Source organism: Culex pipiens, chromosome 2 (genome assembly GCF_016801865.2).
Source record: "Culex pipiens pallens isolate TS chromosome 2, TS_CPP_V2, whole genome shotgun sequence".
Lineage (NCBI taxonomy): Eukaryota > Metazoa > Arthropoda > Insecta > Diptera > Culicidae > Culex > Culex pipiens.
This window is the reverse complement of record NC_068938.1, coordinates 132,477,458-132,549,546: the sequence shown is the minus strand read 5'-3', so window position 1 is coordinate 132,549,546 and position 72,089 is coordinate 132,477,458. Positions and strand designations below refer to the sequence as shown.

The following is a 72,089-nucleotide window of genomic DNA, read 5'->3' as shown; positions in this document are numbered from 1 at the left end:
ACTTCTTCACCCTTGGTCCAGCAAAGTCATACCCCCGTCCTGACCACACTATAGTTCCAAGTACTAACGACCACTCTCTCTCTCGTCAACCCCCCTCTATTGTCAGTATCGATAGGAGGCAAGATTAGTTTTCCCTTTGCTCTATTGACCAGCTGGACGCTCGCTGTTGTGGTGGTGGCCATTGATGGGAACAACACAGAGTGGGACGTCCCTTTTGTTCCGGCCTAACTGATATCGATTATGATGATAGATGGCAAGCTGCAACGACCAACCAACCAGCTCAGTTCGACACCCAACGCGTCGTCACCGTCATCGACCCTATTGTTTATGACTCGATGCAATTAGTGCTTGTGTTGGTGGGACACAATAGGGATTAGGGTGGGTGTCGTCAAAAGAGGATGTGACACTTTCAATTACTTCGAAGAAGGTGACCAAGGTGTAGATCCGGAACTCAGTGTTGAGCGGTGACGAGTGGGATTTCAATGGAGAAGCAAAGACCTGTTGATGTGAATTGTGGTTAGACATTCAGATGTTAGTTTCAACTATTTCAGGTCGTGTCACTGTTAGGTTTTATGACCCAGGTGGTTCGTTTTGTCCAATCAAAACAGATGTTAGTACACCCAAAGTTAAAGAACGAGGGAATAGTCCTCACGAAATAGTATAGTCCTCTCGCGTGTTCATTCGTTCTTTGGAACAGTTCATCATATTGAGTGGTTTATTTGGACAAATGACCGACACTTAGTCACCGAACCATGGTGGCCCATACGGCAAAGGCACGGTTCAATATGACGAAGGTCTGGGGTTCGAGTCTCGGTACCGCTACTTTTTTTTATAGGTGAACTTTTTTTAATGAGTAAAGTACTCTCGGTAATTTCGGGATTTATCCTCTCAGTCCGCACACAGTACCATTTTACTACCGAATTGTGCTCTTTATCCTCTCGTATGCCGATGTCCAGTTCTGGGTGTAGTCACATACCATTGAAACTAAACCAACTCAACAGGTCAAAGTGGTACAGTTGCACAGTGCGCAACCAAAAATCAATTTCAAGAACACTGAGACTTTCTTCAGTGCCCAATGTACGTAGATTATTAAGGTAAGGCGGGTTTTCCAGCTGTCAAAAAGTTTGCACAAAACCCGGATTTTATATGGAATCTTTCAGAAAATTGAAAATTTGACCATTTTCCGGGCAAATTTCACTGGATTTTTTTTTTCTGAAGGGTTGTTAAGCTTGCCAAACTGAACCAAAATACGCTTTTTAAACAAAAATATTTTTTTTTCAAAAAAAATTCAACTAAACGCGTTTTTCGGTTCAGTTTGGCATGCTTAATAACCCTAGAGAAAAAAAGGTGCAGGTGGTTATGTTCTACATGACCAATATGACAAAGAACTTTGTACAAAACTCAAAAAATCATGCTATTTTTATTTATATTTTTTAATTCTTTGCCAATTTATTTAATCCTGAGTAATTAATTCTAATTAAATATTTGCATTCAATGGCACCTCTGTGGATATAAATTGCCCATATTGCCCCAAGTCGAATGGCTCGATAAACGTCCCCCCGGTAGAACCTTCCCTCAGGGCCATGGCTACTCCGGGTGTGGCCAATCCTGTCAAAATGGCCATTTTCATTATCAGTATCAAAAACCATGAATTTTGATACCCATATTGCCCCAAGTCGAATGGTTCGATAAATGTCCCCCCGGTAGAACCTTCCCTCAGGGCCATGGCCACTCCGGGTGTGGCCAATATCCTACCAGTTTGGTCCCAACCCCGTTTCCTTAAATCATTCTGGTTTTCGAGTGACCGATCTAACAATCTTCGTTAGAACAGAATTCCTCCCAAGTTGGTGCACAACCTGTGTCTTTCAATGTGTGCATGTGTGTGTGAGCAATAAAATTACCACCGTCGATCCGTCTCTGACGGATTTTCGAATAAAACTAAAATTGTTCAGAGGCTATCTGTTAGCTTATATAGTTAGCATGAAATGTGGCAACATGGTGCAAATTTTGCCTCGTCTCCTGCTTTCTTGGAACTGTCACGCGAGAATGTTGCACCATTGTTGCCACATTTCATGCGGACTATATAAGCTAACAGATAGCCTCTGAACAGTTAGTTTTGACCAAGGGCAATTCAGTGAGAAACTCTGGGAGTAACTCCGAGTTTCTCAGCTTCCTCAGCATACTCCCAGAGAAAATTGAATTCCCACCCGATTACAGAAACCTTGGTCTTAGAACTGTCACTGTCAGGATATGTTTGAAAACAACAAGCAGTCAGCAGAAAATGTTGGCAAATAGTTTGGAGGATTGGTTTAACCGAAAATATTGGAAACGATTTTCTCTTTTTTGGAAGTTTCTATGAGAAGAAATCGGCAAGTTTAGTTCAGCAAAAGATCAGCAACTGATTGGTTTCTAGTTGAATTAGGCAGTCCCGACTGAGCTGGAGGAGTATGAAAGTAATTGTGGTTGAGTTGCATCCGGTTCTTTCCGGAGCGGCATCGGAGTATAACGCTGCACCAGGTGCCGTGTAAGAGTGGATGGCTATATTGGCCAACAGTTGCTGAAGTACACCAAACAACAAATGTCTTCCCATATTCGGGCCGAGTTGCACCTACCGATCCCTCCACATAAAAACTCTTCCCCGGTGGCATTATACCTTTACAATTTTTCAGAATTTCCGCTTCATCAGAAGATCCTGGCATTGTCGCTTAATGATCTTCTGTCGTATCAAACGGAACTGCAATTTTAATTTTATGTATCAATTATGTATTCTTTGTGCTTAATACTGATTCGCCTGCAAAATTAAGTATACACACGGTTTTCATATTTTGTAAAAATTTATTTATATTTTCACAATAACATAAAATACTCTGAATGTGGTTCCTTTGCTGGCCCGGAGGATCTGAACACCATGATGTTTAGGACTTGTTTGAAACCGCAATTTGAAAGGAACGACGAACTTATTTCGGTGGCTGTCTCGCTCGCTACCACCGGTCATTCCGGAAGCCCAGATTGCCGGACACACGATTGTCGCTCTTCCTCCTTCAGTACACAGACACGGCACCAGGCTCAGCTCAAACTGGTAAAAGTCGGACAGGATGCGAATGGACGGACTTGACCTAGCACGCTTCTGTCATCTGGTTCCAACGAAATTTTCCTTGGTCAGGTGCGAGGTGGCTAACCGGTTAATGCTGGCCGGGCACACCAGACAGCGGGAAATCGCAACGAGGAATCCTTTTTGGTTGCGACAACACACTTGACCACGCGCCGAAGTTAGGACCGGAGAGATATTTTTCCGACAGGTTCTCCCGAAGTCAGTTTTCAAAACAAATCACAGCCTAGCAACCCAGCTAGCAACGGGCTGTTGTTATTTTTTTCAAACACAAGGTTCAAATCTGTAGGTGGGAATGGTGAAAAACAACCAGAGTAACTCGGAGGAAGATTGAGAAACTCTCGTTACTCTGGGCAAAATTGAGGAACTCTTTTACTCACTGAAATGCCCTTGGTTTTGACCGAAAATCCGTCAGAGACGGATCGACGGTGGTAATTTTATTGCTCACACACACATACACACATTAAAGGACACAGGTTGTGTACCACCTTGGGAGGAATTCTGTTCTAAAGAATATTGTTAGAACGGTCACTCGGAAACCAGAATGATTCAAGGCAATGGGGTTGGTACCAAACTGGTAGGATATTGGCCACACCCGGAGTGGCTATGGCCCTGAGGGAAGGTTCTACCGGGGGGACATTTATCGAACCATACGACTTGGGGCAATATGGGTATCAAAATTCATGGTTTTTGATACTGGTGATGAAAATGGCCATTTTGACAGGATAGGCCACACCCGGAGTGGCCATTGCACAGTGTTCGGAATGGCAAAATTAAGTGGAATAAATTGATAACTCTTTTATTTGACGTCCTGTCTTCGGAAGAGTTGTTGTACTTGATAAGGGCTATCTTTTGAAGTTATTGACATACAGGGTGACGACCTTCCAGGGTGTCAACCATAATTAACTTTGTTGGATGACGTTGTAGGGCTTTGGTGTCTTGGGCAAAGTCGTAGAGGAGAAAAATTCATGAAGGTTGTTCGAAGGCGCCAAATTTGTAGCTCTTAATCTACTCGAAATATACGCCAGTTTTGCAAAAATGGTCCAAAAAGCACTTTTTTGTGATAACTTAAAATGTTAGCGTTTTAGCGGCCTACTATGTTCTGGAGAGTTTTTTATGACATAAAATTACATATCTTTGCCGAAAACAGCAAAATGTTTTGAGCCTTCATTTAGGAGTTATAACCATTTTTAAGTGATTTTGAGCCTATTTTCAAGTTGCAAAGTTTTCAAAATGGCGCATTTTGGCGCAAAACCGAACAATGCACCTGAAAGTACACACTTTCAACTACATTTCCTGAAAATATCTCCGTGTATATATTTTTAGATATCTCAATTTGAATTTGCCGATTTTTAATCAATTTATTTATAAATGTTATTCGAAATCATAATGAATACAAGGTGAAAATCGGTAAATTGAAGGGTAAATTGATCGATTTTTATGGAAATTACATTGTCTATGAAAAAATACGACAACCTTTCCAGAGTGACCACATATAAAAGAAAATACATAATTTTAAATACGAACAATTATTTAAAATTTTCACTTAAATTATTTTTGGGAAAAACATGTATTTATTCAAAATTTTTAAATGTGTATCATAATTTTAAGCATCAACAATGTTTTACTGCGGGCGTCAATAATTAGAGTTCACGTGCGGTGATACGACCGCAAGATAATGGTCGCATGACAGCCGCAAGACAACCGCAGAACACATTTTTGGCTGTTGTCAAAGGTTGCCTTGAGTTTTGAGCTGACTTTTTGGAAAATATTCAAAACAAACCAGAGATCCCACCATTTTTGCCGGTGCCTGAAATTGTTCCGACGACGGGAGATGGCCAGCGGCCAGAGGAACGCCCTCGAGAAGATCCGGAACAGGCTGCTGCGAGTAAGCGTGATGACCAGGTACGTCTTGTTTGGGGTCAAATCCGACAATTCCTTGTTAACTCATCAAACTATCGATTTTATGAAGAGTAAAGCGTCATTTATTTAAAAATTTTGAAATTTGCTCACGTTATCTAAATTGTAAAACAGTAAAAATATACTGATAAGTCCAGCCCATAGCACTACTGCTCGGCTGGCACGCGTTCGATAAAAAAAAAACTTTTTAAATAATCAATTATCTATCTTTCCGCAGCCGGCTGCCTAAGATTTAAAATTTTCAACCGATAAACAAAATGCTCATGGTCACATCACTGCCACTCGTGAATCCTGACCTCATACCCATCTACTAACCCCCTCAAAACTTGTGATACTTTGTCGGAGAAGCAGTCGATTGGGCGGTCTCTATCACTCAAGTATCGGACTAACATTCCCATCCACTTCCCCGTGACCCTACCACTGGTCGTGGCCGGCGCCGGTATTGATCAGCATGATAGGGGCCTTTGAGAAGTTGCAAAGCGAGGAAAGATAGCACCCACTCATCTTCCACGGCTCGTGGATGTAACTTCTGGAGGTCCTGGTCAATAACGGAGTAGCAACTGCGGGTGGGCACCTATGCTTATGCTTATGCTTAATATTCAAAACAAACCAAGTTGACAGCCAAATCAACCAGAATTTCAGTTCAACTTGCTGATTTTTACACTGCGGTAATAAGGCGGCAATAATCTCCTGTCACTCACAACGAAGGAGAAACGTGATTTTATCTCGCAATAAGCAATATTAAATACGATCAATTTACCCTTTCAATTTACCGATTATTACCACGTTTCAATAAGATTCCGCTTAAAAATTATAAATAAATTGATTAAAAACCGTAAAACTCAAATTGAGATACAGTGAACTCTTGTCGATATTGAAGGGACCGTCGAGAGCAGGAGTTATGAAATTATAGAACAAAAAATCAAAGCAATCTATTTGAAGGGACTAAAAAATTTATTGACAGCTGGAGTAATATTGATATCGAGAAGATCGACAACGAGAGAGTCCACTGTATCTCTAACTCGACACCGATAGACACGGAGATATTTTCAGAAAATGTAGTTGAAAGTGTGTACTTTCATGTGCATTGTTCGGTTTTGCGACAAAATTCGCCATTTCGAAAACATTGCAACTTAAAAATATGCTCAAAATCACTTACAAATGGTTATAACTCCTCAATAAAGGCTCACAACATTTTGCTGTCTTGGGCAAAGATGTGTAATTTTATGTCATAAACAACTCTTCAGAACATAGTAGGCCGCTAAAATGCTAACATTTTAAGTTATCACAAAAAAAGTGCTTTTTTACCATTTTTGCAAAAATGACGTAGTAGATTAAGAGCTACAAATTTGGCGCCTTTGACAAACTTTCATGAATTTTTCTCCTCTACAACTTTGCGCAATACACCAAAGCCCTACAACGTCATCCAACAGAGTTAGTTTTTGGTTGACACCCTGGAAGGTCGTCACCCTGTATGTCAATAACTTTAAAAGATAGCCCTTATCAAGTACAACAACTCTTCCGAAGACACCATTTGGCTAGGAGGTCAAATAAAGGAGTAATCAATTTATTCAATTGCCCTGAGGGAAGGTTTTACCGGGGGGATATTTATCGAACCATATAAATTGGGGCAATATGGGTATCAAAATTCATGGTTTTTGATACTGGTAATGAAAATGGACATTTTGGCAGGATTGGCCTCAACCGAAGTGCCCATGGCCCTGGGGAAGGTTCTACAGGGGACATTTATCGAACCATACGACTTGGGACGGTACCAAAAACCATGAATTTTGATACCCATATTGCCCCAAGTCGTATGGTTCGATAAATGTCCCCCCGGTAGAACCTTCCCTCAGGGCCATAGCCACTCCGGGTGTGGCCAATATCCTACCAGTTTGGTCCCAACCCCATTGCCTTGAATCATTCTGGTTTCCGAGTGACCGTTCTAACAATATTCTTTAGAACAGAATTCCTCCCAAGGTGGTGCACAACCTGTGTCTTTCAATGTGTGTATGTGTGTGTGAGCAATAAAATTACCACCGTCGATCCGTCTCTGACGGATTTTCGGTCAAAACTAACTGTTCAGAGGCTATCTGTTAGCTTATATAGTCCGCATGAAATGTGGCAACATGGTGCAAATTTTGCCTCGTCTCCTGCTTTCTTGGAACTGTCACGCGAGAATGTTGCACCATTGTTTCCACACTTCATTCGTTGCTGACCCCTTCCGCAGTACCAAGCATGCAACATTTTCGTAACGCGCGACATTTTTCGTTTTTCTGGATTGACACCTCACCAGAATAGAGCCCTTAGGACAAAGTTCTTTGTCAAAAATCCGATTAAATTTGCCCGGAAAACAGTCAAATTTTCGAAAAAATCGAAAAAAAAACAAGTTGACTTTAAAGTTGTCGGCCACTATTGCTAGTACCAACCACTAGTGTCTTCCTTTTAACTACAAGGACTTGGCCGCCCTGGGCTCCTAAGTGTTTGAGTACGGCACGGAGCGACGGCGCCGGAAACCCATATTTACACTTTGAATTTCAGAGCGCCCGCCGCGGGATTCGCACCAGCAACCTCTGGATTGTGAGTCCAGGGCGATCCAATGATTTTTCAGTATGCGCTTGAGATTTGTCCGCACCACGAAGACCGTTGCGTTGGTTGAAACATAATCTACCAGCGACTCCTGTTTTCATCCACAAGGCCATTTGGCTGGTACCATTCTACGTCGAAAATAGAAACAGATCCAAAGCCAAAACAGTATTTTTTTCGAAAAGAAATTCCTAACTTTTCCTAATAAAAAAGTTTAATACCCGTACGTCTCCATCTGGGTGATGAATAGAGAGAATGCGTAACGTGATTTTGGAATGATCCCACTTTGTTTACATCTACAAAGTAGGAGGCTGTTCAAGCACAAGCATGTTTTTTTTCTTACTGGCAAGTTTGGTGGTTTGTGGTGGTTTTATAGAGTTATCTAAGCCTGCTCTCTCGCACACAAGCACGCCATTTGTTTTGCTGGCTGGTACAAAATTTAACCTCAATATTTTTCGTACATGCGCACGTAGATAACTTTTTAATCAGTAATGTGTGTTTTATTTTGGCTAGTTTTTTTTACATTTTTGCTGGAAAATGGTAGCGTTTCCATCGTTTCGAAGAGATTTTTATGTTTTACGGGTGACTGCGCGAGAATTTCATTCTACAATGTCGCAGATAGATTCCCTGGCTGATTCCTAAAACTCTTCCTGGTCCAGCAAAAAAAACATCGCTAATTCTAGCGATGCTGTTCCAAAAAACAAAGAAGACTTTCACTGAACCAGGTTTTCAGACGGAATCAAACAAGCTTCTGGATGGATACAATCGCATCGACTCCATAAACAACATCCATTCATAATTATAAAAAAATTACGATCTCGCCTTCAACTTTCTAAAGATTTTCCAGAAAAACCCCACATTTATTATTGTTGCAAAAAAACATGGTCGATAACAATATTCTCTACTTTTGGCGATCAATAAATTGGTTCCATTTTGACAGTTTCAAATTGAGGCCGTTATGCGAACCACTATTCAGCACCCAGGTCTCCATTTACCGAGCATATTATTTACATTAGGGGAGAGTGGGTCTCGTGGCGCAGGGGTAGCGGCTTCGGCTACCGATCCCGATGATGCTATGAGACGCGGGTTCGATTCCCGCCTTATCCACTGAGCTTCTATCGGATGGTGAAGTAAAACGTCGGTCCCGGTTTCTCCTGTCTCGTCAGAGGCGCTGGAGCAGAAATCCCACGTTAGAGGAAGGCCATGCCCCGGGGGGCGTAGTGCCAATAGTTTCGTTTTTTCGGGAGAGTGGGGAGACATGATCCCCGGGGACACTTGATCCCAAGCCTGTATCACGTCAGCATGTGGGTTAATAAAATATCTTTGTTCTAGAAAGTTGTGCAAAATTGACTAAAACTCATTGTAGAAAACGAAAAAAAAATATAAAAAAATGTTTAGACTGAGTTTTTTTTCTAAGAAGTGCTGCATAAAACCTCCAAGAGATCTTTTTTTTGTTTTGATATCTATACAAACACTCAAAATTTGTTCAAAATAATATTTTTTTATGTTTGATAAACTTATCAAATCTAAAACTCATACGCATTTGACGTTAAATTTGTCGTCATACTATTTTTATAATCAAATGTTTAAAAAGTGCGTTTAGGAAGACTTGATTTTTACAGTCACTGAAATCAGCCTCAAGCTTAATTAATTGGGCTGGGCTTTCGTACATAGTTTCCTTTAGTATAGTTGTACATAACTTAGCAGCTTCAACCATTTTTTAAATGTTTTGTAAAGAAACATTTCCAGCTTTTGTAAACATGTTCAATTTTGTTCTGAAAACGAATATTTTAAGTTTATAAATATTTTACATACTTAACTTGTTATATTATGAATACAAACGTATAGGTTTTATGTGAAATTGCTGTTAGTTATAAAAAATAAAAACTAAACACTTTGATTAAAACTTCTTCAAAATGTTGAAAGGGGGATCAAGTTACCCCTAACATTTCTGGAGTTTTTTTTTCGAAAAGGTCCAATAAACCAAATTTCCAGTTTTAACTTTTTGGGTGTTTTTGTAACCGCCTTGAGTCAGGTTTATTAAAAAACATCCAAAAAGCAAAAACTAAAAATTTGGTTTATTGGACATTTTCAAAAAAAACTCCATATGAAGAGTTCATCTGATAAAATACCTTTATCAGTCAAACATATTTGGATGTTTAAGCTTACAATTCATGCAAAAAGTTCATTGTTTTGTGAGAAATTGACAAAGTTGTGTGCGATACAAAAAAGGGGATCAAGGTGCACATCAACCAGACCATTTTTTCAATGTTCTCTGTTTGTTGGATCAGCTTCGCTAGAATTAGCGATGTTTTATCGCTGGACCGGGAAGAGCTGCAGGATTTCAAAATCAACCAGGGAATTTATCTGTGAAATCGCAGAATGACGCTCTCGCCGCAGTTCTGCGTCACCTGTAAAACAGAAAAACCCTTTCTAACCAATCGAAACTTGAAAACACACACAATTTTCCAGCAAAAAAGTTCAAGTTTCAGAGACATAACCGAAAGACATATGATCAAGCAATTTTAACCCCTTCCCGCCCAGAGCAAAATCGAGATTTTTTTACATTTTTCTACATTACTCGTAACTGGATCAACCAAATAAGACGAAATTTTAATGGTTATTGGTTAACATTCTTTATTAACTAATGCAGGTTGAAAAATGAATGGTTGCAAAAAAAAGGTGCAGGTGGTTATGTTCTACATGACCAATATGACAAAGAACTTTGTACAAAACTCTAAAAATCATGCTATTTTTATTTATATTTTTTAATTCTTTGCCTATTTATTTAATCCTGAATAATTAATTCTAATTAAATTTATTCAATCAATGGCACCGGTAGAACCTTCCCTCAGGGCCATGGCCACTCCGGGTGTGGCCAATATCCTACCAGTTTGGTCCCAACCCCATTGCCTTGAATCATTCTGGTTTCCGAGTGACCGTTCTAACAATGTTCTTTAGAACAGAATTCCTCCAAAGTTGGTGCACAACCTGTGTCTTTCAATGTGTGTATGTGTGTGTGAGCAATAAAATTACCACCGTCGATCCGTCTCTGACGGATTTCAGTCAAAACTACTGATCATAAAACAGCTCATTTACCAATAATAAAAAAGTCATGCTCCTACTTTGTAGATGTGAACAAAGTGGGATCATTCGAAAATCACGTTACACATTCTCTCTATTCATCACCCAGCTAACACTCAAGTACCATAACATGGGTTACGCCAATTTTTTGATTTACGCACCCTTTCCCAACTTGGGATGTGAAAATAAAGTACTCCTATGCAAAATAATGGTAACAGTTATTCATCATCGCGACGTCCAAAATTTGTATTACGAATCTCGGATTGAACGTCAGCACTTTCTTTTGGAATTCATAGCCGGTATTGAACGTTTCATTGTACCTGTTGAAAAAAACTTGCTATCTCAACACTTTTGTTTATCTCATCTTATGATAAAACAAATTATACATCACTACTGCTCGTCCCATTCCTCTGTATTCGCAGTATTCCTTCTCGGCGAAATTCAGTATTCGTAAGTTCAACTCATCGTTGTTCAAGGTTTGTTACAAGATCGACGCTAGAAATATGGCGCATCTCAATTTTGCGACAGTGCTTCGCCACATCTGACACTCTGTTGGTTGTATTGTTTCGTAACGTGTCAGGGGGTTGTCCCAAATAACACTCGCTTACTACAGCCGCGGTTGGCTCCAGAAAGCTAGGGAGCCGCTCTTAAAAGTTGCTTTCGAAGTAGTTCGCTGTTTACTCCTAGGAACCTTCCATCCCAGGATACGAACTGACGACTTTTGGATTGCGAGTCCAACCACAGACCTGCGACTCCACCGGAGAAGGATTGTTTTGGTGTATTGGTTGTACTTATACGAGGAAGACGATGAATTCAACTAAAATGACTTAACGGCCTAACAACAACTAAGCGACCGGGATCGACGTTTTACTTCCACATTCGAAGGCAGAAGCAGTTTTTTTTTTCATTTTCTTCGTCAACTGAGTGAGGGATTTGAAAGTTGAACTTTATCGATCAAATACTATTTACAATTTTGATTGATATGAGTAGAAAAAATAACACAAATTTCAATTCCAGTCGGTCGTTTGTCTCGTTTACCTTTCCCATTTTCCATCCAATCAAGCATATTCCGAAAACAACAAGTCACATGTCAAACACAGACAGTCAATATTTGCACACTTGCAATGGCAATGGCACGCAAAACCATTCAAAGGGCAGAAACAAACAAAAAAAGAAAATCCTGACGAGAACTGAAAAAGGATTCAAACATATTTTCACCCCGTTTTATCCGTTCCCCAGCGCTGGCAGTAGTAATTCAACAAGCATCCTGCAATGGACCATCTTCCCCTTCATCATCGTCGTCATCGTCATCTCATCCCGATGGGAAAAGACTGAATGAAAAACGACCGAGTTTGACATTGTTGAAAGATGCATGAAAGACGCTTACGGCGAAAAGCTGCTCTTCTTTGCCCACTTTCCCGCTTTGGGGATTTTCTTTCCCCCTTTCTGCAATGTGTTGCACTCTATGCACTTTTTTCTTAGTTTTCTCCTCCGCCACACTCTTTCAGATTGTGACACATTTTCCATCTGTAAATGTGGGTGTGTGGTGCAAGTGGTTTTCCTCCCCTTTGAGCGCCCAAAGGGATTTTCAACGCGAGGTTTCTTCGTTCTTCCAAGCAGAACTATTTCATTTGGTTTGTTGTCACCCCCTTGTCCTGAGGAGTGCGCCTCCCTTGGGGGAAACAAGACAAAAAGCTTTGCCCTTTAGGGAAGACAATTTGGGGATGTTTGGCCTGCACTTGATACTTTTCGAACAAAGATGGAATGGGACAGCGTTGTGCCGTTGTGTTTTCAGATCATTGATCTTCTGAATAAGGTTAAAACATTTTTTAAAAATAAACTTAAAACTTACATTTGAAAAGAGCCTTATTTTTTATTTTCTTTTCAAAGAGCAATTTAAAAAGAGTAGAGTTACTATACAATATTTAATTATTTAAATATTCATAAAACATATTTATTTTTTGAAAAAAATCGAAATTTGATCTCATCTAATCTAATCTAATCTAATCTAACACAAACGCAGCCAGTCCGATGAAAGCATGATGGAAAGTCTTGTGATTAGATTACGCCCCAAGCACTTTTCTTGTCATTATTAATAATTGCAGTACATTCGAGAACACCCGCAAATGTAAATTAAAGCCGCCAGCCCTACTACGTTGCGTTTCAAAGAATCTACAGGGGAGGAAGGATGCGTGGAAATACCGTACCAAACGCTCCGATTTATCATTTCATTGGTGTTTTGTAAGGTTTGTCTAGTGGCGGTCATATAAAAATATATAATAAAATTATAATGTATAATAATAAAATATAATGTAATTGGAAAGTCCTCACCAAATTCCTTGACGATGCTACTCTTTCGATTTGAGTCTTTCCTCTCGCTTTACTCTTTGAAGGGATCTGGCTTTTCCGAGCCAGACAGGAGCCGAACCCATCACCTTCCGCTTACAAAGCGAAACCCGTAACCTCACGACCACAGTAGCAAAGTTGAAAAAATCGCTTCTGGAAACATTCGCTGCCTAAACCAATATCTTTGCTCAGATCACGAACAACTCTTTATTAGTTTCACAATGATCAATAGAGTTATCTACGTGCGCATGTATTGCGTGTACGTACACGAAAAAAAAGTGAGGTTAAATTTTGTACCGACCAGCAAATCAAAGGGTGTGCTAGTGTGCGTGAGAGCGGGCTTAGATAACTCTATAATGCACAAATTTTTACAATAATTTTTTCATTGTGTTAGTATTGTTTCCTATTTTTTCGGCAAATAAACACTGCACACATCAAAACAAATGAACAAAACACCTCAAAATATCGTTATTTTGAAAAACAAAACTGCTAAACTTCCTAACGGAGAAGTGAATTTATTCAAAATCACAACAAGCAGAAAGTCTGTGCTACTCGGAACGAAACATCTGCTAGATTTTTATCTCAATTAGAAATCGTCATCACTGCACGCATTGACTTTTCGCTTTGGAAGCTTTTCGCGTGTAAGCTTTTATCAAGGTTACTGTAAGACAGGTTGGGCTATGTTTGTAAAGCTGTATTGGTGCGAACACGCAGAAAAAAATAAAACGTCAGTTTTCGCATGAAATTTCAATTTTCGACATTTTTTATCTCCGTGCACAGTTGGCGACGAACTCAGTGACGTCACAAAGTTTGTTTTTCTTTTGAGTTCAGTGGCAGTCTGGGTGATAATGAGTTGGTTTTGAGGAACCTGTGCCGCAGTTATGGCCATTTCTGGAAAATTCAAAGAAATTCTTCAAAAACAGGTAGGCAACTAAGATTAGGACTGGATTTTGGAAATAATTAAACATATTCTCTTAATTTTTCAGCTTTGTGGATCCATGTGCCGGAAAGTGTGGGCCTGAAGTCCGGATGTCGCAGTCCTGCAATCGATGCGTCTGCCACCGATGCCGCCCTCGATCTACCGGAAAGTGCAGTTACAAGCAAGACATTGCGGAAGGACATGAGGCATGTCTGGTGCGCGTGTGCGATATTCTGACCTTCGGAGCGCTGAAGCCTTTCCCCAAGTACAGTGGTCTATACGTGCTTCAAAAGCCGGCCTACATTTGTGAGGGCGACCTCACCGAGTGGGTCAAATGCCTAATCGCGGAGGCCAAACCGACGGGCGTTCCGGCCAATATTCTGGACGAGATCAAGCGGCAGTGGTGAGCGATTGAATCATCAAGTACGTCCCTCCGTTTCTGAGCACCACGATGAAGAAGGTCAAGAAAGAGGAAGAGCGGGCAGAGCCCAAGGTCAAGCGCGAGAAGCCGCCACTCTACAACCTGCAGTTTGTCATGCTTGGCAAGACGGAAACGCCTAAAGATCAACTCAAGGACAAGATCCTCAAGCTGGGCGCGAAAGTGGCCTCCAAAATCACCAACACGATCGCGGTCATCATCTCGACCCCAGCAAAGGTTGAACAGATGGGCAGTCGCATGCAGGTATGCAGATCCAGGTTGTGCCGCAAGATTACATCAAGAATGCCAAGGCCGGCGGTGCGATTTCGTACATCACGAGCAAGTCCATCTACGATTGGGGGTCCGATCTGCAGCCGAATCCCGCAGGAAGAAGAAAAGTTCAAATTGACGAAGAGCATCTACATCACATCCGTCCCGTCGAAGGTGACGCTGATACTAAAGGGCGGTCTCGCGGTCGGTTCCGACTCCGGGCTGGGCGAAGTCACGCACGTCTACAAGCGGAAAAAGTTGATTTTCAATTGTGTGCTCAACAAGGTAGACATTCAAACGGACAAGAATTCCTACTTCAAGGTGCAAGTGCTGGAGGCGGACAAAGACAACATCTCAAATCTCTGCGACAGAAGTTGTACTATCATTGCAGTGCAAATTAAATCAATTTAAATATTTTTTCGTAATCAAGAAATCCTCATATAATGCTTCCAACTGCTGCATGTACCTGCTTTTTATTCTTTTAATGCAGTAATTGTCAAAAATCACCGTTAAATTCAAAATTAAACAAATTTTCGTTTAATTCCGTATACTAGCCATAAGAAACGAGAACGGTGTGACGTCATCACTTGAAGCATGGCAAATGTTGACACTTTTTGGCTTACCAATACTTAACCAACACGTTTTCAGCCCAACCTTTCTTAGAGTAACCTTGAGCTTTTATAGCATCAAAATATGGCAACTGTCACTTTTCTTGTTGGCTCGCTTCACAGTCCACCGGAGCTTTTTCCATCTGCGGCCCCGTCATGGAGCAAAACAAAATCACCCGAAAATACATTTAAAACGATTAGAACACAAAACACTTCATAACACAGCGATAACACACAACTTTTGCAAACGATTGATACCCGATTTATGACATATACACTCAAATATCACTATTTAAAAATAAAATAACCACGGATTGCGTCGCGATATAGCCGGCAGCGTTGCCAGATCTTAAAAAAATGAAATTTGATACAAAAAAAAAATAAATTTGCAATCGAATAGAACTTTATTGTTGTATATCAGCAACCAAAGGTCTAAACTTCAATTTCTCTTTGACAATTTTTTAGCAAAGTTTCTGAACTCTTCAACATATTTTTAGAAATGGTCACTCATGATCACTATTTTTGAAAATCGCAAAACTGCAAATATTTCACTAAATTCATACTTCCGGTGGTTATATCTTGAAAATGAAGCTTTTTATCAAAAAATCTGCAAAGTACTTTTCAATTGCAAATTCAATTTTACATAAAAAAATTGCGTCAAATTTGTTTTGCATGAAAATTCGATTTTTTTCCAAAAATCACTATTTTTTTCAAAAAATCATAACTCGGTGGCAGATTTTTTGACCATGTTTCTCTATGGCTCAAATGTTGCGGGTTATCAAACATATCAAAATATCTCGAAAATAAAAAAAATACGTTTTTTGGGAAATTGAGGTTTTGTTTAAAAAAAAGGTAAGTAAATTTCTAATTTTTCTAAATAGTCCTCAACAATACCTACAACTTTGAGGAAGACACCAAATTGATCAAAAAACTCACTTAAAAGTTACAGCTGTTTGAATATTTACGTACTATTTTTGTATGGACAGAAGCCAAAATTGTATGGAGACTTGCATGGGTGAACCAATGACACAAAATAGCTTCTTTGGTCATAGGGAAGGCCCTTACAAAGTTTGAGCCAAATAAAAAAATACAAAAAATAAAATTGTTCAAAATCGGCCGATTTCGTAGAGGATTGCTCAAATGTTAGATTTGAATTGAAAATTCTGATAATATTTTTATCGGGAAGGTGTTTCAACTTAAAGACATTGGAAATCGTATCGATAGGTGGTTGCGGAATTTTCAATAAAACCTCCATCAGCAGACCTCGAAAACCATTCCAAAAAGGAATCCCTGTATACTCCGCAAACCCCTCCCTCACCTGCTGATGGATCTTTCCAAATCTGCCCATCGCATCCGCAATCTGACCATTTTCAACTTCTGGAGCAGCGTTACCACAATGCACAGATATTTGAGCACATAAAAAAAGGCTCAAACGAGTTTAACACTTTAACTTAACATTATTTTAGCAATCTGAACAAGTCAAAAGTTAAAGAAACTGATACTCTTTTTGGTACAAAAATCAAACCTTTGATTAATTGCTGAAATTATTTGAAAACAATTATTTTGAGCTTTGAACATGTGCTCAATTATCTGTACGTGTGGCAACGCTGCTCTAGAGGCAATCCAAACAAATCCGAATATATTCGTTTTTCCATTTGCGTAAGTGAAGATTTCCTGTGGTCCAAGTTTTTCCAAAGCATTGCGCATCAGAGTCACCGATTGAAACCGGACGAAAATGCAATAATTTTCGCGGTACATCGCGCTCAACCCGGCTGCACTCTATTGTTTAACCTTGAAGAAATTGAAGATTTCTTCGTTCTTAGGGTTCCGACCTTGAGATCCAAAATCAATCTTCATCGTAGCTTCCGTTCTCGGCTCCATTGTTCTGCACAACAATGCCCAACACTCAATAGCAGTACTGGTACACTTTTTTGTCCAGCTTCCTTTAAACACATCCGTACCTCTTGAGCTGTGTGGTGCAAACGAGTTGTCACCCATCTAGGTAATCAGTGATAACTTTTTCAGCAGCAGTTTCTTGGCCGACGATGTGTAGAACAAAGAAACCGTGTTCACCGGAACCGTTCGCGCCAACAAGGTTTTTATACCGCCCGAATTCTTGGTGAAATAGGACAGAGAGGCAAGCTGTTTTAGAGGCTACAATAACCAGAGCGTCTCGGTGTCCAACCTGGAGTAACACAAAAAGAAGCCCGTGGTCGGCGACATATCAAAACGTTGAAAGGGAACCAGAGTCGAGTGCAGCGCCAGCTGGAGGGGAGAGTATCTCGAGTTATTGGCCAACAAGCTAGTGAAAGATCACATCAACGATCGACTGCAGGACTCCGTTCGGCTGCCAAACACCCCAAAAGATTGCATGGAACGGTTCCTGAAGCAACCGTTTCAGGTTTCCCTTGAAAATCGGGTGTACATTGCTGACATTGCTCGCTGAACTATTGTCGACTACATTCCAAATGAGGTAAGCTTGACTGTGTGTGCAGAAAATGCAAAGGCTCGGGCAAAGTCGTGGAAGAGCACATTGGAGATTCTTTGACGCTTTTGCTGTGCTGGCACGAACAAGTTCATGATATGTGCGAACATTTTTAGCCAAATCTGAACCAGGAGAAATAAATCTACAAATAAGTTATGCCTTGGTATTTATTTAGAAGAAATTTTTCATCTATTGTTTTGCACAATTCTAGACTTTTGGAATTGTAGGCAACCAACTAACGATGTATGCGTTTATTTGAACTTGTGACAACATTGCATGATATAGATATGCCACATGCCCACATTGGACAAACAAGTGTGTATAGCTTTTTTTAATAATTTTTGTAATCAGAAGAAACGACCAGGCTCGGTAGCCCGAATTTGGCCCTGAGGAATCCGGAATATCTCCGGCCAGAGAACCAAAATTGGATTTTTTCAATTGCATCGTGTTTTGTATAAAAATCTTGAGCAAACGAGCCCAAAAGAACTAAAATTGGTTGAGTTTGAGCCAAAAAACGAATTGTTGAATCTTAAAAACCCACGTCCAGAATCTGCAGATTTATGAAAATCCATTTCAAGAATTTCTCAAATTGTTCCTCTTCATAGTTTAAAATCTCACCCGCTGGCGCTCACTAATTTTCCATTACCATATTCATCATCTAATTTCCCCGGTGCTATTCAGCGCGAAGGAGTACATCAAGCGGCATCTTAATTAACTTCCGAATGGTGGGAAAAGTCGTCCTCCCAGTGATGGACTCAAAGCCACGAGAAAATGAGTCAAAAGTGGCGTAAATGAGTGAATCCAGAGCGAAATTATCATCGTCGAGTTTCGTAACCAGCAAGCCACACGCCCGGAGGGAAATGAATAAATTTACAACATTTTTCAAATATTTCCTCTTTTTTTGCAACAGCAGCAGGCCGAGAGTTTCGCGGAAAATGCCACAAAGAAGGCTGTGTCTGAGTGTGCAAAGTGGGGGAAATAACGCACTCTGGCGCAAGAATGAGTGTATAATTTATGCTGTTTTGGACTTGGAACACGTGGCTGTTGCTAACGAGAGAGCGGGCGCGCGAAAAACAGGATAAGCGACGCGGAGATACTTCATTAAAAGTCGTTCTGGAGAATGTGTAATTTCTAATTTGAAAGGGAAGGCATGTTACAACCGGGTCTACTCATTAGGTTTAGACGGCAAAAAGTGGGATGGAATCAGATTGAAGATGAAAAAACTTTCTTAAATTTTAATAAGACTTTCAACTATCGAATAATCAACAACTCATCAACTATACAACTCAACAATTCAAAACTAAAACCAACTAAAAGCAAAAAGCAAAAAGCAAAAAGCAAAAAGCAAAAAGCAAAAAGCAAAAAGCAAAAAGCAAAAAGCAAAAAGCAAAAAGCAAAAAGCAAAAAGCAAAAAGCAAAAAGCAAAAAGCAAAAAGCAAAAAGCAAAAAGCAAAAAGCAAAAAGCAAAAAGCAAAAAGCAAAAAGCAAAAAGCAAAAAGCAAAAAGCAAAAAGCAAAAAGCAAAAAGCAAAAAGCAAAAAGCAAAAAGCAAAAGCAAAAGCAAAAGCAAAAGCAAAAGCAAAAACAAGAGCAAAAAGCAAAAAGCAAAAAGCAAAAAGCAAAAAGCAAAAAGCAAAAAGCAAAAAGCAAAAAGCAAAAAGCAAAAAGCAAAAAGCAAAAAGCAAAAAGCAAAAAGCAAAAAGCAAAAAGCAAAAAGCAAAAAGCAAAAAGCAAAAAGCAAAAAGCAAAAAGCAAAAAGCAAAAAGCAAAAAGCAAAAAGCAAAAAGCAAAAAGCAAAAAGCAAAAAGCAAAAAGCAAAAAGCAAAAAGCAAAAAGCAAAAAGCAAAAAGCAAAAAGCAAAAAGCAAAAAGCAAAAAGCAAAAAGCAAAAAGCAAAAAGCAAAAAAGCAAAAAGCAAAAAGCAAAAAGCAAAAAGCAAAAAGCAAAAAGCAAAAAGCAAAAAGCAAAAAGCAAAAAGCAAAAATCAAAAAGCAAAAAGCAAAAAGCAAAAAGCAAAAAGCAAAAGCAAAAATCAAAAAGCAAAAAGCAAAAAGCAAAAAGCAAAAAGCAAAAAGCAAAAAGCAAAAAGCAAAAAGCAAAAAGCAAAAAGCAAAAAGCAAAAAGCAAAAAGCAAAAAGCAAAAAGCAAAAAGCAAAAAGCAAAAAGCAAAAAGCAAAAAGCAAAAAGCAAAAAGCAAAAAGCAAAAAGCAAAAAGCAAAAAGCAAAAAGCAAAAAGCAAAAAGCAAAAAGCTAAAAAGCAAAAAAGCAAAAAGTAACAAAGTTGTTGAGTTGTGGAGTTGTTGAGTTGTTGAGTTGTTGAGTTGTTGAGTTGTTGGGTTGTTGAGTTGTTGAGTTGTTGAGTTGTTGAGTTGTTGAGTTGTTGAGTTGTTGAGTTGTTGAGTTGTTGAGTTGTTGAGTTGTTGAGTTGTTGAGTTGTTGAGTTGTTGAGTTGTTGAGTTGTTGAGTTGTTGAGTTGTTGAGTTGTTGAGTTGTTGAGTTGTTGAGTTGTTGAGTTGTTGAGTTGTTGAGTTGTTGAGTTGTTGAGTTGTTGAGTTGTTGAGTTGTTGAGTTGTTGAGTTGTTGAGTTGTTGAGTTGTTGAGTTGTTGAGTTGTTGAGTTGTTGAGTTGTTGAGTTGTTGAGTTGTTGAGTTGTTGAGTTGTTGAGTTGTTGAGTTGTTGAGTTGTTGAGTTGTTGAGTTGTTGGGTTGTTGAGTTGTTGAATTGTTGAGTTGTTGAGTTGTTGAGTTGTTGAGTTGTTGAGTTGTTGAGTTGTTGAGTTGTTGAGTTGTTGAGTTGTTGAGTTGTTGAGTTGTTGAGTTGTTGAGTTGTTGAGTTGTTGAGTTGTTGAGTTGTTGAGTTGTTGAGTTGTTGAGTTGTTGAGTTGTTGAGTTGTTGAGTTGTTGAGTTGTTGAGTTGTTGAGTTGTTGAGTTGTTGAGTTGTTGAGTTGTTGAGTTGTTGAGTTGTTGAGTTGTTGAGTTGTTGAGGTATTGAGTTGTATTGAGTTGTTGCCATTAAATTATGCTATATTTCTCAGAAAAATGTATAATTGTGTCCCTTTCCCTCCAAACGTTAATTTCGTAATTCAACCCAGATTCTCGGGGCCCAACCACGCGCCTCATGCCGCGACGAGTGACAATAAGACAAATTGCGAATAAAGTGACTACCACCGCAGAGGATTACGGTTTAACGGGCCGGGATAATAAAACCACAAAACCCCGGGACGGCGAAAGCGAAATTCTTGCCAACGGCGTCTGTCCTCATTACTGACTGACGGTTTAAGACTTGAGTGTGAGGACACGGCTTCAGAACTGGGCCAAAACGCCGACTTTAGGCGAATGACGATGTGATGCTGTGGTTGATGGTGGCTAATGAGATGCGAAATTAAATTACTTTGGAAGTCTTTCTTGGATTGGGTTGCCAACAGGCATTTAAAAAGTGTTTGTAGGAAGCAGAGACAACATGAAACGCGTGAAATAAGGCCCATTTCCGGAAGCAGTACTTCAAAGACTTCATCAAGAAAGCATTAGACTGTTTGGATATGCTTTGGGTGAAAATCAAGGTTTTGTTAATGCACATTTTTCTTAGCAAAACAGGAAAGGAATCAAATTGAAAATTGTCTCATAAATTTTCAAAAACATAGTAAAAGAAACAACAGAAGTCAAATCAAGTGTCCCTCATACAAACCTCAACCGCGGGGATAGTTGTCTCCTAATTGATCGTCCAAACTTTCGTCCAAAGTTGAGGGAGTCGTGACCTCGATACCTCCAGCGAACGATTCCGAGGGCAAACCCCGCTCTGCCCAGAGCAAGAGGTTGCAAAAGTCAAGTGATTCCAAACTACCCACTTGACATCGCCTAATTGTTTATTTCAGTGCAAAACTTTCTCTTGTGTCCCGAACCTCGACTTTCCCCCTCTTGGATCCAGCTAGGGTGGTCCATGAACTATCGATATGTCGGTCTAGTCGGGTCTATTCCGTGTACGGCGTGTTAATACCGTCCAATGGCTTCGGCTAGCCAGCCAGGGTAGAGTCTCACAATGGCCATGGGGATAGGTCAGGTCACGGCTCCAGGAGGGAGGCAGAAAAAAGTTGCTCCTTTTTCCCCCGAACGGAAAGTCCGCTTTATGCGCTCTCGTCGTCGAGCAGCGAAATGCAAATCGCAAACGCTTAGATAACCGTTACGATAAGGCTCGGAGTCTCGAGGACACGAAACGAGAAACAAAAAAAAAAGAGGCAACTTTCTAAATGAAATTTTTATCCCTTCACTATAGCGAGGGCCACTTTGCAGCTTGAGGGCTAGAGTTGAGGCGAGAAAAATTGCCACTCTGGAGATGCAAGTGCCACTGATAAGGACAGCGGAGAGATAACGAGGGTTAAAATGTTTATTCACTTCGTCCTGGCGGACAGAATTGGTTTGTTTAATTAAATGGGGTTATCTGATGGTGGTTTTTGGCTTGAATTATGTTTGAACTGTACAATTGTAGTTTTAGTTTTTAATGATAGCACTTTCGAATAATTTAAACAAAATGTTTATCGGATTGCTGTAAAAAAAATTAAGAAAAATTCAGCTGCAAATCTATTTAAATCATTGCATTGGAATAAAGAACTGGTAAACATCAGAATTATTAAAAGATAAGCGATTTGACTTGTTTTAAGTGACGATTCTGATTTCCTTTCATTGCTAACACTGAACTACAAAAAAGACTGCGCAGACTCATCTCGAGGGTCCCCAGAAACACGGACACCTTGAATGCTTCAAAAATATTAGACAGGGCCGAACGGGTTTCAGTAGCGTTTAAGTAGCGAACCCTACAGACCAACCCGTAAAAAATTTGTGTTTCTCATATTTTTTTCGATTTTTCTCATACAAACTTCACCTTTGAGTATCAATGAATAAATAATCACCGATTTTGCTCATATTTTTCCCATAATCCTAAAATAAACTTGAAATTTTGATAAAAAAGTAAAAAAAATTAGTCGAATAAAATTTTTAAATATTTTTTAAATACAAATTTGCTTCGAAAGGGGCACCATTTTTCCACTTTGAAAGCATTTTTAGTAAATTTGGAAGAAAAATTATCAATATTTTGCATTTCATAAAGGAAAACAATCCCCACTTGATGTATCCGCCGACATAGAATAAAAAATTATGGTAATATTCATCAGAAAGTTGTTACAGATTTTGTGTCAAAAATATGTGTAATATCGGATCAAGAACTAGTGAATTATCATCAGATTTTGGTGAATTTTCATCAGGTTCACATTTTTTAACATTTTTGATATACACCCAAACCCCGTTGATTTGACTTTTTAGTTTGACATCCATTTTACACGGAGTTCTCACACACAAACACTATCAAGCATTTGCTTTGATAGTGTGCGTGAGCGCCGGCGCCGTATACAAAGTGACAGTTCTTCACTTCTAGCAAAACATTGCAATAAGGCCGAAGCAGAAGTGTAAACAAAGAGTCTATCCTGCTCGTTCCTAATGTAAACATCAACTGACGTGAGCAGGATAGACTCTTTGTTTACACTTCGGCTTCGGTCCTATTACAATGTTTTGCTTGACTTTTTAGTTTGACTTTGACTAATCAACGGGATACAAACTAAAAAAGTGTCAAACGAAAAAGTGACCAACAACCGGGAGTTGAGTGTAATATTACTCAAAATAGTGGTTTTATTCAACCTACCAAATTTTCATCAATCCAAAATTCAGCTTTTTTCCTGTGTAATTTCTATTTTGCAATTTTAAAGAATGAATCGTTTCTGCAATTTTCTGCTCTATAATTAAAACGATTTCGGAATTTCAAGATTATGCCCAACACTTGAAAAATATCCGAAATAAGTGTGACAACTTCAAAATTTGAACTCCCGACTACACAGCAAAAAAAGTTGAATTTGGAATGTCTGACAATTTGTGATGCAGAAGAAGAGGACAAAAAAACAGGACTGCGCGTCCCCATTATTTATGCCATTATTTAATTGTCCTGACCAATCACCCCATGCACACAAACAGCGACACAAAAGAGATGAAAATAACACGATAAAACAGAACAGCGCATCCTCACAGGCACTGCACTAATCCCTGAAAAATGTGCACCCAGAAACTGATGAAAATTCATCATTTCATGTTTTTAAGGTCGAGGGGGCGTAAAAAATATTTTCAAGCTTAATTTTTAAATTTAAAATAATCTAAAGTTTGTTATGCTACTGTCGAAAAAAAATCAAAATATCATTGATACGACATGTTCCGATCGCGATAACTCGTGATTTTTATTAGCAAACCCCTTATGTCTATATATTAAAATTTTTGTAATTGTCTGCTCTACAACTTTGTAGAACATTGTTACACTCTAAAAAATAACCCTGCAAAGTTAGAAAAAACACGAAATTGTAAAATGAAAAATTTTGATCTAAATGAAAAAATGACCCTTCCGGGTCAATGTGGATTCGAAAAGAACATTAAATTTCCCATAAAATGACATGTTCCAAATTTTTTTACAGTCGAGTAACGGAAAATGGGAGAGTTTTTAAAACTTTTTTAGTGTTTTTTTTTCGATGAAAAAAGCGTTTTTTTGGAATTCTGAGTAGGGGAAAGTGGGGCAAGTGTAACAAGCTAAGGAAATGCTTCTTATAATCCATCAAAAACGTTAAAAATTTGTCGGATTTTTTAATAATCATCTTGTTCCAGGTCTTGACTATGATTTTGATAGAACGAGTTTTTAAAAAATCCTGTTTTTTATGTAAAAAATTGATTTTAAAAATTTTGATTTTCCGTACGTTCTACTCAACTAGTGGGGCAAGACGAACAACCCGTTGGGGCAAGAGGAACAATGGATGAAACAACATGTTAATTTGCTAACAATTGAACTGTTATCACTTAGATACATCAGATTAGAATGTATTTTAAACGTATCTTTCATTTTTGGATTAAATAATAATATTTTACTAAAAATTAGATCGTTTTTACGAAAAAAAATATTGCTTTGATGAAAAAAACTGAATTTTCATAATATACCTGTATTTTGCATGGAAATTTTTTTAACAATTGTTTTTCAGTTTTTAAGTACTTTTATGTATTTATTTCTCAATCAAATATGTTGTTGCAGCAATTCGTATTTTTTTTCATACTAAAAATCCATGTGGTACACTTGCCCCACCTGAACAAGGTTTTTTTAAAAGCTCTCAACAAAAATAACCAAATGTTAAATCATACTTTATAATAGGTGCAAGTCATTAGTAGGGACACTACTGATCTAGGAAAAATAGCAGTTTGATAAAATGAGCCTTAAAACAAACCCTAAGCCTTATTTTGTACTTTCCAAATTTTATAAGAAAACAAAGGTTTTGAAAAAAACTTCATTCAATCTTATGCCCCGTGGCGTTTACGTCGTTTTGGCGGTTATGTGGTAGTAAAATCAGCTAATTACATTGCTAGCAACAATTCCTCATACTGGAAATAATCAAAATTGTAAAAATTACAGCCTTACGAGCGATTGTTCCTCTTGCCCCATATGGTCGTCTTGCCCCACCTTCCCCTACGCCATCGAATCGGGCGTCTAATTTTACACAAAAGTCCCTTTGACACCAAAGGGGGTCGTATTTCCCCTCCGTCACGAGATATCAAAAAACGAACCTCGGATTCGTGATCAGAGACAAAAGTTATCCATTAGGACAAAGTTTCACGCAAATGAAAGAGGGGCAACTTTTCCCGATTTCGTGTGAGTTGGTAGAGAATTACCCATTGAAAAAGGTCAATTATAAATTTTAGATAAGTTTATAATTTGGTGTTTTGTATAACACATATTTTTTTTAATTATCTGTCATCTACTTTTAAATCACTTTCACTAACTAGGCAATTCTACAGTCTAATTAGGGACAGCCCGAGCAGACGGAAATAATTTGGGAATAACATTTTTTGATATTTAGAAATACTAGGCCAATAACATTTTATGTTATTTATAACAAGATTTGTTATTCGTCGTTATGATTTTTTTGTTATTGGATTGTTATTGTAATAACAGACTAATAACAGTTTTAGTTATTCTTCGAACAAATCTTTGTTATTATTTTTTATTATTTTAGCAACTAATCCGATCATCCCAATAACAGTTGGAGGTATTCTTCCATAACAAAAATTGTTACGATAACAGAAACTGTTATTAAATTCTTATGCAAATGTTGATTTTTCAAGAAGATTCCATAACATTTTATGTTATTTTAACAGTATTTGTTATTGAAATGGCATGAATTTTGTTATTACCGTCTACCTGGGAGTAGATTTTACAGCAATAAATTGAAAATCGGTGTACTATTGTTCTCCTCCTGTTCCTTTTTTATCAGAAACCAACAAAACATATTAAAACGTTTTTCCAAAAATATGGCTTCAACAACTCAATTCGTAGCAATTGTCCTGATTCGCCCCAGATGCTGGTAACTAAGAAAAATATATATAAAAATAAAATTTATTTCAAAATAAAAACAAAAATTAACGTAAATAAAACACCATCTTCACAAATATTTAGAATTACAAAGAAAATATATTGTGGATCTGAACACTGAAATTTCAGTATTACTCCTGATTAGGCCAAATTAATATATGCCCATTAAAAAATCAATTCCTTCAAATACATGCATTTTGTTCAATTTCGAGTCAAAATTTAATTTAAAAAAAAATCTAAGATTCAGGAACTCCAGGCTTTTTATTTAACTGGAATAGTGATGTTTATCAAATAATTGTTATTTTTTTTATCAAATTATAGAAAGGATTTGTTAAACTTATCAAACTTTAATTATAGAACTCTATGGTATCTACACAAAGCACACATATTGTGTAAAACCACTGTCTAAACCCGTGCGGCTGTGGTTTCCTGTTACACACAATTATTAACCGCAATCAGGCTAACCACAGGAAGTGATTAAAAGGCCAGCCTAGAGTCCTACCGACATCAACTTTAATATCGATTTTACTAAAGCTTCATTGTCTGTGGTTTAAAGCAGTCAGAATTTAAATCATATTTTTCACTTAACAAAAGCAGATTCCTTCCACGGCGAGCTTTCTTTTCCTTTCTCATCCAAGACAGATTCTTTTGTTTATGCCGAATGTTTTCTGCCTCATTTTGTTCTTCTCACGAATGATTCGCCATTCATGGGCTGATATTGTTCTGCTCGTGCCATGTGGCCCCATTCACTTTCGACTCATTGAGCACCAACAATGTCTTTCGAAAGAATAAAAATACACACCCGCAGTTTGAGGGTAGACTACTGTTGAGGAAATTTTTGATAAAAGTTGAAAAATAACAGCAATTTCCTCAAATTTTCAGATTGTTTAACCCCAAAAAAAAACCCCCGCTCATTGTTCCTCTGTGCCCCCCAGAAACCAAAACCAATCATTCGGAAAAATTATGCGTAAATTGTGCTCGATGAGACTAAGACCAACAGAGAGCAGTTGCTCCGGCACAGGGTTTTGGGTTTCCTTCCATCCGAAACTCAAAGTTGGTCCTGGCGATTGTTTGATTTCTTCCCACCCTAGAGCCAGGCAGAAGAAGAATAATCTTCTCCAAAGAAAAAGGGAAAAATGCGAAGAAAAGCGGTTGATTGATTCTAGATGAACGATTTTGCGCGTGCTGTGTGTTTAAGGGAAGGAAAATGGGAAATAGGAAAGGATGTGGCAGAGGTTACGGAAGCTTTTTTGCACCCCCTTCTCCTGTCGGGCCCGAAAATGGTGGTGAATTAATCAGCTGAGTCCGACCGACAGAATGCTAAATTGGGCGTGAATGGTTCACCCTTCCGAGATGGGTACGTCGGATTTTGGGTTAAAGAAACGGATTTAAGAATTGAGATGTGGAGTATGGTGATTTAAGATGGTAGACATTGCGATGGCTGAGTTTGCGAATAGTACAGGTACAGCTGATTGTTTTCATCTGACCGAAAAGAAATCAGGATAGGTACGTTTATTCACGGCACAGATGACGCTTATGGTACCTGAGCCAGTATAAAATGTATTTGTTCTAGCATTCAAGCATCATTATCAAATCTTACAAGTTTAGAGACAGTAGCTTGTCAACATGTCCAAGATCAACACTAGTGAACGTTCTGTTGAAGACAGCGCGGAAAGAATTTCGGAGATTCGTCAGGCCAGCATGTGCCGGTTGTGCTTCAGAAACAAATATCTTGTCAGCATTGGTTCTGATGAGCGATTCATCGATCAGCTAGCCAATTGTCTTCATCAAAAGCCCACCAAGGATTGCGAAAACCTGCCCGAGTTTGTTTGTGGAGAGTGCTACCAGTTGGTTGCGGCTATGAATCAATTCAAAACTAGGTGCAATCGAGCCTCGAAGATCATTAAGAGGTTCATCCGGAAGGGAGGCGAGTTTCCCGACCATGACATGCTCGAGTTTAAACCACGTCGAACGGAAAAGAGAGCTGCTTCATCGTTGACAGAATCGTCTTCAAAGAGACGACGAACAACGGAATCGATCATTGAGGATGAAAAATGCAGTGAAGTTGGCGTGGATCCGATCATGACAAATTTGGACAAATCAATCGAGGCGACAACGGAAATCGACGAGCAGAACAACCCACAAAATCTTGTTGAGAAGTTTGACGAGTTGTTTGGAGCTGGCTCAGATATGGATTTACCTGGACTCCTGCAGATTTTAGCTAACACACCACCGATTAGTCCTGCTGAAAAGCTAGAAGAAAAAAACAGTATTGAATCTCAGCATAAAGAAAATTTCTCAATTTCAACAACTCTAGCACCAGTAGAACCAATCAACCACATCCAGAATCCTTGGATCGATGCTTTGGAGGACGAAGTGCTGTATTCGATCATGTTGAATCAACTATTGGAAAATTTGGCATCGTGTGAGTCTTGCAGGAGCTATACGTCTTATGTGGAAAAATACGTAGAACTACAATAGTTTTAGTTCCTTACGTTGCATGCCTTAGACGATATTCTGTTATTTGAGTTGTTCATTTAGATGTATAAATCATATATTTAAAAATGATCACTGTAACGTGTTAATAAACCATTTTTTCTTATACATATATCCTGTTTTTTTAACACAAATTCAGTGCTTTTAATACTCGCACCGTTCGGCCCTATCAAGATGATTAGTGATGCTTCATATTGTGTGGAGTGATACACCCTATTGCGATGCAAGTGAGCGCACTCCATTGGATCGAGTCGAATAGGCCCCTCGTACGATTGGCATGACATAAATATCACTTAGGTGGTTATAACTCCAGACAGGGTTGCCAGATATTCAGTGTTGTGGACTCTTTTGAAAGGCCTTTCAATTACCTAACCAACGATGTTTTGGATGATGGATCCAGACATCGTTTACATACATTTAAGTGAGATCCGGCTTCAAAAAAGTACATAAATATCACTTAAGTGGACATAACTCGAGACAGGGTTGCCAGATATTCAATGTTGTGGATGTTTTTTTTTTAAATTCAACATTGGACCTTTATTTGCTATTTTCAACTATTTTCAATTAAAAAGAAAAAAAATTTGACAATTTTTGCCCAACTTCTCTTTGATTCAAAAGAACTGGATTTTTTTCTCCTGAAACACCTGGGACCTTCAAGTGAACGACGTGGTAAGGAAGGTCTACGGAACACTCAAGACCTTCAGACGCTTCGCACCGATTCTTCCTGAGCCAACACGTCGGAAGCTTGTGCAGGCAGTAGTGATGCCGTACTTTACCTACTGCGACATCGTGTATTACCCCGGGCTGAGCGCTGCGCAACGAGAACAACTCCACCGCTGTTTCAAGTCAGCGGTACGGTTTGTACACAAGCTAAGACGTCGCGACACCACCGTTCCCTTCAGAAACTCCATACTTGGACATGATCTGATGGTCAATTACAAACTCCGAATTTGCTGTTTCATGAAACGAGCATTTGAGGAGGCCACGCCCGGATACATCCTACAGCACCTACAACGCGCCAGACAGGAGCGAACGGCCGGCTTCATCGTCCCGAGGCACACAACCTCCAGTGGGAAAAGTGTGCTAGTCTACGGAGTTTCCCGCTGGAACGAACTACCAGTAGCAATCAAGCAGGAGAGACGATTCAACGCTTTCAAGAAAGCGATAGCTAGGGAAAACTAGTGTTAGCGATTACTCTGATTGCTAATTTTATTCGCTCCTAAAGTTTAATTCAGATCCACATTACCTCCTTGCCCTGATATACAGTGTAAACTAACAGGATATCGTTTCAATAAAATTACAATTACAATTACAATTACAATTACAACAAAAATGAAAAAATACAAATCATGGGAAAAAAATCAAAAAAAATAATCTGGCAATCTATTTTCGTGCACCAATTTTATTCTTGATAGTACTCATCAATACCTACAACTTCACCGGAGACACAAAATCGATCAGAAAATTCCTCCAAAAGATAAAGATTTCCGATCAATTACAAACCATTTTATGTATGAACAGTAGGGTGCCCAGAATATGGGCAAATGTTTCAAAACCTCGCTCCACAAGCCGAAAACTGTTCCCTAGGGTATTCTAAGCCTCTGTGCAAAATTTGAGCGAAATCGGTCAACATTAACCCATTGATACTCGGGCATGAAGTTTGTATGGGAAAAATCGTCAAAATGTATGGAGAAACGGCACAGTTTCGTAATACTCCCTGTAGGTGGTGTTGCGAGTGTTCAAAGTTTGCCAAACGTGAGATTCTTATGTGAAATTTAATGCCCAACAACTTTGTAGAAGAAAGCAAGACGATCCGAGTTAACCCCAAAAAGTTATTAGCATTTTAGTGAAGTGGTCTCCAACCGACATGGCCAAAGGGCCTAATCCGGTATTGCCACTAAGGAAAGCAAGCATAAAATTGTAATTTTGGGATATTTTTTGTCAAACAAAGAAAACAAAATCAACAAAGTATGAATTAGACTAAATCGATCCAGCTGAATCCGAATTTAAAGGTTGATAGGCGAAATTTTCAAAGAGACGCAAGACATTCAAGATGGCGGCCAAGATGGCGGCTGTATAGAAAACCCTAAACACAAAGGGTATTATGTGACCTGCAATCGACTACTCAAATTTAACTAATCTTGGGGCTCTAAACACGATTAAGACCACTACAGACTTCCAAACAGACAAGGTTATTCAAACAAAGATGGTGGCCAAGATGGCGGCTGTATAGAAAATCCTATAGATAATGAAATACTAAAATACTAAAATACTAAAATACTAAAATACTAAAATACTAAAAAACTAAAAAACTAAAATACTAAAATACTAAAATACTAAAATACTAAAAAACTAAAAAACTAAAATACTAAAATACTAAAATACTAAAATACTAAAATACTAAAATACTAAAATACTAAAATACTAAAATACTAAAATACTAAAATACTAAAATACTAAAATACTAAAATACTAAAATACTAAAATACTAAAATACTAAAATACTAAAATACTAAAATACTAAAATACTAAAATACTAAAATACTAAAATACTAAAATACTAAAATACTAAAATACTAAAATACTAAAATACTAAAATACTAAAATACTAAAATACTAAAATACTAAAATACTAAAATACTAAAATACTAAAATACTAAAATACTAAAATACTAAAATACTAAAATACTAAAATACTAAAATACTAAAATACTAAAATACTAAAATACTAAAATACTAAATACTAAAATACTTAAATACTAAAATACTAAAATACTAAAATATTAAAATACTAAAATACTAAAATACTAAAATACTAAAATACTAAAATACTAAAATACTAAAATACTAAAATACTAAAATACTAAAATACTAAAATACTAAAATACTAAAATACTAAAATACTAAAATACTAAAATACTAAAATACTAAAATACTAAAATACTAAAATACTAAAATACTAAAATACTAAAATACTAAAATACTAAAATACTAAAATACTAAAATACTAAAATACTAAAATACTAAAATACTAAAATACTAAAATACTAAAATACTAAAATACTAAAATACTAAAATACTAAAATACTAAAATACTAAAATACTAAAATACTAAAATACTAAAATACTAAAATACTAAAATACTAAAATACTAAAATACTAAAATACTAAAATACTAAAATACTAAAATACTAAAATACTAAAATACTAAAATACTAAAATACTAAAATACTAAAATACTAAAATACTAAAATACTAAAATACTAAAATACTAAAATACTAAAATACTAAAATACTAAAATACTAAAATACTAAAATACTAAAATACTAAAATACTAAAATACTAAAATACTAAAATACTAAAATACTAAAATACTAAAATACTAAAATACTAAAATACTAAAATACTAAAATACTAAAATACTAAAATACTAAAATACTAAAATACTAAAATACTAAAATACTAAAATACTAAAATACTAAAATACTAAAATACTAAAATACTAAAATACTAAAATACTAAAATACTAAAATACTAAAATACTAAAATACTAAAATACTAAAATACTAAAATACTAAAATACTAAAATACTAAAATACTAAAATACTAAAATACTAAAATACTAAAATACTAAAATACTAAAATACTAAAATACTAAAATACTAAAATACTAAAATACTAAAATACTAAAATACTAAAATACAAATCAAAATTCATAATCATAATCATAATCATTTAAATTGTAAATAAATGTTAAGAGGCATAGTCTGGGGCACTAGAAAAAATACTGCATTCTTCTTTTTACTTAAAGTCTAGGAAATGTTAGTAAAAAACACAGCCAAAGCTGACCCCTAAAAAATACATTTTTAAAAACATTGACGAAGTCACTCACAATAATCAAGTACTTCCAACCCACACAGTATTTAAAATTTAAGGGATCTTCTTTCCAATGCTTTTTAAAGATCAAAAATTTGTTGAACAATGGATTTTTGGCGATTTTTTAAATCTAATCCCGTCTAAAGGCGGGGTTGGGTTGTAGAGGGATAACCTTGTCTTAATCGTGTTCACCCGAGCATGGGTAAATAACAAGGGAAATGCGTAATAATACCTTTCTCTGGTATCAATACCAAATTTTGGTATTTCTGGACCCTTTAAAATTTGTCTTAAGGATTATGCAAGAGCAAAATGTGGTATCATACCAATTTAAGGTATTGTTTTGATATTGCAAAATTGCAGAATTTGTCAATGATCGAATACCACATTTTGGTATTCTTTTGGTATTACAGTAATTTATCAAATTCCTCGGAAACTATGGGAAAATTTTGACCAATTTTGACAAAATAATTAATTTTGCACTAAAATGATGTGTCCAAACGAATGCTTTCATTGAAGACCGGAAATTTCAAACTTGATTTTAAACATTTTTGATATACCCCCTACAAAAATGACTTGAAATTGTGGAAAATTTTCTAAGTCATGATGGCACATTTTGGTATTAGTTTGGTATTAAAGTGTTTTATCAAATTCCTCTGAAACTATGGGAAAATTTCGACCAATTTTGACAAAATAATTAATTTTGCGCTAAACTGATGTCTCAAAGCAAACGCTTTAATTGAAAACAGGAAATTTCAAACATGATTTTTAACATTTTTGATATAGGGGAAATTCTCGTATCTTTGGCAGGTTAATCACTCGCACCTAATTCCATCCAATTTGCTGATTTTCACTATTTAAACCACTAAATTTGCAAAACTTATGATATAAACTTGCTTGCTCACTTCTTATTGAGCTATTTATCACTCGATTTCAGTTGAAAACGCTTTTAATTAGCTATAATTGAATGTCAAAGTTCTTACCTGCCAACATTAGAGGCACGCTGGAATTAGATGCTGTTCCCCTACCCCCTAAAGAAATGACTTGAAATTGTGGAAAATTTTCTAAGTCATGATGGCACATTTTGGTATTAGTTTGGTATTAAAGTGTTTTATCAAATTCCTCTGAAACTATGGGAAATTTTTTAAAAAATTTGACGAGATAATTAATTTTGCGCTAAAATTACTTGAAACCCAAAAATGTTAAAGATGATTTAAAAAATTTGTGTGGTATACCCACAAATATTTTTTCAAAAACGTTGAAATTTTCCTAAGTCGGGATAACCAAATACTTTGAAAAACGAGTCAATCTGAAGATGATTGAATTTTGGTGAATTTAAATTCAGTTTCATTTTAATTACACTTATTTTTCAATCTTGTTATTTTTCAGAAGCTTCAAGAACTTCAAGCACAGGCCGTTCATCAATGACAAATGCATTCGGTGTGGTGAAGAATATCACTAAGAACAACATGGAATCATCAGGTGAGTAGATTTGGCTGTTGCATATGAATAATTTCCGTTTTTTCACTAACTGCAACTGCAGCACTAAAAATGGTATGAAAATACCAAATTTTGGTATTACTTGTTCAAATACCAGCGACCATAATGTGCTCTTGGTTGCCCATTAATAGATGGTAAAATACCATGAAATCATACCAAAATCATGTATGTGAAAGACCACAGAAATACCAAAATATGATTTTCCAAGGGCGCGGGAATACCTAAAAATAAAATCATGGCAATACCAAGTTTTGGTATTCAAGCAAATTTCAAAAATCCAGAAGACCTCAACTTAGTATTGAAATGGTTCTATTTTGTGGTATTATTTTACCTTTGGAATAACGTGGTTTGGTATTGTTGTGCCCTTCCACATACAAGACTTTGGTATGATTTCATGGTATTTTACCATCTATTACTGGGCAACCAAGGGCACATTTTGGTCGCTGTTATTTGCCCAAGTAATACCAAAATTTGGTATTCCCGTGTTATTTACCCCTGCTCGGGCAGAGCCCCAAGATTAGTTAAATTTGAGTAGTCGTTTGCCGGTCACATAATACCCTTTGTGTTTAGCATTTTCTATACAGCCGCCATCTTGGCCGCCATCTTGGTTTGAATAACATTGTCTGTTTGGAAGTCTGTAGTGGTCTTAATCGTGTTCAGAGCCCCAAGATTAGTTAAATTTGAGTAGCCGTTTGCCGGTCACATAATACCCTTTGTGTTTAGCATTTTCTATACAGCCGCCATCTTGGTTTGAATAACATTGTCTGTTTGGAAGTCTGTAGTGGTCTTAATCGTGTTCAGAGCCCCAAGATTAGTTAAATTTGAGTAGTCGTTTGCAGGTCACATAATACCCTTTGTGTTTAGCATTTTCTATACAGCCGCCATCTTGGCCACCATCTTGGTTTGAATAACATTGTCTGTTTGGAAGTCTGTAGTGGTCTTAATCGTGTTTAGAGCCCCAAGATTAGTTAAATTTGAGTAGTCGTTTGCAGGTCGCATAATACCCTTTGTGTTTAGGGTTTTCTATACAGCCGCCATCTTGGCCGCCATCTTGAATGTCTTGCGTCTCTTTGAAAATTTCGCCTATCAACCTTTAAATTCGGATTCAGCTGGATCGATTTAGTCTAATTCATACTTTGTTGATTTTGTTTTCTTTGTTTGACAAAAAATATCCCAAAATTACAATTTTATGCTTGCTTTCCTTAGTGCAGCAATTCCCCACGAAAACAGCATGGAAAAAAACAAAAGTGCTCGGATCGGGCTCAAAATTTTTCTGGGGGTTCCCTGGCCGAAATAATTAGACCCGTATTTTTTTGTTTGGCCATTAGGGTGACCTACGCCGTGTTAGGGTGGTCTGAAAAATGGCCATTTTCGTCGATTTTCGCAAAAACCACTTTTTTCGAAAAATCATGACTCCTCGCCATTTTAACCGATTTCAATTGTCTTATACGCAAATGAAAGGTGATAAGTCGGCCTTTAAAAAAAATAGTAAGAAGTTTCAAAAATCTAGCCTAACTTATGAAAAGGGAGTAGGGGAACTATACCCTTTCTCAGCCTATTTCTATTATCGGCTTATCAGCACTTTAATCATGAATTACAGCTTTCATAGAGTGTTTTTGACTGTTTCAAAGTTATAAATAGCTCAAACAAAAGTGAGCAAGCAACTCTCAATTGTTGTTACATCTGAAAATGTTGATTTCATAGCGGAAAACGGCAAAAAGATGAGAATTGGTCGAACGGCTTAGAGTGATTAAAATGGGCATATTTCCCCTATGAAACTTTAAAATGCCGTTTTGACGGTGTCTGGACCAAAGAGCCTATATCTGGAAATATTTTTATTGGATTCCCCGGACATTTTTACATAATTTACTAAAAAATGGAAGGAGTTCATTAACAGGATTCCGAGATATCATTTTTTGAAAATAAAATCCGTGTTTTTTGACGCGCCGCGCGCAAAAACCGGAGAATGACGAAATTGGCAAAAAAACAACTTTTTTCACTAAAACTGCGATAACATTAAAATTTCAGCGATGACCTATAGATGTTTGGGTACCAAAATTTTCGTAATTAAAAGACGCAACTTTTGGTACCCAGACATGTATAGGTCATCGCTAAAATTTTGAAGTTATCGCAGTTTTAGTGAAAAAAGTTGATTTTTTGCCAATTTCGTCATTCTCCGGTTTTTGCGCGCGGCGCGTCAAAAAACACGGATTTTATTTTCAAAAAATCATATCTCGGAATCCTGTAAATGAACTCCTCCTCCTTTTAGTATGTTATGTAAAAATGTCCGGGGAATCCAATAAAAATATTTCCAGACATAGGCTCTTTGGTGCAGACACCATCAAAACGGCATTTTAAAGTTTCATACGCCCTTTTCATATGTTAGGCTAGATTTTTGAAACTTCTTACCATTTTTCTTTGAAAGACCGACTTATCACCTTTCATTTGCGTATAAGACAATTGAAATCGGTTAAAATGGCGAGGAGGTATGATTTTTCGAAAAAAGTGGTTTTTGCGAAAATCGACGAAAATGGCCATATTTCAGACCACCCTAACACGGCGTAGGTCACCCTAATGGCCAAACAAAAAAATATGGGTCTAATAATTTCGGCCAGGGAACCCCCAGAAAAATTTTGAGCCCGATCCGAGCACTTTTGTTTTTTTCCATGCTGTTTTCGTGGAGAATTGCTGAGTGGCAATACCGGATTAGGCCCTTTGGCCATGTCGGTTGGAGACCACTTCACTAAAATGCTAATAACTTTTTGGGGTTAACTCGGATCGTCTTGCACTCTTCTACAAAGTTGTTGGGCATTAAATTTCACATAAGAATCTCACGTTTGGCAAACTTTGAACACTCGCAACACCACCTACAGGGAGTATTACGAAACTGTGCCGTTTCTCCATACATTTTGACGATTTTTCCCATACAAACTTCATGCCCGAGTATCAATGGGTTAATGTTGACCGATTTCGCTCAAATTTTGCACAGAGGCTTAGAACACCCTAAGGATCAGTTTTCGGCTTGTGGAGCTGGGGGTCATTTTTTCTGGGCACCCTAATGAACAGCTGCCAAAATTGTATGCAATTTTGTATGGGCGAACAAATTGCAACATTGCAAAGTCAAAAAGTTGCTTAAAACTCTAGATTTGTTTTTTTTTTTTTTTCATTTAAATGAATTTTTTAATGCTTCTGTTACTGTTTTATTACACTTTCATGAGAACACTGGCTTTTCCATGCAAAACTATGTAGAAATTGTATTTCTCTGTTAGGCTCGAATATTCATCCTAGCAAGCTTATATTTTTACGTACGATAGTTCTAGCAAATAACCTGCTGACGATGAAAAGCAGGCTATTTTATAACCTTAGACAATAAAAATAAGCAGTTTAACAATGGAGTTGCAAAATTTGGAATAATTTAGAAAATACTAAACATGTTGGTTCAAAGAACTGCTCCACAAATAAAAACCATATTTTATAATAAATTTGCTCAAAATTGGCCGTCCTTCAAAAGCCCTACAAACTATACAAAACTCATCATCGGTTCCACAATCGATTGCAATCTGCAACGCTATCACCAACAACCCGAAGGGAAACTCGGAACAACAAAGTGCCATAACAAAAAAGTTTCGATTCGAATTGAATGTATTCGGGGAAAATAGCCTTTCTCGCTACGAGTGGAAAATAAACACCCCCACCCCCCTTTCGGGGAATTTACAGTAAAATGGTTTGATCGTGTTACGAGGAAGAGAATTGAAATTAAAAAAAATCTAATGATTTAAACATTGGAAAAAGATTATTTTAAAGTTAATGGGATGTGGAAGGAAAACTCGAGTAAACACAACAAAAACTAATTTCAATCGCCCTATTTCATAGTTAAATGCATTACACTCATTCAGAGAAACGTTCGAGCCAATCAACATAAAGGTAACAACAAAACGAAAAAAAAAATTAAAATGGGTTCAATTCACAAAAGGGGGAAATTGAAAAAATATTCAGCGAATCAATGGAACAATGGCGGGGAAATCGAGCCAAAGGTTATTCTTGCAGACCGATGAACAGATGCAAATTCTATTGGGCTGTAGTTCCACCAGCTAGGCCCGGCTGGGCTTCGTGGACCCTCAGGCCAGATGAAGATGGGAGATGAATGATGGAAAAATTAAAGTTTGTTAAGTGTAACGCTTAGTTTGGAACTTTTTCATTGAGGTAAAATTTTGATTGATTTTTTGTCATAAAAACAGTACATTTCTAAACAAAAAAGATCATGATTAGACGCATTTTTAGCTAATAAAAAAGTCATGTTTTAATTGTATTGCAAACCATTGAAAACGAGAAAATGGCAAATAAAAATATCAATTTCTTATTACCAAACATTCCATCTTAAATCACTAACAACTTGATATAGAATGTTAACTTACATCTCAAATACTGACTTTAGAACAGTAACTTGCATGACTTAAAAGGATTAACACATTACGCTCAAAGTTGCTCTCAATGTAGTCAAATTTTATTCAAACCCATGAACGACCGAAACAGTAACAAGTCTTTTAATACCAGGCATCTTTTCCGGCCATTCTGTTATCAATGGTTCCAGTTCAGTTCTTCGGTTGTCATCCTGCAACACAGATTCCGCAAACTTTAATCAAAACACCCTTTTTAAATTTGACCGGAAATAATGTCTCATGCCTATGCACAGTGTTCGGAATGGCAAAATTAAGTGGAATAAATTGATAACTCCTTTATTTGACGTCCTAGCCAAATGGTGTCTTGGGAAGAGTTGTTGTACTTGACAAGGGCTATCTTTTGAAGTTATTGACATACAGAGTGACGACTTTCCAGGGTGTTAACCAAAAACTAACTTTGTTGGATGACGTTGTAGGGCTTGGTGTTTTCGGCAAAGCTGTAGAAGAGAAAATTTCATGAAAGTTTGTCGAAGGCACCAAATTTGTAGCTCTTAATCTACTCGAGATATAAGCCATTTTTGCAAAAATGGTCCAAAAAAGCACTTTTTTGGTGATAACTCAAAATGTTAGCATTTTAGCGGCCTACTATGTTCTGAAGAGTTTTTTATGACATAACATTACACATCTTTGCCGAAGACAGCAAAATGTTTTGAGCCTTTATTGAAGAGTTATAACCATTTTTATGTGATTTGAGCCTATTTTCAAGTTGCTATGTTTTCAAAATGGCGCATTTTGGCGCAAAACCGAACAATGCACCTGAAAGTACACACATTCAACTACATATCCTGAAAATATCTCCGTGTCTATCCGTGTCTATTTTTACATATCTCGATTTGAATTTGACGGTTTTTAATCAATCTATTTATAAATGTTAATCGAAATCATATTGAATACGAGTTGAAAATCGGTGAATTAAAGGGAAAATTGATCAATTTTTATGGAAAATACTTTGTCTATAAAAAAATACGACAACCTTTCTAAACTGACCTAATATAAAAGGAAATATTTAATTTTAAATACGAACAATTGTTTAGAATTTTATTTTACATTATTTTTGGGCTAAACATGTTTTTATTCATAATTTTAGAATGTGTGTCAAAATTTTAAGCATAAACAATGTATTTTACATAAAAACCGATCAATTTACCGATTATTACCACGTTTTCAATAAGATTCCGCTTTAAAATATAAATAAATTGATTAAAACCCGTCAAATTCAAATCGAGATATCTAAAAATAGACACGGATAGACACGGAGATATTTTCAGGGAATGTAGTTGAAAGTGTGTACTATCAGGTGCATTGTTCGGTTTTGCGCCAAAATGCGCCATTTTGAAAAAAATAGCAACTTGAAAATAGGCTCAAAATCACATAAAAATGGTTATAATTCTTCAATAAAGGGGGGGGTATAATCTGATGAACAACCTAAAAGATTGACAAACTCTCGACATTGGAGATCTCACTTTGAACCACCTCAATCGCATCATGGTTGTCTTTTATGGGAGCGTTCTTTTATTACGTAACGCAGTAGGGGGGGAGGGGGGGTCGGAGGCCGTGTTACGCTCCATACAAAATTTTTAAAATTTGTATGGAAATTTTGTTACGAGGGGGGGGGGGAGGGGGTCTAAAAGTCCGATTTTTCGCGTTACGTAATAAAAGAACGCTCCCTATGGAGTACTGGAACCATGATCATCACAACCCTTTGACAGCTCGACGCAGAGGACGCGTTTTCCTAGCTGTTGTTGCTGCGCGCAAATTGTTTGTGGATGGAGGTGGAAGATTCCTCCGACGACGATTTTCTTCCCGTTGTCGGAACGCGGAAGCGGAAGAAGACAAGTGACGACGGAGCCGACGTCGGAAATGGCAACGAGGAACAGCTCCTCAACAACAACAAGTTCAGCCCGCTGGTGGAGAACAACAACAATGAGCTTCGGCAAGTTGAGGAGTGTAATGTCGCCGTGCACAACCAAGCCAAGTTACAAGCTGACTCCGTTTGGGATCAAATTGCTGTGTATCTCCGAGGAGCGTTTCGAAACCGCGCGGGCCCACTTGATTGCGAACAAAGTGGAGTTCTATACCCACGAGAAACGGAGCGAGCGGCAACTCCGAGTCGTCGTCAGAGGACTTCCACCTGAATTCATCAAGAAGAAACTCAAGGAATCGCATAACCTGGATGCTGTGGAGGTGCATGCCATCAAGAGAAAAGGAGAGTTCGCCTCATCGACGGAAATCCCGTACATTGTTACGTTCCTGAAGGGTTACATCAACCTCAAGAAGCTGAGTGAAATCAAGCTCTTGCAAGCATTTCACATCCGGTGGGAGGCCGACCGGAACAAGCAGGAACTGCTTGCAGCTGGGTCATGGGACTAGGAACTGCCCCCTCAAGGGGAGGTGCGGACGAGTGCAAAGTCCCAGAAGCAGAGCCGAAGCGGTGTGCCAACTGCTCTGGAGCCCACGAAGCCACGGACCGCAGCTGCCCCAAGCGTGCGGACTTCATCCGGAGGCGCCAACAGGCGTCGAAACCGAAACCACCCTCAAGGAAGGCGGAGAAGCAGGGTTCAGCAGTTCCGGCGTTCACGCCGGCGGAGTTCCCTCCGCTGCCGGGTGCAGTTCCGGACGGAAAAGCGAAGGATCGCTCTCGACCCGCAGGAAGCAGCCAAGGTGGCTCCCGAGACCGGAGGAGGAAGCCAGAGAGGTGCTCTACAGTTCGGCTGAGCTGTGGGGCATTTTCTCCGAGTACATCGGCAGGTTCAAGACCTGCAAGACCCGCTTGGACCAAGTAACGCTCGTCAGTTACATGATCTCCAAGTACGGATTATAAGGAGTTATTTTTGTTATTATTATATATTTGTTTTTAAACCGATCCTCGGTCCTAACCTAGTCGCAGTACCTAAAAGGACCTAATAAAAATAAGTTATGAATAAAAAAAACATGATCATGTTTATGACCATTCTGGGTTTCATGGGTTAACATGTTGCACTGGAAATGATAAGCTTCGGCAAACTGAAATGAAAGTTGTTGTAATTTCCTCAAGGTAAGAACGAAGAACAACGTCTTCAGAATAATCGCTTGTAAAAAACTGAAGTGAAAACGCCTGAGATTTTTATCGCAGGAAATTGATTTTTGATGATGAATTCAGCTAATTGTTAAGAATGTTAAGAAACCAAATTTAAAGCACCTGTACCTACTTCCCTCCACAAATCAAATCCTTTACCCATTTCAGCTTTACAGCACTCCAAAGTATCTCACCATCTTGAAAGCTGCTCATCCACTCGCTTTGTCATCACGCCATCAACGCCAGGGAGCCATCAGTCGCAGACACACCACGGAGAAATAAAAATCAGCCGCAGCAGGACGCACCCATTCCTGTCATCACCATAATCGTTACGGCTACCGACTGGTAAGGCATCATCATCCACCGTCAAGAGGCAAACTCACCGCCGATTTGTGACTGCTTCTTCCAGCAGCGCCGACTCCTCGCATCGTATTGTTGGCTCAGACTAACTGACTGACTGACTGACTGCCTGGACTCACTTTGGTGGAACGCCATTAAAAAGCCATTACAAATAATTTAATACTCCCAGTTGTAATAAAAAAAGCATCGAGGCAACATCAACCAACGCGTTGATGCCACGGGATGTCATCAGATTGGGGGAAGAAAGGAAGATTGGGGTGAAATTTATCAAATCACCTTCAAAAACTATTGAAATAGACTTTAAACAAATTTGGTGTGCGTCCCTGCAATGTTAATCAAACGTGTTGGTGGGTGTCTTCGCTAAAAGTTGATAAAAAATTCCTAATCAGCTCATGGATTTCAAACAGATCCTTTTCAAAGGCGAATTCTGTATAAATGACCAAATCAAGTTGAAGACAAACTTATGTTTCTCATTTTACTCCAATCGACCCCACCCTCAGTTCATCATCGCCCATTGGCCGTCGGAAAAGTGATTTTCGTCATTCTCCACAAACAATCGTCAAGGGAGGAGGACGCCACCGATTTTCCACACAAAACCAACCACCATACGGCGACTTCTTCCAGTTTGACTGATGATGCCCAGATGTACCTCCAAGGGGCCAATAATGGTCACGTTGTGCCCGGGACTGCTCCCTGTTGTGTCATTTTGTGATGGATTTACTCACCGATTGGCGACACAAATAAGTAGACAAGGGCAGACCGACGAACTTCGCAAAGGATTTGACCTTTATCTTCCTGCTACGGCGTCAATTATTTCCCTGGGGGATGGCCTCCCGGCGCACACGATGGGCTGTGATTTATTGAGGTTACGACCTCGTTGGTGTTTATTTAGGTGATGTGGCGATAGTATATTTCAGTGACAGGGTGTTTTTTCACACCAGAAATACATTGAAACAGTCAAAACTGGATTGTCCGGATTATATTTGAATTAAAAATTTGTTTTTTTCGTTTGTTTCTCTATTTGGAGCCGTTGAGTTCAGATAAGTATGTGTAAGATCTAATCCAATGTCTGCTGGCCGGCACTGAACACACTACGAAAAAAACGTGTAATATTCAGTCAAATTAGGTGCACATAACTGGAGCATCATATTGGACGTGAAATTGTGTCAAATTAGACGTAATATTACACGACCCCAATAATCATCCGATGTCGTGTAAAATTACATTAAACGAATTTTTGATGGGGAACTATTCCTATTGGAATATAATAATTCTTATTGGATGGAAGAAAAGAGGTGGAGGTTTTAAAATTAATACGTTTTATTGTATCACGTCAAACTTTCACATTGCAACGATTTTCCTCCGGATCTTTTCTAACACGACGACTCTTGAAAACACTTCTTATTGTCCGGTTTTAGTCAACCCGTTGGAGACGGTGTTAACCTGGTCAAGCTGGAGGAAACATACTTCTTGCACACACACACTGGTTCACTAAGTCGTTACTATCTTCTCCGCAAACAGATCCAGGAAGAGTTCGGCCAGTTTCAGCGCTACAGCGGCCGCCACAACAGCTTTTCTTTGTTCATCGTGGCTGGAACCATATTTTGAAGGGAGTTTCAGGACTTCAAAAATCTAAACAGAAACGAATGAAAAAACATTTGTTGTGAACTGTCTCAATCATAAAATAACTGCACTTCAAAAAGATCAAACTTACCGATTTCTGAGATTTCATGGCTCCTGGTAGGAGATTCTGGTGAAAGATCCTGAGCAATATATTTACGAAAATCGTTTTTGCCACAGCTTTTTCGCGACGTCGAACATGGCGGTCGTTTTGACGTTTCATCACTCTAGCAAACTGGCAATTGTGTAACGGTCAAAATGTGTACAATCGGGTTTGATTTGATGTAAAATTACATCAAATCTGATGCTCCAAATATGTGCATTAAATTAAACGTACAATTAGGTCATCTATGATGTAATGTTAGATCTCGCATGATATACAGCGGCATCAATGCGAATTTCGTTGATTTACGTCAGAACAATCATAATATTACATCAAAAATACGATTACACGATTAAATAATAGGTTTGATTAACGATTACATCAAATGTAATATTCCAAAATTTAAATTTTGGGAAAGTATATTCTGTATCAGACTTGGAACATGCTGATAAAGCTATTTCTCCGTCCCGGGTATTAGGTGGTGATAGCCCTCGCGCTGCTTTCAACGACCCAATTCAAAATGACAGAGAACCTGACGACCAAATTTCAAGGACGTTGGACATTGATCAAAAACCAAGGTAGAACAGGGATCAGCGCGTACACAGTAAAAAAAAATCATGGTAATATTACATCTGGGAAGGGGTACACCATTTATGTCAGAAAAATGTGTGATTTAACCTCTGAAAATGTGCAACTTTACCACTTTTCTGTTGTAATGTCCCTTTTTCAGTCTAAATTGAGGTAAAATTACATTATAAAACATGTAAATTTCAACCTTCCGAAATTACAGCTTCCAAATTCACACTTTTTTTTACTGTGTATGTAATGAAAACTATATCGACGCTCCTGTGCTATCTTGTACTAAGTTTGCTGGGATTTCTATCTAGTTAGCATAAGAGAGCACAGAGGCATCGATATGTAATTGTGTAAAATTTGTTTGGTTTGGTTTCAGCGAATTTAAAAGGGCAACTCACACAGCAAAAAATCCGATGGTAAAATCGCAAGCAAAAGCATGCACATCACCTTCGTCAAAAAAGACACTTAATATTACACACTGCATGTACAATTTTTGTAAACTCAAAAAAAGTTGCAACCGATTGGATTCAAACCCAGCACCAACAGTACCAACTGGCGCTTTAGCCCGCTCGGCCATCAGACCGATGAATAATGGAAAGGCTAAACGCATACCTAGATGAGCTTGACATTTCGGCCAAGTAGGTTTCCCATACTGATGGGCTACATATTTCAGGGGGTAATATTACATAGAATTTCATAAAATAATGCAAAAATAAGTGTACGCTCAGGCCTTTTAAACGCAGCTGGATTACTACTTTTTTAGCTGTGCAGCCGTTGGGACCCCGTTGCTCGAAATTTATCTGGAAATATATAATCCAAGAAGTAACCTGAGAACATTATATTGGCAACCATCATGGTTACTTTAGCACAACCATAAAGTCATCCCACATATCCGGAACACTCACAAATTCGGAACACTTTTGTGATAATTTGTCTATTTTTTGGACCTTTAATGGAACATTCTCATACTATTTAATTAGCAAATGTAGTCATTTTTAAACAAAAATATAGGTATAGCATAATCCCTAATTTACATTTTCCGGAATGATATTAATCGAGATATATACTAAATTGTTTTCATGGTAAATGTATAGGCATATTTCAACAAAGTATGCCAATAAAATAAAATTCTGCTACGTGCGATTATGTTAAAAAAAACCCTTACCCACGCGGATATGCAAAGAGGGAGGGGGTTAAAGATCATCCACGTTGCATTTTTTTTTTGTGGACGATTTTCAGCAAGGGCCAATTTTCCAATACGTTATCAACGTGGTAAGGCTTTCACTGCAAGTATATCTTCATGCGACGACTGGTTGAAACGCAGAATTCAACTTTTTGCAAAAAATATTTAACTGAATATAAGGTCTTGATTCTTTTTGACATAGGACTATGTCTCTATTTACTATATTGGGGGGCCAGTTCAGAAATTCGATCCAAAGCGTCACTTTTAAGCGTTAAAAAAGGGGACATTTTGAACGCTTATATCTTTTTTCCCTGTGAATCAATCCAGATGGTTGGACCACCAATCGAAAGAGGAAGACTTCAGCTATTGTTTAACTACATAGATAGTCTGACTAAACATAGTTAAAGCACTTAAAACATGCAATCAAAATGAGTAATTTTTCAGTACAAATCGGACAGATGACCAATCAGAGCGAGCGTATGCATTCGAGACCGCGCCCCTTTTGTGCCGTTCTCCGGCTGTGCCGCTATATAAGCAGAAAATTTCGCAAAAGCAAGTCACTTTGGAACGAGCACTCGAACTGTGCACGTCGGGCCGGCGCGGAGCAGCAGCAGCAGCGGCCAATAGAAGAAGAGGACCAGCAACCAGAAGGAAGAACACCGGCAGCAGAAGGAGGAAATTCGAGTGAATCGGACGGCGTGGAAGTCGCTATGATGCGGCGGTTCTCATGAAAAATGGCCAATTCGACAGTGGTGAAAAAAAAAGCTGGAGTGGCCGGTGCCCACGAAGAAGGTTCCCCCGGGGCCTGGGGGGACATTTACAGAAACATACGAGTTGTGGCAATATGGGTATCAAAATTCATGGTTTTTGATACTGAACATAATAATGGCCATTTCGACAGTAGTGGCCACAACCTGGAGTGGCCGGTGCCCTCAAAGAAGGTTCCCTCGGGGCGTGGGGGGACATTTACTGAACCATACTAGTTGTGGCAATATGGGTATCAAAATTCATGGTTTTTGATACTGAACATAATAATGGCCATTTCGACAGTAGTGGCCACAACCTGGAGTGGCCGGTGCCCTCAAAGAAGGTTCCCTCGGGGCGTGGGGGGACATATACTGAACCATACTAGTTGTGGCAATATGGGTATCAAAATTCATGGTTTTTGATACTGAACATAATAATGGCCATTTCGACAGTAGTGGCCACAACCTGGAGTGGCCGGTGCCCTCAAAGAAGGTTCCCTCGGGGCGTGGGGGGACATTTACAGAAACATACGAGTTGTGGCAATATTGGTATCAAAATTCATGGTTTTTGATACTGTACATGAAAATTGACATTCCGACAGTAGTGGCCACAACTTTGAGTGACCGGTGATCTCAAAGCAGGTTTCCCCGGGGCCCGGAGGGTCTTTAACAGAACCATACGAGTTGTGGCAATATGGATATCAAAATTCATGGTTTTTGATACTGAACATGAAAATTGACATTTCGACCTTAGTGGCCACAACCTGGAGTTGCCGGTGCCCTCATGGAAGGTTCGCCTTAGGAGAACATTTATGACAATTTTGCCGACAAATCTATGAAACAAAATAAAATAATCTTATTTCAGATTTCACTAGCAATCCAAAAACACATTCAAATTGTTTGGTCCTATGTCTTTCGGTTATGTCTCTGACATACCATCTTGAACTTTTTTCTGGTGATTTTAAGGCGTTTTAATTTTGATTTTATACTGCCAACTACCGTTTTGGCGTTCAGCATGTTTCTATGGTTTAAAACATAAAATAAGTCACTGAATCGAATAATCTTACTCAAGACAGTCCCCTCCAGTGTGTATTAGCAAGATCATCCAAGTTTTATGATGTAGTCCTACAATCATCCCACATATTCGGAACACCCACAAATTCGGAACACTTTTGTGATAATTTGTCAATAGAATGCCAAATGCAGCTTTTGTGTCGACCATACTATTTTTAGGACCTTTATTTGGACATTCTCTTGCTATTTCACTAGTAAAAGTAGTACTTTTTGAACAAAAAACTTCATTTCAAGACTATTTCATTCAGATCAGCAAAACACTGTGTGTGTGTGTGCAACCAACCAAACGGGACCACGCGGTCGCTTCTTACAAATTGAGTTGTTTCCATGTATTTTAAGATCTACATTCTATACATGCAAATAACTCGCATAGGCATTTGGAAGGTGTTAGCTCTGCCGAGCTTCGGTGACCCATTTCTACGCTGGCTAGCCGAGCGCGAGGTACTTCAGCTTTTATCGACAAGCCCCGCCCTGAAGAACGTTTGCACCAATCGGATTCAAACGTTATTTAGAACTTCCGAACCCTTGTCAAATGGACAAGAACTCAGCGCGTATATAGTTGATGATAGTAACAGTATTCCTAATTTCAGTCATAGCTCACCAAGTCGCGAAGGTATAGTGGTTAGCATTTTTGCTTACCAATCCAAAGGACGGGGGATCGAACCCCGACTCGAGCGACTTTGATTTTTCGTTCATGTTCAGAGTTTCAAGATTTATATTTCCTATACTTTCTCGTTGGGAGAAGATGGGAATCGAACCCAGGACCATTCGCTTACAAAGCGAACACCGTGTCCAGTCAGCCACGGCCGCTCCTTTCATTCAGATCAGCAAAACACTGGCTCCAAATTGCCTGTTCCATAATTGTGGGATGTCATTGTGCCTCCCACAATTGTGGAACACCTGAATTTAACTGATAATTTCTCAAAAAAAAGTTATGAGACCATTCATACAACATAACAAAGCTTGAATTTCGTTGGTTTTAGTGCATGAAGTCATTATTTTGTAAAAATATGTACTTATGAAGGGAACATAAGTTTGTTTACATCCGTAAGAAAAAAGTGTTCCAAATTTGTGGATCTCAAGGGTCAAAGTTTTTCTTCAAAAACTTTATTTAAAAGTTGAAATTTGCGGTTGTTCGATACAGCATTCGAAAGATTGCAAGAGAAGCTTTCAAATGAAGGTAAAAGCGAATCATTTAGTTCAATTATCGATTTGCTATGATTTTTTGAACATTGGCCGATCTGTAAACAGTGATGTCAACCATCGCGACGCTCATTTTTGGTTCGCGGCACATTCTTCGTTTGCAGTGCCCTTCAGTTACGGAATTCGACAAAATTGTGTTCGAATCACTTGTAGAACTCACCAACAGCAACATTTCTTCAGAACATTGTATAGCTGTAAAATTCATACGCAAAAAGTTACAAGAAGATTCAAGACCTCAGGACCAATGGTTCGCGATGCTTTCGTTTGCCTAACGCATTTTTGGTTGTAACTTTTGTGTATTCATCAAAAATTAACACTATGTTCAGCAAAGTTGTACGATTTGGTGTGTTCTACAAGTCCTTCATACACAACTTTGTCAAATTCCGCAACTGAAAAGCACTACAAACAAAAAATGTGCCGCGAACCAAAAATGAGCGTCGCGATGGTTGACATCACTGTCTGTAAACTGTTCCGAATATGAGGGGTGACTGTATCATGATTTTCAATTAAGTCCAACATTTTTTTGGGGTGTGTCGGTGTGTTATCAAGCGGCACGCTCAAATTAGATTCCTAGATTTTTTTAAAAAGTCCAATAAACCAAATTTCCCGTTTTTGCTTTTTGGGTGTTTTTGAAACCACCTTGAGTCAGGGGTATGAAAAAACACCCAAAAAGCAAAAACTGAAAATTTAGTTTATTGGACCTTTTAAAAAAGGAAACACCAGATTTGTTCATAAGAAATATGTACTTTGATACTTAATTGATCGCTACTTCGACGAACCCGGTCAGGCGGGTGTGCCCGTTGCCCAGAACCACCCGCGAGAGAGAGAGAGAGAAGTAAGAATTAAGGGGTTGCATACATGTAGAAAATCTCAAAATTGCATATTACGTCAAAACTGTTTTAAATCCACTAAAAAGAGGATTTTCAATCACTCCTGAACTGCCCCTGATGGCTTAAATGTCCCATATGCATTTTCATCGATTTCGAGTTATTGATGCAGTTTGATTCAAAATTGTGTGCTCTTTCGAAAGAGCCTATAACATCCAGTACTTTGTTCTAGAAATCAGGAGGAAATCCAGTTTTTTCGCGAAAACATAACACGTAGCCTTATGTATGGGACAAACTTCAAATGCGTTTTTCTCAGCTTGCTGTTTTTGCATATGGGACATTTATGCGAACATGGGCAGTGAAAGTCTCATGAAGTTATTTCATGATCCAAATGAGTAACAGACGATTTAAGCTAGAAATTTTGCCATGCGTAAACCAAACTGTCAAACTTTGTAAACGTTTTTCTCTAAACATCAAGTTGATTTACAGGTGCCACGATATCTCGAGATGGGATGGACCGAATTAGCTGAAATTTGGGATGAAGACTCTCAAGACATATGCCATGTGCATGAAAGAGCCCGATTTTGAAAATTTTGCTTTTTTAAAATGTAAAAAAAACATAAACTGATGATTATTTCATATAACAAACTTATAATATTTTCAACTTTTTTAAAATCAGCTTTTTGAAAATCGGCATTCCTCATGCACACAAAACCTGTTAAAGGAGTATTCACCAACATTTTGAGCCGATTTGGTCGTTTTTTTTTTAACTGCTAACTTCCAATACCTATATCCCGGCAATGATACAACCAAATGTCTTCAAACTTGTTGAAAAAGTTTATCTTAATGAACTGATAACATGTTTTCAAAAAGTTAAAGTGTGTGCTCATAACAATTTCTGACATTTTTGCCGATTTACATGTATGTAACCTTTAATAAGTTAGTGAAAGTGTGCAGGGGAGAATGAAAACGTGAGAGTGACTGAGTGAATAAGTAGAGGAAAATTAGTGAGGGAGTAACGCAATAAGAGATGTTAACAGTGAGTGAATAATAAAGCAAACTCAAAATCGTGCACCAATGTCATGGAAATGATGAATGTTTTCAACATGTATTTTATCTCAAATATTATTTTTTTGTTTATTTATTTATTATTTTTTGATGGACAAATTCACGAAAACATTTAGTTTTACTCGCAGTGTGTTTTCATTTAGATTATTATTGTGCATTTTTAGTCATCCACATTCTTAATTTCCACACGTTTAATACGAAATTATTATGAACACACTTATTTTGTAGATTCTCCACATTCGACAACCTAAGTGAAAAATTTCAAAATAATGACAGTCACAACTATGATAACTCCACCTGCAACCAAACCAATAATTCCCACAATTTTCAACTCCTCAAATGATTTCTTGCCAACTGCTGCTTGTTTCTTCCCTTCTGATTCCTTGCACTCCCACATGGTATCAAATTTGGCAATAACTCCGGAGCAGTTGCACTCGCAGGAATCATCTTTCATCAGAAACTCCTCCCTGATGAAAACCATCAGACCGCTCGGATCGTATCGATCGAAACGCAGCAAATCGTTCGCGTTGTCCAGCACAATTTCGTATCCGGCACCGAATGGAGTACAGTTGGCATTCAGTCGGAATTTACCACCGGCTGGCGAGAAATCCAACGTTGAACGAATGTCTTGATTGGGGGCCAGGTCAAGATTGAGCTGCAGAACTTCACTTCGGTTGCAAATAATCTTCACTTTCAGGATGGTTCCACTGGTCAGCAGGCAAGAATAATCCACGTAGAATTGAACACATCCCGGACAGTCGACGAAGGTCCGGAATACCTCCAGGAAACCGTATCCTGACGGGGACTTCTTTGGCAGCCAAAGTCGCGAAAGCGTCAGATTGAGCGACCCCTCGATCGGAAGGGAGCAGCTGGATTCGTTGGGGGACATCGTGTAGGGGAACGTGATTAATCTTGGTGGATGTTCGCAAGTTTCGGCCGAAATTAGGACCAGTGTCGTGAAAATGAAGATTACTTTACGTCTCATTGTTAACAGAATTGTAACAGAAATGACGGGGTTTCCAGAAGAGTCCTGGATTTAAATGGTACGAAAAGTGTTAGTCTATTAATTATGCATAAAAATCGTGTGAATGCCGTTTGAGTTGCATATGGAAAACGAACCACCATTTCCTGTTATTTCTCAACATAATATTCATCAACACAGACTTCAGTTTAGTTTGCAACTGAGTTGAATCCCACGATACTTACATACAAGTATATTTTGTCATCTTTGCCCAACACTGTAGTAATCTGATTTCTCACATAACATAAAATACCGTAAACTGGAATGACATTGATCGGTTGATTTTGAAATGAAAAAAATAAAATAAAAACGAACGGATGGCTAAGGAATCATACTGAGTATGGCGCTAAGTTTTCAAAAAAACCGAAATTGTTTTCCACATATCTTTTTTTAAATTTTGAAAAATTAATCAACTCCAATAACGAAAACGTTGGCAATTATTTTAACACTGAAAAAGAGCCATGATATTCTAAACAGTGTTCTAAATCTTTAAGATTATTGAGCCAGAAATTTAACATAACTTCAAATTGATAGGAATTTTCAAGAGAACTTTTTTAATAAGTTTGTATATTTTTGGACTCATGCAAAGAAAAAAAATGATGGTTATATTCATCAGGAAATGGTGACAGATTTTGTGGCAAAAAATGATTAATTTTACCTCAGCAAATGATGAATTTTCATCAGTTTTTGATGAATATTCATCAGGTTCACATTTTTACACATTTTTTATGTAATATTACTCAAAAAAGAGGTAATATTCAACCTACCAAATTTTCAACATTCCAAAGTTCAACTTCTCTTTCTGTGTGCTTCAAAATTGATTTAAGTTGCAATAAAATATATAATCCTTAAGAAAAAAATTAAGAGAAGTTGTGACATTTTATTTACATAACCTCAAATTTTATACGGATTTTACAGAAAGTTTATAAACTCAGTTCAATAAATAATTTGTCAAATGAAACATTTAATAAAAAAATGGATAATATGCGGCTTATCGAAGTAGATGTAATGAAAATATAACAAATAAATTAAACCTTAATGGTTGAATAATGTTTCTAGAGTTTTTTAGAGGGTCCTATAAGCTGTTGCTTTTCAAATGTTTAAAGGAACTTTATAAAAAACTCTAGCTTAAAAAAATTAAATGCTGCAGCTTAATGTACAATAAATTAAAAATGAACCTAATAAAAATTAATCTTAACTATTAGAAAAATTCAATTGTAAATCTAAGTTTGATTATTTAAACGGAACTATCATTTTTTAAAATAATTACCTGAAGTGAAGTTACACCAATTGAAAACCATGAATTAGCTTGAGGCAGTACCGTGAGAAAAATAACCTTTCGCATTTTAATGCTTACTAATAACTTACTACACAGAAAAAAATAATGTAAATTTGGAAGCTGTAATTTTGTTGAATAGGTTTTGTTGAAGGTTGAGTATTACCTCTTTTATGATGTAATTTTGCCTCAATTTAGACTGAAAAAGTGACATCACACCAGAAAAGTGGTAAAATTACACATTTCCAGAGGTAAAATTACACCTTTTTTCTGGCATAGAAGATGTACCCCTTCCCAGATGTAATATTACCATGATTTTTTTTCTGTGTATGTTACTTTTAAAATGATACATCATTATTCCTATTACTTATTTTTAAATACTGCAACGTCATGATGTAAATGCATAAAAATAAACAGTTCACAGGCGTAGATCAAGCATCATCAAAGGCTTTTGTTTGAAGCATTCTGAGCTGTTCAAAGTCAATTTAAAATAAATGTTTACTTAACTTTGTCTCATTTCCCACTAAGTCATAATTAAGTAAGAAATTCTAAATCAGTCATTGATTCTACAAAAAACTACTCCATTGATTCGACCTCTTTTACTTTGTATCTCTCCATATTTTTAATTCAAAGAAGCCATTTTACATTATAAGTGTGTCCATATAATATTCAATACAAATTTAGCAGCTGTCCATATAAAAACTAACTTAATCCACCAATGTGGCTGATGCCTTCCTCACTTTTTACCAACAATGGGTAATATGAGTGGTTTGGACACATATTTCGGCTATTTTTTTGAATCCAGAAAAAAACGTACACACATATAACTTAAGTAATCATAACTCGAGACAAGGTTGCCAGATCTTCAATGTTTTGGACTCATTGGAAAGGTTTTTCGATTACCTAACCAACGATGGGTCGGATGGTGGATCAGGACATAGTTTACATACATTTAAGTGAGATCCGGCTTCAAAAAAGTGCATCAATATCACTTAAGTGGCCATATCTCGAGACAGGGTTGCCAGATCTTCAGTGTTTTGGACTCGTTGGAAAGGTTTTTCGATTACCTAACCAACGATGGGTCGGATGGTGGATCCGGACATAGTTTACATACATTTAAGTGGGATCCGGCTTCAAAAAAGTGCATCAATATCACTTAAGAGGACATATCTCGAGACAGGGTTGCCAGATCTTCAATGTTTTGGACTCGTTGGAAAGGTTTTTCGATAACCTAACCAACGATGGGTCGGATGATGGATCCGGACTTCGTTTACATACATTTAAGTGAGATTCGGCTTCAAAAAAGTACATAAATATCACTTAAGTGGTCGTAACTCGAGACAGGGTTGCCAGATCTTCAATGTTTTGGACTCGTTAGAATGGTCTTTTTAACTTTTGAACTACTTATCGAAACTTCAAACAATTCAATAGCGATGTATGGGACCCTAAACCAAGTCGAATGCAACCAGTTTGATCAAAATCGGTCCAGCCAGTGCTGAGAAAACTTGGCAAGAATTTTCAACACATACATACATACACACACACACACATACACACACATACACACACACACATACACACACACACACACACACAGACATTTGTTCAGTTTTCGATTCTGAGTCGATAGGTATACATGAATACAGGTCTACGAGCTGTAATTCAAAAGTTCATTTTTCGAGCAGGATTATAGCCTTACCTCAGTGAGGAAGGCAAAATGATAAATGGAAATTCAAAAATCTGTATATTTTTGATCGATTTGGTGTCTACAGCAAAGTTGTAGGTATGGATAAGGATCACACTGAAAAAAACTAACAACGATATTTTTTTTATTTCACTATTTGTCATTAAATTTAACTTGCAAAAAGCACATTTTTTTCAAATGCCAACTTTTCTGAAATTTTCAGAATGTGCCAACAATCTTTGAGATCTTTGAGTTATAAATTTTGCCTTCCTCACTGAGGTAAGGCTATAATCCTGCTCTAAACATGAACTTTTTATTAAAAGCTCAAAGACCCACCTTCATGTATACATATCGACTCAGAATCGAAAACTGAACAAATGTCTGTGTGTGTGTATGTGTGTGTGTGTATGTATGTATGTGTTCAAAAATCTTGCCAAGTTTTCTCAGCACTGGCTGAACAGATTTTGATCGAACCAGTTGTATTCGACTTGGTTTAAGGTCCCATACATCGCTATTGAATTGTTTGAAGTTTCGATAAGTAGTTCAAAAGTTATGTATAAAAATGTGTTTTCACATATATCTGGATCTCAATTATATGCATGTAAACGATGTCCGGATCCATCATCCGACCCATCATTGGTTAGATAATCGAGAAACCTTTCCAACGAGTCCACAACTTTGAAGATCTGGCAACCCTGTCTCGAGTTATGACCACTTAAGTGATATTTATGTACTTTTTTGAAGCCGGATCTCATTTATATGCATGTAAACGATATCCGGATCCATCATCCGACCCATCGTTGGTAAGGTAATCGAGAGACCTTTCCAACGAGTCCACAACTTTGAAGATCTGGCAACCCTGTCTCGAGTTATGACCACTTAAGTGATATTTATGCACTTTTTTGAAGCCGGATCTCACTTAAATGTATGTAAACGATGTCCGGATCCATCATCCGACCCATCGTTGGTTAGGTTATTGAAAGACCTTTCCAACGAGTCCACAACATTGAAGATCTGGCAACCTTGTCTCGAGTTATGACCACTTAAGTGATATTTATGTACTTTTTTGAAGCCGGATCTCATTTATATGCATGTAAACGATATCCGGATCCATCATCCGACCCATCGTTGGTAAGGTAATCAAAAGACCTTTCCAACGAGTCCACAACATTGAAGATCCGGCAACCCTGTCTCGAGTTATGACCACTTAAGTGATATTTATGTACTTTTTTGAAGCCGGATCTCATTTATATGCATGTAAACGATATCCGGATCCATCATCCGACCCATCGTTGGTTAGGTAATCGAAAGACCTTTCCAACGAGTCCACAACATTGAAGATCTGGCAACCCTGTCTCGAGTTATGACCACTTAAGTGATATTTATGTACTTTTTTGAAGCCGGATCTCACTTAAATATATGTAAACGATGTCCAGATCCATTATTCTACCCATCGTTGGTTAGGTAATCAAAAGACCTTTCCAACGAGTCCACAACATTGAAGATCTGGCAACCCTGTCTCGAGTTATGACCACTTAAGTGATATTTATGTACTTTTTTGAAGCCGGATCTCACTTAAAAGTATGTTAACGATGTCCGAATCCATCATCCGACACATCGTTGGTTAGGTTATTGAAAGACCTTTCCAACGAGTCCACAACATTGAAGATCTGGCAACCCTGTCTCGAGTTATGACCACTTAAGTGATATTTATATACATTTTTAAGCCGGATCTCACTTAAATGTATGTAAACGATGTCCGGATCCATCATCCGACCCATTGTTGGTTAGGTAATCGAGAGACCTTTCCAACGAGTCCACAACATTATAGATCTGGCAACCCTGTCTCGATCTATGACCACTTAAGTGATATTTATGTACTTTTTTGAAGCCGGATCTCAATTAAATGTATGTACATGATGTTCGGATCCAGCATCCGACACATCGTTGGTTCGGTAATCAAAAACCCTTTTCAACGAGTCCACAACATTGAAGATCTGGCAACCCTGTCTCGAGTTATGATCAATTTAGTGATAGTTATATACATTTTTGAAGTCGGATCTCAATTAAATGTATGTAAACGATGTCCGGATCCATCATCCGACCCATCATTGGTTAGATAATCGAGAAACCTTTCCAACGAGTCCACAACTTTGAAGATCTGGCAACCCTGTCTCGAGTTATGACCACTTAAGTGATATTTATGTACTTTTTTGAAGCCGGATCTCATTTATATGCATGTAAACGATATCCGGATCCATCATCCGACCCATCGTTGGTTAGGTAATCGAGAGACCTTTCCAACGAGTCCACAACATTGAAGATCTGGCAACCCTGTCTCGAGTTATGACCACTTAAGTGATATTTATGTACTTTTTTGAAGCCGGATCTCATTTATATGCATGTAAACGATATCCGGATCCATCATCCGACCCATCGTTGGTAAGGTAATCAAAAGACCTTTCCAACGAGTCCACAACATTGAAGATCCGGCAACCCTGTCTCGAGTTATGACCACTTAAGTGATATTTATGTACTTTTTTGAAGCCGGATCTCATTTATATGCATGTAAACGATATCCGGATCCATCATCCGACCCATCGTTGGTTAGGTAATCGAAAGACCTTTCCAACGAGTCCACAACATTGAAGATCTGGCAACCCTGTCTCGAGTTATGACCACTTAAGTGATATTTATGTACTTTTTTGAAGCCGGATCTCACTTAAATATATGTAAACGATGTCCAGATCCATTATTCGACCCATCGTTGGTTAGGTAATCAAAAGACCTTTCCAACGAGTCCACAACATTGAAGATCTGGCAACCCTGTCTCGAGTTATGACCACTTAAGTGATATTTATGTACTTTTTTGAAGCCGGATCTCACTTAAATATATGTAAACGATGTCCAGATCCATTATTCGACCCATCGTTGGTTAGGTAATCAAAAGACCTTTCCAACAAGTCCACAACATTGAAGATCTGGCAACCCTGTCTCGAGTTATGACCACTTAAGTGATATTTATATACATTTTTAAGCCGGATCTCACTTAAATGTATGTAAACGATGCCCGGATCCATCATCCGACCCATCGTTGGTAAGGTAATCAAAAGACCTTTCCAACGAGTCCACAACATTGAAGATCCGGCAACCCTGTCTCGAGTTATGACCACTTAAGTGATATTTATGTACTTTTTTGAAGCCGGATCTCATTTATATGCATGTAAACGATATCCGGATCCATCATCCGACCCATCGTTGGTTAGGTAATCGAAAGACCTTTCCAACGAGTCCACAACATTGAAGATCTGGCAACCCTGTCTCGAGTTATGACCACTTAAGTGATATTTATGTACTTTTTTGAAGCCGGATCTCACTTAAATATATGTAAACGATGTCCAGATCCATTATTCGACCCATCGTTGGTTAGGTAATCAAAAGACCTTTCCAACAAGTCCACAACATTGAAGATCTGGCAACCCTGTCTCGAGTTATGACCACTTAAGTGATATTTATATACATTTTTAAGCCGGATCTCACTTAAATGTATGTAAACGATGCCCGGATCCATCATCCGACCCATCGTTGGTTAGGTAATCGAGAGACCTTTCCAACGAGTCCACAACATTAAAGATCTGGCAACCCTGTCTCGATCTATGACCACTTAAGTGATATTTATGTACTTTTTTGAAGCCGGATCTCAATTAAATGTATGTAAATGATGTTCGGATCCAGCATCCGACACATCGTTGGTTCGGTAATCAAAAACCCTTTTCAACGTGTCCACAACATTGAAGATCTGGCAACCCTGTCTCGAGTTATGATCAATTTAGTGATAGTTATATACATTTTTGAAGTCGGATCTCAATTAAATGTATGTAAACGATGTCCGGATCCATCATCCGACCCATCATTGGTTAGATAATCGAGAAACCTTTCCAACGAGTCCACAACTTTGAAGATCTGGCAACCCTGTCTCGAGTTATGACCACTTAAGTGATATTTATGTACTTTTTTGAAGCCGGATCTCATTTATATGCATGTAAACGATATCCGGATCCATCATCCGACCCATCGTTGGTTAGGTAATCGAGAGACCTTTCCAACGAGTCCACAACATTGAAGATCTGGCAACCCTGTTTCGAGTTATGACCACTTAAGTGATATTTATGTACTTTTTTGAAGCCGGATCTCATTTATATGCATGTAAACGATATCCGGATCCATCATCCAACCCATCGTTGGTAAGGTAATCAAAAGACCTTTCCAACGAGTCCACAACATTGAAGATCCGGCAACCCTGTCTCGAGTTATGACCACTTAAGTGATATTTATGTACTTTTTTGAAGCCGGATCTCATTTATATGCATGTAAACGATATCCGGATCCATCATCCGACCAATCGTTGGTTAGGTAATCGAAAGACCTTTCCAACGAGTCCACAACATTGAAGATCTGGCAACCCTGTCTCGAGTTATGACCACTTAAGTGATATTTATGTACTTTTTTGAAGCCGGATCTCACTTAAATATATGTAAACGATGTCCAGATCCATTATTCGACCCATCGTTGGTTAGGTAATCAAAAGACCTTTCCAACGAGTCCACAACATTGAAGATCTCGCAACCCTGTCTCGAGTTATGACCACTTAAGTGATATTTATGTACTTTTTTGAAGCCGGATCTCACTTAAAAGTATGTTAACGATGTCCGAATCCATCATCCGACACATCGTTGGTTAGGTTATTGAAAGACCTTTCCAACGAGTCCACAACATTGAAGATCTGGCAACCCTGTCTCGAGTTATGACCACTTAAGTGATATTTATATACATTTTTAAGCCGGATCTCACTTAAATGTATGTAAACGATGTCCGGATCCATCATCCGACCCATCGTTGGTTAGGTAATCGAAAGACCTTTCCAAAGAGTCCACAACATTGAAGATCTGGCAACCCTGTCTCGAGCTATGACCACTTAAGTGATATTTATGTACTTTTTTGAAGCCGGATCTCACTTAAATGTATGTAAACGATGTTTGGATTAATCATCCGACATATCGTTGGTTAGGTAATCAAAAACCCTTTCCAACGAGTCCATAACATTGATGATTTGGCAACCCTGTCTTAAGTTATTTCTGTGTACTTATTTTTCTGGATCTAAAAAAAAATAGCTGGCAAACCACTTATATTAAAAATGAGGAAAGCATCATCCACATAGGTGGATTAAGTTAGTTTTTGAATCAATACTGATTTTTGCCTTCCTCACTGAGGTAAGGCTATAATCCTGCTCTAAAAATGAACTTTTTATCAAAAGCTTGAAGACCCACCTTCATACATACATATCGACTCAGAATCGAAAACTGAACAAATGTCTGTGTGTGTGTGTGTGTGTGTGTGTGTGTGTGTGTGTGTGTGTGTGTGTGTGTGTGTGTGTGTGTGTGTGTGTATGTATGTATGTGTTCAAAAATCTTGCCAAGTTTACTCAGCACTTGCTGAACCGATTTTGATCGAACCAGTTGCATTCGACTTGGTTTAGGGTCCCATACATCGCTATTGAATTGTTTGAAGTTTCGATAAGTAGTTCAAAAGTTATGTATAAAAATGTGTTTTCACATATATCCGGATCTCAATTATATGCATGTAAACGATGTCCGGATCCATCATCCGACCCATCGTTGGTTAGGTAATCAAGAGACCTTCCCAACGAGTCCACAACATCGAAGATCTGGCAACCCTGTCTCGAGTTATGACCACTTAAGTGATATTTATGTACTTTTTTGAAGCCGGATCTCATTTATATGCATGTAAACGATGTCCGGATCCATCATCCGACCCATCGTTGATTAGATAATCGAGAAACCTTTCCAACGAGTCCACAACATTGAAGATCTGGCAACCCTGTCTCGAGTTATGACCACTTAAGTGATATTTATGTACTTTTTTGAAGCCGGATCTCACTCAAATGTATGTAAACTATGTCCGGATCCATTATCCGACCCATCGTTGGTAAGGTAATTGAAAGACCTTTCCAATGAGTCCAAAACATTGGAGATCTGGGAAACCTGTCTCGAGTTATGACCACTTAAGTAATATTTATGTACTTTTTTGAAGCCGGATCTCACTTAAATGCATGTAAACGATGTCCGGATCCATCATCCGACCCATCGTTGGTTAGGTAATCAAGAGACCTTTCCAACGAGTCCACATAATAGAAAATCTGGCAACCCTGTCTCGAGTTATGACCACTTAAGTGATATTTATGTACTTTTTTGAAGCCGGATCTCACTTAAATGCATGTAAACGATGTCCGGATCCATCATCCGACCCATCATTGGTTAGGTAATCAAGAGACCTTCCCAACGAGTCCACATAATTGAAAATCTGGCAACCCTGTCTCGAGTTATGACCACTTAAGTGATATTTATGTACTTTTTTGAAGCCGGATCTCACTTAAATGTATGTAAACGATGTCCGGATCCATCATCCGTTCCATCGTTGGTTAGGTAATCAAGAGACCTTTCCAACGAGTCCACAACATCGAAGATCTGGCAACCCTGTCTCAAGTTATGACCACTTAAGTGATATTTATGTACTTTTTGAAGCCGGATCTCACTTAAATGTATGTAAACGATGTCCGGAACCATCATCCGACCCATCGTTGGTTAGGTAATCAAGAGACCTTTCCAACGAGTCCACATAATAGAAAATCTGGCAACCCTGTCTCGAGTTATGACAACTTAAGTTATATCTGTGTACTTATTTTTCTGGACCTAAAAAAAAATAGCTGAAATATGTGTCCAAACCACTCATATTACCCATTGTTGGTAAAAATTGAGGAAGGCATCAACCACACAGGTGGATTTAGTTAGTTTTTTTTTCCAAAAATCGAAATGTTGGTCGATGTAAAATCTTCGAATGGCAATATCTCAGCACCTAAGGGTCGAATCAACAAAGTTCAAAAAACTTACCTAAAAATGTCTATAACTTGAAAACAGAGCATCTCAGAAAAAAATGATGGTAATATTCATCAGGAAATGGTGACAGATTTTGTGGCAAAATAAATGATAAATTTTACCCCAGAAAATGATGAATTTTCAGCAGTTTTTGATGAATATTCATCAGGTGCACATTTTTACACATTTTTTATGTAATATTACACAAATAAAGAGTTAATATTCAACCTACCAAATTTTCAACATTCCAAAATTCAACTTTTTTTTCTGTGATTTTATCAAAATTTCGCTAAGGTAATTATGGATTTCAAATTAGATTTTACATCGAAAAATCAAGTTGAAAAATTTGAGCGACCAATATTTCGATTTTTTGAAATCAGTTTTGATTCATAACTCGGTAAAAATTTTCTGCACATTCTGGAAATTTCTAAAAGTTGACATTTGATGTCCCCTAAAACAGGGATGACCAAAGTATGGCCCGCGGGCCAAACGTGGCCCGCGAGGTGATATTTTGTGGCCCGCGGACCCATTTTGAATGATCATGTAAAATGGCCCGTTGACACTTGTAAAGTGATTTTATACTTATTCAAAATTAAGGTTTATTTTAAACTTTTAAATGCTAATCTTTAAAAAAAATTGTTGATAAAAAAAACTTATGATATCCCCACTTTAGGATACAAATAAATTGTTCAAAAATTTTTATAATTCATACAATTTCACACGTTGCAATGTGAGTGAAACTAGTAAATATCGTCAAAACTTTCATCAAACATTTTTGGAAATATTTAAATACGTTTAAGTTTGACTTAGGTAGAATTCAGTAATTGTTGCAAAAATATAAGTTTTCTTTATTAATTTGCAAGTCATAATGGCCCTTTAATGAACTGACCCTCATACTTACATTGTACTTCCTCCGACTACCAACTGATTCAGGCAGACAAAATGTGGAAATCGGAGGATCAAGTTTGTTGCAAATATTTCGTCAATCAACCCACCCCTCCCCCATTATTAAAAAATTGGCTCGAAAAACCAGGACCAAAAATATATTTTCAAAAAACTTTAAAACTAAAAAAATGAAATTTAGGTGCAATCAGCTGAAATTAATTAAATATACATTCCTTTGCATTTAGAATCATTTGAGCATGTTTGGGTTTATTAAAAATAAATTGAATTTTAGTGAATTTTCGATGAAATAAATGTTGAAATTCTGACTCCCAACGATTTTTCATTAGTCACACTTAACTTATAGATAAAATTACGCCTTTAGATGAATTGTTTAATTGTTTGGTGACATTACACATTTTCGAAATATAAAAACAAAACTTTTTTTTATATTTGAAAACACAAGTACATTCAGCTAAAAACTTTTTTTTCAAATACAATAAAATCAACAATACCGATAGAAAACCATTATTTTGTTGTTTCTATTATTTTGAATGATTTTTTTCTTTAAATAACATAAATTAAATCTTTTAAATTAAAATAACGTAATTTTTTTTAAATAACCTTATTTTTTGTTAAATTTGGCCCGCAAGCTCATTTGAGCTTCAATTTTGGCCCGACCTCCAAAAACTTTGAGTACCCCTGCCCTAAAACATGTCAAAAAATAAAATAAAAATTAAAAAAGTAAGTTAATATTAGTCAATATGGTTATTTATTTTTCCTTTCTAAAAAATGTTACCACAAACCCAAACCAATCATAAACATACATTTACAATAATTCCATAGATATCAAGAGGATTTTTTTCCAAGATTGATCCCTTTAACGTTGCTCCTGGCGTAAATATTGCTAGAATGTAATATGTTTGGGGAATTTCATATGTTTGGATGGATTTTTTATATTTTCAGTTTCCCACAGTCCAAGAGATTTATTTGTAAAGGTCCTTTATACCAAAAAATTAGGTGCAATCAGCTGAAATTAATTAAATATACATTCCTTTGCATTTAGAATCATTTGAGCATGTTTGGGTTTATTAAAAATAAATTGAATTTTAGTGAATTTTCGATGAAATAATTGTTAAAATTCTGGCTCTCAACGATTTTTCATTAGTCACACTTAATTTATAGATAAAATTACGCCTTTAGATGAATTGTTTAATTGTTTGGTGACATTACACATTTTCGAAATATAAAAACAAACTTTTTTTTTATATTTGAAAACACAAGTACATTCTGCTAAAAACTTTTTTTTTAAATACAATAAAATCAACAATACCGATAGAAAACCATTATTTTGATGTTTCTATTATTTTGAATTATTTTTTTCTTTAAATAACATAAATTAAATCTTTTAAATTAAAATAACGTAAATTTTTTTAAATAACCTTTTTTTGTTAAATTTGGCCCGCAAGCTCATTTGAGCTTCAATTTTGGCCCGACCTCCAAAAACTTTGAGTACCCCTGCCCTAAACATGTCAAAAAATTAAATAAAAATTAAAAAAGTAAGTTAATATTAGTCAATATGGGTATTTATTTTTACTTTCTAAAAAATGTTACCACAAACCGAAACCAATCATAAACTTACATTTACAATAATTCCATAGATATCAAAAGGATTTTTTCCAAGATTGATCCCTTTTACGTTGCTCCTGGCGTAAATATTGCTAGAATGTAATATGTTTGGAGATTTTAATATGTTTGGATGGATTTTTTATATTTTCAGTTTCCCACAGTCCTAGAGATTTATTTGTAAAGGTCCTTTATACCATTGTCTTTCAAAGGTTTATAGGACCTTTTCAAAAAATCTCTTGAGTTGAACAATTTCAATTGTTTCAATATCATTATAAAAATAAATCATATGTTTAACTTTGAGCTAATGAAATAAATAATCAATCAAAAGGACACAAAGAAGGAGTTGACAATGCCCTTTTATCTGTAACTTTGAGTTAATGCATCTACTAACTTTGAGATCTTCAGGATCCAAACAAAAATAATCGAAATTAAATAATAATCACTCAAGATTCATTGTTTAAAGATGCATGATAAGAGTTTATTATAAAATGTATTGCCCATTGAAAATTTTGGATACATTTTTATTTGTAACAGCAGTAAAATTTTGTTTTTTCGTCCACTAATTTAGGTAGGATAATTTCAAACCCAATAACAATACCTGACGACTTATAAAAAGGTACAGCTTTACTTGATACTGGATAGTATTTTATATTTATCATCCGTACTTCTCAAAACCCGCATCATCTCAACTATGGACACCAGCATCAGTGAGGACACGATGGCCTCCCTCAAGCGTACCAACGAGATTCGGATGGCCAAAATGTGTCGACTTTGTCTTCAGGAAGCGTCCCTCCAGAACATCAACATTGATCTCAAGTTTAAGCATGTTCTAACCGAAGGTACTGTCAAGTTCCTTCCAGACGATCCAAACTTTCCTCAGTTTGTTTGCGCGGGTTGTCGCAAAATGGTGAACCTCTTGCACAAGTTTAACCTAAGGAGAGAACATTCAGCGAGGTTGATACGGTCTTATGTGGCTCATGGAGGATCGTACCCGGAAGCAAAGTTACTTGAAGAAAAGCAACAGGATCGACCTAAGAAACGATCGTCGGAGGAGGTTGGACTGAAAAGTAAAGACTCAAAGAAGTCTAGAGCTAAGGACGAGAATGATAACGATTTGAAGTCTAAAGAAGGCTTGTCGAAGGCTACAAAATCGGAGAAAGAACATTCTAAATCAAAACAGAAAGTTCAGCATAAGTCAAAAGAACCCAAAAATGACGGCAAAGATAAGTCAGTGAGTTCAAAGACATCGTCCAAATAGAAACAATCGAATAAAGATTTTAAGTGTTTCTTGATAACCAATGTCTAGAATTTATGAATTGAAAAAGTGTCTGTAAAAATATTAGAATAGTTATGCAATTAATAAAAACAGTTACTAATATTCGCTTTGAACTACATTTTATTATTAATTAATTGCAATTTCAAATAATATGAAAATAGTTGTCTTTATGAAAAGGCTATTGAATTCCAGAATGGTTCTAACTACTCTGTACAATTCTCAACCATTTCCGAGTGCATTGCAACCTGGCACCATTTTCGTCGGCAAGCCATCCCAATCAGTTTGATGAGTCCCATTTGCCAAGCCAACCAAAACCACTCAATCAGTCTCTTCCAGGCTCAACCGGCGTTGCGTTCAACGTTTGATTTTCCTGACCCTTTGATGTTCAATTACCTTTTTCCCGACGCCCAGCATCACCCTAACCTCGATGACTTCTAATTGTGTTGTTGCAGCTATAGCTGGGCGCTTTTTTGCATCAGCTCTGGGAAACCACTTTTTGCTCTCGTTGCAACACCGGCGGTGAATGTTCCGGATGCTGATTGGCTTTACCACAGAGCTGGCATACATTCCGAGAGAGCGAGTTCTGTGATTCGAAGGTGTGCGTCAATCAGAAAGTTGTGTAACATCCTTCTTCTCTGGTTCCGATTCGAGTGGCCTTTTCATTAAAACTTGGGCAGACACTCGGAGATTGGGGAACGTTCTTTGAGTAGGTAACGTTTAACTTGAATCTGCATAATTTACTGTTGGAAAAATTGATGACTAAAAATAGTTCAAAACATAAAAGCTTCATATATTATTATTATCAAATTCATTATCCCTCTTTGCGTAATCTATGAATGCTCCAATAATGCAAATTTCATGCCAAAATAGAAAGGCCAACATTTCGACCAAGTTGAACGGAAAGGCTAATCAGAAAGTGCACAACTTCAGAGAATCCAGATAATCAGAGCCATAAAAAGAAGGCAGCAACTTCTTCCCGCATGAACGTACAAACTTGCCTGATGTATAACAACTGTATCAAGCATGTTTCGTCAGCAGCACATGAATATGCAATGCAAAAACGACAAACAGAACAGAAAACAGAATTTTTCAACAAAAATCTTACCTAATCGCAATTCATGCTGTCAAAGCTGAAAAGCGAAGAAACCCCCGGAAACGAAGAATTATCATATTTTATTCACATGATTTCCCGCTTTTTTGAAGCTCCCTCAACTCGAAGGAAAATTATGCAGGCAATTTTCAAAAACGAAATATTTTCCCTCAACTTGCTTCTGCCGGGGGAGTAGATTTTCCCGCCTCCATGTCGGTCATGCTTTGAGGATTTCTTTTATTCTCACGTATTGGGGCTCACTCGGGAAAGAAAGGTGCGTTCAAGATCCGAGATTCAAATTTAACGCCAGCTTCGCCTCGTTGGTATTCGCTGGGACTTCTTGACAAACTCCGACGTCAAGCGTCTTTCACCATTCGTCATACTTTTTTTTTCTCGCGTTCTGTTCAAGCGTTTAGTGAAAAAGAAAAGTGAAATTTGAATGTGAAACTCCTTTGCTTTTTGTGGAGCGGTTGGGGTTTTCTTTTTGGCAGGGTGACAAACATTTAACAAAATCACTGGTCTAAAACTCAAGAATACGTAAGTTTGGGACTTTTTTACTTACGAAATCTTCGAATTTAGAAAAAATCTGACATCCCTGTAATGAGATATCATCACCAGTTTTTTTGTAGATTTTGCTTGGTTTGTTCTTGAGGTCGTATCCGATTTGGATGATTTTCAGCGTTTGTTTGTCTACACATGAGATGAACTCATGCCAGATATGAGCCCTCTACGACTAAGGGAAGTGGGGTAGAATAGGCATTGAAGTTTAAGGTCCAAAAAACATTAAAAAAAAATCAGAAAATTGCTCGCATTTCCGTAAACATTCGTCAATTTCAACTCTCTTAAATGCATTTCAAATATCTTTTGAAGCACGTCAAAACTTGCCATGCCAGCAAATACCATTTACCAGTCGTTTCCCAGACATCCTCTTGCCAGGATGGCCCATTGATAAGAACAAACCATTCCTTGTTGTTGTTATTTGTTTTCTTCAAAAGAAGGATTAATTTTTATAGAACTAATTTTGAAACTCAGAGATTCTTTTTTGTTTTCATTCAAATCTTCACATCCTTGAATTTTCTCATATGAAAAACATCAAATCCTTAAAAAGGGTGAATCTCTAAAAATCTAAAAAAAATCTCATCTTTTATAAAATCTTCAAATCTTATTAATAGAAGGACAATATCTATTAAGTGCATTGTCGCGAAAAAAATGACTCTTTCTTATATCTTCAAATCATTAATCTTATGTAAGAATGGTACATCTCTATGAATTGCATAGAACTCGTAATAATTTACCTCTATTTCATGATTTGTTTTCAAATTACTTGAAAAAGATAAGTGAACCTTTATGAATTCAAAAGCTCTTGTTAAAAATAATAATGCTTCTTTTTAAATTCTTAAAGTCTCACAAAAAAGAAGATAATCTATAAATTAAAAGTTCTTGTAAAATTTCGAATCTTTCAGCCAAATCTTTCGAAGGGATCCTGGAGAGTGCCTTAGGTTAGATGACGCCTAGCACTCTTCTTGTCATTTATTAACATTTGTAGTGCGCCATTGCATCGGAGTGCATTGAAACAACACAAGCGTTAAAGCGGCCAGGCCTACTGCGTAAAGCCGTATCGCAGAGATGACTCGTAATTGGGTTGAGTTTGAGCACTGAGTGTTCGAACAACAACACAATTCTGAATCGACAGGGGAGGAAGAAGCGTGGGGACACACCACCATACGCTCCGAGATTTGGTTGTATTCGTTGGGAGCACCATGCTAAGAAGGTTTGGTACTCTGGGACCCTCTGGGATGGGACATTGTATTTCCACGAATGCCCTGGACACTATTTGCCGTGGTTATAGCGCCACAACCCGCTCTCTGTAATAGTATTCCTAATTCCAGTCCAAGCTCACCAAGTCGTCATAACCTAGTGGTTAGCATTTTTGCTTACCAATCCATAGGACGGGGGTTCGAACCCCGCCTAGAGCGACTATGATTTTTCGTTCAATTTCAAATTGTATGTGTTCTTAACTTTCTCGTTGGGAGCAGATGGGCATCGAACCCAGATCCATTCGCTTACAAAGCGAACACCGTAACCAGTCAGCCACAGCCGCTCCCGCTTACAAATTAATCTTTCTTAATATTGAAGAAAAAACAAAAACAAAAACAAAAACAAAAACAAAAACAAAACCAAAACCAAAACCAAAACCAAAACCAAAACCAAAACCAAAACCAAAACCAAAACCAAAACCAAAACCAAAACCAAAACCAAAACCAAAACCAAAACCAAAACCAAAACCAAAACCAAAACCAAAACCAAAACCAAAACCAAAACCAAAACCAAAACCAAAACCAAAACCAAAACCAAAACCAAAACCAAAACCAAAACCAAAACCAAAACCAAAACCAAAACCAAAACCAAAACCAAAACCAAAACCAAAACCAAAACCAAAACCAAAACCAAAACCAAAACCAAAACCAAAACCAAAACCAAAACCAAAACCAAAACCAAAACCAAAACCAAAACCAAAACCAAAACCAAAACCAAAACCAAAACCAAAACCAAAACCAAAACCAAAACCAAAACCAAAACCAAAACCAAAACCAAAACCAAAACCAAAACCAAAACCAAAACCAAAACCAAAACCAAAACCAAAACCAAAACCAAAACCAAAACCAAAACCAAAACCAAAACCAAAACCAAAACCAAAACCAAAACCAAAACAAAAACCAAAACCAAAAAACAAAAACAAAAACAAAAACAAAAACAAAAACAAAAAAGATATGCGTCGTAGCAAAAGTTGCGCAAAGATCCAGCCTACACGCCACTTGTGGCATTACACTCAAACCCCGATGGTTTGACACTAACTGTTGTCAAACGAACGGGGTCACTTTTTAGTTTGACACCCCTATTACACGGAGTTCATGCACACTATCAAACGTTTGTTTTGATAGTGTGCGTGAGCGCCGTGTTAAAAGTGACAGTTCGTCACTTTTTAGTTTGACTTTTACCAACCAACTGGGTACAAACTAAAAAAGTGTCAAACGAAAAAGTGACCAACCACCGGGGGTTGAGTATTGTGGCAAATATTCCTCAAAAAGAGACATACATATGAGAAAAAATAACTTTATACGGGTTAAAACCCATTAAAACTTGTTCCGGCAAACGGCAAGCCCGTTTTCAACCAAATTTTGGCAACCTTTAGTACTCTTTCGGGAAATTTCGTATACTTTTTGAGCTGAGCTTTTTTTTGTACTTTGACCTGGGCTAATATCCAACTATCCATCCGACATGATAGATCTGAACATCACTTTTCTTAAAATTTATCAAATTATCTGAGGTTCAGCAAAAAAGGTGTACAATTAGCACTTTAGTGCTCATAAGCTTTGAAATGGTTGTAAGATCTTCAAACTTTATGGCTTATCGGAAAGGGCTTTTGAATAATTTTTCATAAACAATATTCAATATGTAGTGTTTTCCATCAAAAACCTTTTACAATCTTCCTAACCTTCGCAAAATTTTCATAAACTACATAGTTTTCAATAGGGGACCCAAGACGAATCGAGTGAGACCAAAACAGTCCAAATCGGTCAACCAGTGCCGAGATAGTCGAGAGCAAATTCTGATTTTTAGAGTATTTATGCCATTTTGTCAATTCTTTCAAATGCGGAATGTTCAATTCTTTAAATCAGGGTTGTGGAGTCAGAGCAGAAGTGACGGTAGCAATTATTATGTTAAATAAAATATTGTCAGCCTGCTTTCTCACGCAAAAAAGTCAAACGATGATCTACGCGTGGATTCCAGCGAGTTCACTTGAGCAGTCACTGGCTGATGCCTGTCACCTCGGTAACTCTCAAAAGGATTTCATTTTTTTTCTCGTTTCCACCATCACCAGAGTTGAGGCGGCTCCCAAATGTCTTTCAAGAAGAACCCACCCAAGATTCTGGGCGACACAAAGGCATTCTCGCTCCCTCCCACATACCCTATGTGACGTCAAGCAGACATCCCTGGGAGAAATGAATAATTATCAGGCTCTTCCTTCACGCTGGGGGAAATTCCTTCCTCCCAAGACGGACTGAGAGCCACGTGGAAAGGTGAATCTGATATGGGAGCCAACTTTTCACCCCCTTTGCGCAAATGATATCTCTTTGGAAGCTGCTGCTGCTCGAAGGCATTCCTTTTTCGGCGTCGTCGTCCTTCTTGACTTTATTGAAATCGAGATGAAGATTTATGAAGTGTTTAAGCGAGTGCGAGGCCCGTCACACCAGCAGGGCAGGTCGGGGAATACCTGCGAGTTGAAGAGTAGAGAAGATAGCACAGGTTGAAGTGGAATTCTCCGGATGGCTCGTATAGAACATAATAGAACGCAGGAAAGTTGGCCTAGATGGGAAATAAGGGACAATAGTCGGTGGGATTACTAGACTTGATGTATGGCTGATCGTTTGTGAGGGTGGTATTCACTTTAATTTAAATTGTAAAAAAATTGATATTTTTTGTAAATTTAAAAAAAAATATCGTTTAAGCTGTACATTTGAAGAAATTTAAAAAAATACTGAATACAGTTGAACAGGGACATCGTGGTAACTACTATAGTTTTGCATCCAACAACTATTCTCTTCTAGACAGGCAGGCCATTCCTCTTCTAGGGAGCTCACACATATAACACCATAGAAACTATGCAAACGTCCCCAAAAGAGGAACCAACCACGTCGTTGAAAACCACCATCATTTATAATGTTAATGCGAAATTGTCACCCGGTGGACCAACTCGAGTTACGGACGACGCTTCAGGACGGCTTCCATCTGGTGGTGGTGATCCGTCTCCAAGTCCCAAACCTAGAAGTACCTCTTTAGTCCTACATGTCAGACATTCCTAAGCTGTCTCCGGGTGAAAATACGTCAGGTGTGAAACTTCATCAAATAGCTATTATGGTGCATCCCTTGAGGTGCAGCCCTTCTTCGAGGAAATCATTCAGACTGGCGAGCAGATCATTCAAATTTAAATCCAAATCAATCAATTTCAACGCATTGACCCAAATTTGAGCTGTCAATTGTTAATTAATTGCTTTTTAATTTCCAAAGCAAACCCTTCTACAGAGATCACCACTTCACGCAAAGTACCCAAATCCTCGAGCTCAACATCGACCTTAAATCACTCTTCATTTTAATATTCGATGAGACCCCCCTCACCTACCAGCTTCTCGGATGGCTGGCAGTGGAAGACTCCGCGAGTTAAGACGCCGTTTAGCGAAGAATTAATTTTCCACTCAACGACGAAGGTTCTACTTAGAATAGATGCCCCTTTATTGGACACCGAGAGTACCTACCGGGTAGAGGATCGAGGCTTGCCCAAATTGATTTTCTCGCAAATTAAACGAAATGCCAATCCTTTCCTAGAGGGAAGGGCAGCGCTGGATTCGGTGAAGTGGGTTGTATTGAAAATTTCATAGGACGATTTATCGGGTTGTTTGAATAATTGATCGAAGAAAAAGGAGTGGAAACTGGCTTTATTGATTTTTTTTTATTTAGAACAGTGGTTCTCAAGCTTTTTCGTTCCATCCCCTCTTGACTAATATTCAAGAACTTAATTCAACCCTCATCATTTTGAATACGTTTGAACCTTACATAATTTGACACATTTTTTTCTTAACAGTGAGTTTTTTACTTTTGTGTGTGAAGAATACAGAGCTACGAAGTCGGGTTATATTTCAAACGACTCCGACTCCGACTCCAACTGCGGCCTACAAACTCTAGCCGACTCTGACCACGAATCCAGCTTTCAACAAATTGTTGACTTCGACTCCACAAGTTTTGAAATGTTTCAAAAGTTAACTTCAATTATGAAAACATTGCAAAATAGGATTATTCAAATACTTAGGGTCGTGTTTAGCTCAATGAAAATAAGTTTGAATCACAAAACGGAAAAAAGGTTCTATTTTACAAGTTTTATACGTCATTGAAA

The 72,089-nt window shown here is 37.6% G+C and overlaps 2 protein-coding genes across 2 annotated transcripts; both read left to right on the top strand.

Moving 5' to 3' along the window:
• Positions 1 to 13,841: 13,841 nt before the first annotated feature.
• Positions 13,842 to 14,371, top strand: LOC120424994 (poly [ADP-ribose] polymerase 1-like). Its single transcript, XM_039589370.2, has 2 exons — positions 13,842 to 13,968; positions 14,032 to 14,371. The coding sequence occupies exon 2, from the start codon at positions 14,075 to 14,077 to the stop codon at positions 14,369 to 14,371; it is 297 nt and encodes a 98-aa protein (XP_039445304.1). The 5' UTR covers positions 13,842 to 13,968; positions 14,032 to 14,074.
• A 44-nt stretch (positions 14,372 to 14,415) lies between these two features.
• On the top strand, positions 14,416 to 29,861 carry LOC120424574 (poly [ADP-ribose] polymerase-like). Its single transcript, XM_039588744.2, has 2 exons — positions 14,416 to 15,025; positions 29,338 to 29,861. The coding sequence occupies exons 1-2, from the start codon at positions 14,416 to 14,418 to the stop codon at positions 29,859 to 29,861; spliced, it is 1,134 nt and encodes a 377-aa protein (XP_039444678.2).
• Positions 29,862 to 72,089: the final 42,228 nt, after the last annotated feature.

Excerpts from the sequence above, each read along its gene's own strand:
- LOC120424994 (XM_039589370.2), top strand. The coding sequence starts at position 14,075 with ATGTCGCAGTCCTGCAATCGATGCGTCTGCCACCGATGCCGCCCTCGA.
- LOC120424574 (XM_039588744.2), top strand. The coding sequence starts at position 14,416 with ATGAAGAAGGTCAAGAAAGAGGAAGAGCGGGCAGAGCCCAAGGTCAAG. Across the intron at positions 15,026-29,337 it reads CTCAAATCTCTGCGACAGAA|TGAACGACGTGGTAAGGAAG; the intron begins GTTGTACTATCA and ends GGGACCTTCAAG.